The 72089-nt window shown below is 39.4% G+C and overlaps 1 protein-coding gene and 1 long non-coding RNA gene across 2 annotated transcripts in view; both read right to left on the reverse strand.

Annotated features, from left to right (window-relative positions):
• Positions 1-16502: 16502 nt before the first annotated feature.
• LOC125755566 (uncharacterized) lies at positions 16503-54060 on the reverse strand. Its single transcript, XM_049114202.1, has 4 exons — positions 53885-54060; positions 21736-21939; positions 21235-21666; positions 16503-18585 (listed from the first exon to the last, which is right to left on the reverse strand). Exons 1-4 carry the CDS (start codon positions 54058-54060, stop codon positions 16650-16652), a joined length of 2748 nt encoding a protein of 915 aa, XP_048970159.1. The 3' UTR covers positions 16503-16649.
• Positions 54061-67228: 13168 nt separating this feature from the next.
• LOC112644089 (uncharacterized) overlaps positions 67229-72089 on the reverse strand; it is an 8146-nt gene continuing 3285 nt past the window's right edge. Inside the window, exon 2 of the long non-coding RNA XR_007412030.1 lies at positions 67229-69359. This is a non-coding gene — a long non-coding RNA (uncharacterized LOC112644089). The remainder of the gene's footprint in view (positions 69360-72089) is intronic.

Genomic DNA, 72089 nt, shown 5'->3' on the forward strand with positions numbered 1-72089 from the left:
AAAGAAAGAAAGAAAGAAAGAAAGAAAGAAAGAAAGAAAGAAAGAAAGGAAGAAGAAGAAAGAAGAGAAAGAAAGAAAGAAGAAAGAAAGAAAGAAAGAAAGAAGAAAGAAAGAAAGAAAGAAAGAAAGAAAGAAAGAAAGAAAGAAAGAAAGAAAGAAAGAAAGAAAGAAAGAAAGAAAGAAAAAAGAAAGAGGGGGAGGGCCCCAGGAGGAGCCGGGCTAAAGGCAGGCAGTGAGAGCCTCCAGGACAGGAAAGCCCAGGCCCAGAGACCCGGAAACTTTAAAAATTTGCACCTGAATTTTCCCAGATGGAAAAGTGCTCAGCAGAGAAATTGGGCAGAACCCCAGGAGGGCAGTGAGGCCTCCAGTCTCCTCGGGTCACTAATAGAGGAGGTGGGCCCCGGGGAAGAGCAGTAAAGGGCTGGAGAGAGGACTCTCTTGCCACCAGGCACCCCCAAGCTGTGCAGATCACCACCCCTGCATTGCCCCAGGAGCATCTAGGCCGTGCGGACTGGGAGCTGTGGTAGTTGTAGGGGCGGTGTGGACTGGAGACTGCATTAGTTACTGCGGGGAGCTGACTTCAGAGCTGGAGGTGGCCACCGCCAGGGTTGTTCCTCCTTGTGTCACCGTGTGCCTGGGACAGGCGGGGCCGCCAGGGAACAGGGGCCTCACGGGGTCAACAGCTCCCACTTAGCCTGGCACCTGGTGGGGGGGGCGGGGAATCTCCCCAGGTACACACACTTGAGAGTCAGCACAGCAGGCCCCTACCCCAGAAGACCAGCTGGAAGTACAGGGAAAGAGCAAATTTACTGAACAAGCAGCACTGGAAAGTTCCAGGACCAAGGGAAAATAGTATGTAAAAATAGGGAGTGGGGGTCCTTCTTTTTTTCCCCCCATTATGACTCATTTTTGTATCAGGCTAAAAATTTCCAATAATTTTTCTCTTTTCCCACCTTAACTACAATATTTTACCAACTCTTCATTTTTAAGTTTTTTTTTCCTTTTTGACTTTCATATTTCTACAATTACATGTCTTAGATATATTTTTTCACTTCCGGATTCCCTTCAATGTAATTTTGATAAATATACAATATATGAGTATTTGTTTTTTATTTTTTCTGCCTCATTTTGTTTTACAATGGTGGAAGTTAGTACCTTCTAACACATGACCAAAATACACCCAGAACGAGGTTCTGAACCATGCTGGTTCATTCTGTGAGATTATATTCTCTCTTCCTTCCCATTCTGTCCCCCTATTTTATCTTGTTTGTTTTTGTGGTCAATATTGGGGCTTTATATAAGTATTCATGGTTTATATAAATTTGGGACTGAGCATATTCTATCATACAGAACAAAATACACTCAGAACCAAGAGGATCACCCTCTAGGACCCCTCAAGGAAACTATATTCTCTCCCCATTACCACTTCCTCACCATCACCATCTCCCTTTGGTTTTTTTCTCTCTTTTTCTTTTCTTCTTTGTTTTTGGGTTTTGGTTTTTTATTTTTACTACTTTGTTTTAAAATTTGTTTTTCACTTTAGTGGTCCTTTTGTTTTATTTTGTTCTGTTCTTCTTTTTCTTTTATTTTCTGGTCTCTGACTTCTTCAGAATCATCTAGGGTGTATTTTACTTAGCTCGTGGTTGATATGTTTGACTCAACTCACTCATACAGCCACTTTGCATTGGACAAAATGACTATAAGGAAGAATTCACACAAAAGAAAGAACCAGAAACAATTCTCTCTCCACAGAGTTACAGATCTTGGATTTCGATAAGATGTCAGAAATTCAAGCCAGAAGTACAATTATAAAGTTACCAGTGGCTCTGGAAAAAAAGTGTAAAGGACTCTAGAGACTTTGTTACTGCAGAATTGAGATCTAATCAGGCTGAAATTAAACATAGATTAACTGAGATGCAATCAAAATGGAATGCTCTAACTGCTTGGGTTACTGAGGTGGAAGAGAGAGTGGGTGACATAGGAGACAAGTTGACGGAAAGGAAGGAAGCTGAGGAAAAAAGAGAAAAACAATTAAAAGCCCATGAGGAAAGGCTGAGGGAAATAAATGATAGCTGGAGAAGGAAGAATATACATCTAATTGGGGTTCCAGAAGAGGCTGAGAGAGAGAGGACCACAAAGTATATTTGAACAGATCATAGCTGAGAACTTCCCTAATCTGAGGAAAGAAACAGGCATTCAGATCCAGGGGATAGAGAGGACTCCCCCCCCCCAAACCAATAAAACCCATTCAACACCTTGACATTTAATGGTGAAATTTGCAACTTTCAAAGATAAAGAGAAAATCCTTAAAGCAGCGAGAGACAAGAGATCCCTAACTTAAAGGGGGGGAAATATCAGATTAACAGCAGACTCTCCACAGAGACCTGGCAGGCCTGAAAGGGCTGGCAGGATATATTCAGGGACTAAATGAGAAGAACATGCAGCCAAGAATACTCTATCTGGCAAGGCTCTCATTTAGAATAGAAGAAGAGATAAAGAGCTTACAAGATAGGAAGAAACTGATGGAATATGTGACCACCAAACCGGCTCTGCAAGAAATATTAAGGGGGGCCCTATAAAGGAAAGAATTAATCCACAAAAACAGGGACTGAAGAGGTATTACGATGACACTAAATTCATATCTTTCAATACTTACTCTGAACGTGAATGGGTTAAATGATCCCATCAAAAGACACAGGGTTTCAGACTGGATAAGAAAGCAAGACCCATCTATCTGCTGTCTACAAGAGACCCATTTTAGACCTAAGGACACCTCCGGAGAACCATTTACCTTTCAAATGGTCCTCAAAAGAAAGCAGGGGTAGCAATCCTCATATAAGATAAATTACAGTTTATCCCAAAGACTGTAGTAAGAGATGAAAAGGGACACTGTATCATACTTAAAGGGTCTATCCAACAAGAAGACCTAACAATCATGAATATTTATGCCCCTAATGTGGGAGCTGCCAAGTATATCAATTAATAACCGGGATCCCTGGGTGGCGCAGCGGTTTGGCGTCTGCCTTTGGCCCAGGGCACGATCCTGGAGACCCGGGATCGAATCCCACATCAGGCTCCCAGTGCATGGAGCCTGCTTCTCCCTCTGCCTGTGTCTCTGCCTCTCTCTCTCTCTCTCTCTCTGTGTGTGACTATCATAAATAAATAAAATTAAAAAAAATTAATAACCAAAATAAAGACATATTTAAATAATAATACACTAATAGTAGGAGACATCAACACTTTCAGCAAATGACAGATCATCTAAGCACATCACCAAAGAAACAAGGGCCTTGAATGACACACTGGACAAGATGGATTTCACAGATATATACAGAACATTCCATCCGAATGCAACTGAATACATTCTTCTCAAGTGCACATGGAACTTTCTCCAGAATAGACCACACACTGGGTCACAAATACGGTCTCAACCAATACCAAAAGATTGGAATTGTTCCCTGCATATTTTCAGACCACAATGCTCTGAAACTAGAACTCAATCACAAGGAGAAGTTTGGAAGAAACTCAAACATATGGAGGTTAAAAAAACATCCTGCTAAAAGATGAATGGGTCAACCAGAAAATTAGAGAAGAATTAAAAAGACTCAGGGAAACTAATGAAGATGAAAATACACCATTCAAAATCTTTGGGATACAGCAAAAGCAGTCCTAAGGGGGAAATACATCGCAATGCAAGCCTCCCTCAAAAAATTGGGAAAAACTCAAATACACAAGCTAACCTCGCACTAAAAGGAACTGGAGAAAGAAGAGCAAATAAAGCAAATAAAGAACAGCAAGCAGGGATCCCTGGGTGGCACAGTGGTTTGGCGCCTGCCTTTGGCCCAGGGCGCGATCCTGGAGACCCGGGATCGAATCCCACGTCGGGCTCCCTGCATGGAGCCTGCTTCTCCCTCTGCCTATGTCTCTGCTTCTCTCTCTCTGTGTGTGACTGTCATGAATAAATAAATAAAATCTTTAAAAAAAAAAAAAAAGAACAGCAAGCAGAAGAGAGTTAATAAAGATTAGAGCAGAACCTGATGAAATAGAGACCAGAAGAACTATGGAACACATCAACAAAAACAGGAGCTGGTTCTTTGAAAGAATTAATAAGATATATAAACCATTAGCCAGCCTTATTTAAAAGAAAAAAGACTCAATAAAATCACAAACAAAAGTTTTGAGGAAATACAAACGAATTTAAAATCGTATTATGAGCACCTATATGCCAACAAATTAGGCAACCTGGAAGAAATGGAGACATTTCAGGAAAACCACAAAGTACCAAAACTGAAACCGGAAGAAATAGAAAACCTGAACAATCCAATAGCCAGGGAGGAAATTGAAGCAGTCATCAAAATCCTCCCAAGACACAAAAGTCCAGGACCAGATGGCTTCCCAGGGAAATTCTACCAAATGTTTAAAGAAGAAATAATACCTATTCTGCTAAAGCTGTTCCAAAGGATAGAAAAGAAGGGAATACTTCCAAACTCATTTTATGAGGCCAGCATCACCTTAATTCCAAAACCAGACAAAGACCCCACAAAAAGGAGAATTATAGAACAATATCCTTGATGAACATGGATGCAAAAATTCTCACCAAGATACTAGCCAATAGGATCCAACAGTACATCAAGAGGATTATTCACCATGAATAATAATAATAATAATAATAACAATAATAATAATAATAATCCCATCTTCACCAAGTGGGATTTATCCCCGGGATGCAAGGTTGGTTCAACATTCGTAAAACAATCAATGTGACAGATCACATCAACAGGAGAAAAAATAAGAACCATAGGATCCTCTGAATAGATGCAGAGAAAGCATTTGATGAAATACAGCATCGATTCCTGATCAAAACTTTTCAGAGTCTAGGGATAGAGGGAACATTCCTCAGCCTCTATGAAAAGCCCACAGCAAATATCATTCTCAATGTAGAAATACTGGGAGCCTTTCCCCTAAGATCAGGAACACAACAGGGATGTCCACTCTCACCACTGCTATTCAACAGAGTACTAGAGATCTCAGCCTCAGCAATCAGACAACAAAAAGAAATAAAAGGCATTCAAATTAGCAAAGAAGAAGTCAAACTCTCCCTCTTCGCCGATGACATGATACTGTACATAGAAAATCCAAAAGATTCCATCCCAGGATTGCTAGAACTCATACAGCAATTTGGCAGTGTGGCAGGATACAAAATCAATGCCCAGAAATCAGTGGCATTTCTATATACTAACAGTGAGACTGAAGAAAGAGAAATTAATGAATCAATCCCATTTACAATTGCACCCAAAACCATAAGATACCTAGGAATAAACCTAACCAAAGAGGTAAAGGATCTCTACCCTAAAAACTATAGAAATATTTTTCTGAAAGAAAATATTTTTCTGAAAGAAATCAAGGAAGACACAAAGAGACGGAAAAACATTCCATGCTCATGGACTGGAAGAATAAATATTGTGAAAATGTCTATGCTCCCCAGGGAAATTTACACATTCAATGCAATCCCTATCAAAATGCCATGGATTTTCTTCAGAGAGTTGGAACAAATAATCAAGATTTGTGTGGAATCAGAAAAGACCCCGTATAGCCAGAGGAATATTGAAAAAGAAAACCAGAGCCAGGGGCATCACAATGCCGGATTTCAGGTTGTACTACAAAGCTGTGATCATCAAGACACTGTGGTCCTGGCACAAAAACAGACACATACATCAATGGAACAGAATAGAGAGTCCAGAAATGGACCCTCAACTCTATGGTCAACTAATATTCGACAAAGCAGGAAGAAGTATCTACTGGAAAAAGCCTCATGCAGAAGAATGAAACTAGACCACTCTCTTTCTCCATACACAAAGATAAACTCAAAATGGATGAAAGATCTAAATGTGAGACAAGAGTCCATCAAAATCCTAGAGGAGAACACAGGCAACATCCTCTTTGAACTTAGCCACAGCAACTTCTTGCAAGATACATCCATGAAGGCAAGAGAAACAAAAGGAAAAATGAACTATTGGGACTTCATCAGCATAAAAAGCTTCTGCACAGCAAAAGAACCGGTCAACAAAACTGCAAGACACCCTACAGAATGGGAGAAGATATTTGCAAATGACGTATCAGATAAAGGGCTAGTTTCCAAGATCTATAAAGAACTTATTAAACTCAACAGCAAAGAAACGAACAATCCAGTCATGAAATGGGCAAAAGACATGAACAGAAATCTCACAGAGGAAGACATAGACATGGCCAACACGCACATGAGGAAATGCTCCGCATCACTGGCCATCAGGGAAATATACATCAAAACTACCATGAGATCCCACCTCACCCCAGTGAGAATGGGGGAAATTAACAAGACGGGAAACAACGAATGTTGGAGAGGATGTGGAGAAAAGGGAACCCTCTTGCACTGTTGGTGGGAATGTGAACTGGTGCAGCCACTCTGGAAAACTGTGTGGAGGTTCCTCAAAGAGTTAAAAATAGACCTGCCCTACGACCCAGCAATTGCACTGCTGGGGATTTACCCCAAAGATGCAGATGCAGTGAAAGACCAGGACACCTGCACCCCGATGTTTCTAGCAGCAATGTCCACGATAGCCAAACTGTGGAAGGAGCCTCGGTGTCCATCGAAAGATGAATGGATAAAGAAGATGTGGTCTATGTATACAATGGAATATTCCTCAGCCATTAGAAATAACAAATACCCACCATTTGCTTCGAGATGGATGGAACTGGAGGGTATTATGCTGAGTGAAGTAAGTCAATCGGAGAAGGACAAACATTATATGTTCTCATTCATTTGGGGAATATAAGAAATAATGAAAAGTATTATAGGGGAAAGGAGGGGAACTGAGTGGGGAAAATTAGAGAGGGAGACAGAACATGAGAGACACCTAACTCTGGGTGCAGAATTTGGGGTACTTAAAGGAGGTGCCAAACCACATAACCCCATTGATTGGTTATATTAGCGAAGTCATTCTGTAGACTTTAGCAGCGAAGCTGAGTTTTATTTTATTTTTTTAAAGATTCATTTATTTTTTCATGAGAGACAGAGAGAGAAAGAGAGAGAGAGGCAAAGACACAGGCAAAGGGAGAAGCAGGCCCCATGCAGGGAGCCCGACGTGGGACTCGATCCTGGGACCCCAGGATCATTCCCTGAGCCAAAAGCAGAGCTCAACCACTGAGCCACCGGGGCATCCCAGTGGTTTGTGTTTTTGAAAGCTTCCTTTAGCTGAAGCATGGAGACTAAGTTGAAAGGCAAGGAGAGAGAGAGAGAACCCAGACTGGAAATTGAGGCCAACGACCAATTTTGAGAAATAGTAAAGAGGTAAAATCAATGTTGAGTCAACCTGACATTTGACATTGATATTTTAGCTAAAAGGATTTTCAAAGTATAGCTTTTACGATTGACCTACATTATACTGATAGCTAAAAATACCCACCACTGCATCTACCCAGCTTCCTGTGGATGCTAAACTCATATAAACATGAAATAAGTATATATATTTACACAAGCTGGTCTTGTGTTGTGTCACAAGTGAGCCAGTACTTGGGTCCCACCTTTCCTTGGAGGCACCTGTCTTTACTTGAATTTTTGGACTAGTAGACAGCCCTGTGATGTAGATTATCCAGCTTTTTAGGCTAGGGTAAAAGTGATGCTCTTCTCAGCTTCCTACATCTTAGGGCACTGGTGTTTTAGGCAGTTTACCTAACTACTCTGAATCACAATTTTCTCGTTTATAAAATAAGGACATTAACACTCAGCTCATGGGATGCCCCGGTGGTCAGTGGTTGAGTGTCTGCCTTTGACCCAGGGCATGACCCCCGAGTCCTGGAACCCAGTCCCACGTCGGGCTCCCTGCGTGGAGCCTGCTTCTCCCTCTGCCTGTATCTCTGCCTCTCTCTCTTTCTGTGTCTCTCATGAATAAATAAGTAAAATCTTAAAAAAAAAAATCTACTCAGCTCATTGTATTGTCATGAGAATTTTCTGAAATGTAAAGCACCTGTTCCATAATTGGTGCTTACTAAATGTCCTTCTAGCCTCAAATTGCCCACCAAATTAGGGATTCACTTAATCATGTTTCTTCTACACATTTTAATGACTAGTCAGTGATTTCATCGTCCCTTTCATAGAACTTGTTTCAAAACCAGTTTTCACTCTTCCCAAGGTTAAAATAGTTGCTACAGGTGACAGGGATCACAAGATTCTAACCAGTGCACCTGATTAAAATCAGTCTACTGTAATATGGGAGCCCTGGGATTTCTTTTGCTTTTCATTCACTTAATTGGTTCATTTATCCAACGCTGGATTTCAGGTACTAGTAAGAGCGGAGCTAGATATTATTCCAGCCCGGCCTTCACAGTACAATTCATGAGGGCATGACAAGATGGGGGGCAGCCCTGGTGGCCCAGCGATTTAGGCCTGCCTTTGGCCCAGGGCCTGATGCTGGAGACCCAGGATCGAATCCCACGTCAGGCTCCCTGCATGGAGCCTGCTTCTCCCCCTGCCTGTGTCTCTGCCTCTCTGGGTCTCTCATGAATAAATAAAATCTTGGAAAAAAAAAAAAAAGATGGGAAAGATTCAGGGCAATCGAAATCATGTGCAGAAGCAGTCCCCGTTTCAGAATGCGATGAATTCCATTTCCACTCTACCTCAAGTAAAGAACAGGCAGCCCCATGGTAGGCATCTCAGTGAAGAGGGATACTGTTAGCTCTGTGTTCTCCACATACCTGGCTCCTCTGCCACCTGCTCGCAGAGTCACTGCAGCACCTGGACGGCAGGAGAGCCTACACCGTTCCCCTCAACACTCCCTTTCCCTGCTGTTGCCCCAGGCGTAGGTCCCTGTCCAAAGGGCTCGAGGTGGTGTCATTTACAAAATTCACAAAACTATTTTCAAAAGAAAAGAAAGTACGCTGCAAAAGTGATCTGTATTTGCTGGAAAGATAATCCAGTTTTACTTACCTTTTTTTTTTTTTTTTTTTCAAAAATATGTTTCTGGGGATGCCTGGGTGGCTCAGTGGTTGAGCATCTGCCTTGGCTCAGGTCATGACCTCAGGGTCCTGGAATCAAGTTCTGCACCTGGCTCCCTGCAGGGAGCCTGCTTCTCCCTCTGCCTGTGTCTCTGCCTCCCTCTGTGTCTGTCATGAATAAATAAATGAAATATTTTTTAAAAGTGGGGGGGCAGATAAAAGGGTTCTCTCATTTTAAAAAAAATGTGTTTCTGATAAGAATATAATAGATTTGGAAAATATAAGAAAGTATAATCAATACCCCCCCAATTGCCTCACTATTTGACAACACCATCTTTTAGTGTATTCCTTTATTTTTTTATTTTGAAATTGCACTGTGTATTTTAAAATCTGCTTCTTTACTACATTTTCAAGATGTTTAGAAATATCATGACTATATTGCTCTTCATCACGTAATCCCTCTACTTTTAGATATTTGTTTTCCAGTATTTTGCATTTGTAAGTAAACTACAATTATTTGTACCATAAAGTACTTACTATTCTATATTTCAGGCATTTTTTAGCATAGATTCCAATCATTAGACTTACTCTGACAAAGTATATAATATTTTGAAGTATATAATATTTTGAATATTACTCTGACAAAGTAATAATATTTTGAAGTATATACATGTATAATATATAATATTTTGAAACCCTGTCAGGTTTTTTTTTGTTAATACATTTGGAATGATTAATAGTGCCATCAACGTAGTACAAGACTACCTTTGTCACTTCATGCACATCACTATGTATTTGATTCCCAAAGCCATATTTTAAAAAGCTATTTGTTATTTTACTTTCAAATTATTCATGTTGAAGATTTTTTATTCCAGAATTATGTTTATTCTGCTCATTCACAGTCTTTGTTAACATTGTTTGTACATGTAATCGAAAAGATCTGAGTGACTTTCTGAGAGTATAATTACCTTTAAGCTTAAATATATGTTTCTCTTCAGGGGAAAGAGTATACCTCTGCTTACTCCCAGGCTTATGATTATCCCTCAGATTCCAGGGAATTGCTACTATGGGACAAACCTTATTCCTTGGAAGAATTTCTTGAGTATCTCAAAGAAAATGAGGGCAGCAAAAAGCAGAAACTTTTCTAGAAGGTATGTGGGGCTCTAGATGCCAGAAGCTCAGAGCTGAGCCGCAGTGTTCCTATTTATTGTTCACACAGATGAATTATTTAAAAACCTAGTTTCCTCAAAATTAAAGTCAGAGTTAAAAGGACCCCCCTGGTCCTCTTAAAGTGACTTAATCCTACCACAATGCTGAACTAATGGTAATAGATCTTTTAAAATTGTGTTAATTTTTCACTGGGATGAAATCTGAGCATTTTGCAAAGGATCTTTTGGCTGCATTGCGCTGTTTCAGAGTATCTGAATTTCAGCCAGCCTTGGCAATGGCCCAGGAAGTGGCTGTTCTTATCTTTACTTAAAACTGTTTTTGACATCAACTTTCTGGCAGTAGACCTTTAATATTGGCTTTGAGAAAGAAATTCAGAGCAGCTACTGAGTAACTGTAGGACAATTTTTGTCCTGATATAGGTGATATTGTTATGACTGAAGCAATAACAACCCTAAATAGATGGCCTTATATCTTTAGTTTCACTGTGAGTGGCCGTGCATTTTACACTAGAGAGGGAATGGAAATGCTGATCAAAACAGAATTCTAGGGGCACCCGAGGCTCAGTCGATTTAGCGTCTGCCCTCAGCTCAGGTCATGATCCCAGGGTCCTGGAATTGAGCCCCGAGTTGGGCTCCCTGCTCAGGAAGGGAGTCTGCTTGTGCACTCTCTCCGCTCACTCTCTCTCAAATAAATAAATAAAATCTTTAAAAAAAAAAAAAAAAACCAGAATCCTAGATTGTCAAGGTCTAATGGCATTCTATCTCAGTCCAATGGTTGAGAAGTCATCTTAAATTAAGAAACGGGAAGGAGTTTCAATTTGTGGCCCAAGATTAAGAGGGGTAGAAGTCATTGCAAATCTCAAGGGGAAATAAAAGAGGAATACTCCAAGAAAAGCAAAGACTGTTGCCAGAAACACTAACCCAAATGAGAAAAACAATACTGTGCAAAAGCAGTAAAGAAAAAAAGAGATACAGCAGCTTCCAGGAGAATTGAAGCTAAAAATAAAGATCAGAGTCCTCCAGGTGTGGTCTTGAAGTCAAGTAGAAGGGTTGGCCACAGTTTTTTAATATTAAATAGGGATGTAGCATTTATCTGGGAAGCAGTGCTTTATCCGCCTGAAAGCAGTTGTATTCAGAAAGCTGCCTGGCAGCTAGCTAAAATCATAGGAAGTATTGTCTTGATGCACCCCCAAAAAGATTTCAAATTTCCCATAATAGTGTCAGGAGGGGGAAAATGTGCCACAAAGTTTCAAAGAAGCATATGCTGAGATCTGGAAGTAAGTGATGAGGAAATAAGAAATAATGAGAGCAAGAAAAGTGTATAGTTCAGGAAGCAAAGAATGGGAGAACATTTCAGAAGGGCTCGTAAGCCAGGAACTAGACCTGCCCTACGGGAGAGGAATTGTCGAGAGTTCAGAATGAGAGCACAGGCCCCTGGGAGGAGGCCGATCTCAATCGCCAAGAAGACCCTGGCATCTCTGCACAAGACTCAGGCCAACCATCAGTCCTGGAGCTGCCGGACTAGAGAAGCAGTCCTCCCAGCAGGGGTCCAGAGCGAGGGCTCAGGGCTGCAGGCAGACGTGGTAGACCTGTAGCCCGGCCTGCAGCACATGCCCAAGGACAGCAGGGGCGTAGGCAGGGGAGCTGAGCTGCGTAGAGGAGACGCCCATCACTGGAGATGGAGACAAAGTAAAAACAGAAACAGGGCAAGGCTCCTGGCCCAGTAGGAGAGTTGGGGGAAAAATAGGATGTAAGAGTAGAAAATCAGAAGAGAGGCCACAGAGAACCTTGAGTCTGCAGCCGGGTCTGCGACGGGGAATTGGATGAGGAAGGCCCCACACCTTTGCTCAGCAAACATGCCTCTGCTTTATCTCTGCTGCAGAGAGAACTCTAACCCTAGACGCTTGCAGAAACCAAAGGCCTACACTGGGCCATCACACCCTGCTCAGGGCTGCAGCCAAGATGGTTTGGGGGCCCAGTCTGTGGACACCTCACCCAAACGTCATCTCCAGAACTACTCCATCTTAAGCAGTAGATCAATTTTGCCTCCTCCCCACAGAGGCTATTTGGTAATGTCTGAAGAGTCTCGGTCGTACCAACAGGGAGCCGGTGGGACTGGCATCTAGTCCGAGTAGGCAGGGATGCTCCTAAACATGCTACATTGCACAGAACAAGAATTACATGACCCAAAACGTCGATAATGTCGAGGCTTCAAATATTTCATAGAAAGCATCCCCACCTCTACTCCATTACTTGCTGTCTTCCAGAACACTATGACATTTACTACTGGAAATTACCATTTGTTTATGCATTTGCACATCCATCAACAGAGACCTGAGGCCAGTGGTACTAGGAGAATATATAAACCCCAAATTCATGGAAACTGTGAGCATTCAGAAGATAAGGGTAGTATCAAGAAGTAGAAAGTACATCTTGCAGAAAGAAAGATGAAAAGAATTAGAATGATTCAAGGCAAATAAAAACGGACTAAAATGTCTGAATGCTAACATTTAACAGCTAAGTACTCTTTTCTTGAAGAATCATAACTTAAACATTATTTTTCAATAGAATTATTTGAAATTTGAAATAAATATTTATTGGGACCCACTAAAATGCTAGAGGGTGGAATAATAAGTAATACAGAAGATTCATTTTCATGGTTCTTGTACAGTACAAGTCAGGTACCATTTATTTATTTATTCAGTGTGTATGTCTTAAGGACCAATTATATTGCAGGCCGAGGAAATGTTATCATTCTTTATCAAACAAGCTGTACATGTATTTATTCACAAGTATGGCTAAACTTTGGATCATTTATCATTCTGATGGCCAGCAGACCTGTGAACGAATCACAAAGTGATAACTCCAAATCAGAAACTGAATGGTCTAATCAGTGATGTTTTAAATATCTCATAAAACAGCAAGGAGGGGAGGAAAGGCCAATGGGCATTATTAAAAATCTAAATTAAAATAAAAATCTAAATTAATGTGTTTGCCAAAATGTCATTACTTCTAAGCACATATAATAAAAATAACATCCAGTAAAAATTAACAATGAGTATTCACTTTGGTCCATTTTTTTAAAGATTTTAATTATTTATTTGAGAGAGAGCAAGAAAGAGAGCATAAGTTGGGGGGGAGAGGCAGAGGGACAAGCAGATTCTCCACTAAGCAGGGAGCCTGATGTGGGGCTCAATCCCAGGCACCTGAGATCATGACCTGAACTAAAAGCAGATACATAACCACCTGAGCCACCCAGGTGCCCCCACTTGGGTCTAACTTTGAGAAATTTTAAGTAATTTAATTAGCCCAGAAGCTTTAATATAAGTTTTTTTAAATATTTTTATAATTTAGTAAATAAAACATTTCCCTCTTGATCATATATATAATTCACTAAGGAAGGTTTTTTTTTTTTAAGATTTTATTTATTCATTCATGAGAGACAGAGAGAGAGAGAGAGAGAGAGAGAGAGGCAAGCAGAGACACGGGCAGAGGAGAAGCAGGCCCCATGCAGGGAACCGACGTGGGACTTGATCCCGGGTCTCCAGGATCACACCCTGGGCCGAAGGTGACACTAAACCACTGAGACCTCAGGCTGCCCAAAAAGGTTTCTTTTTTGTACATAGTCTATAAATTCTTTTCTTTCTTTTTTTTTTTTTTTTTTTTGGCATGCTTGGAACATGATTCTGATTTTAAATATTTTAAATTAGACTATATATCACACTAATGTCATTCTTAGACTATGACCTTGAACCAGTGATTCTCAAACCTGCCTGGACACTAAGAACACCTGTGAAGTTTTTTAAGCATTAGGTTATTAGTTGCAATCTAAGATCTTGATTTAGTAACTCTGGAGTGTCAGCAATTATAATTTAAACCTGCTAAAATTATTAGAATTTGACAGTAACAGAATCTAAAGTAATGAATTTACTACCTAGCTGCATTATTACTTTCTTCTTCTGTTTCTTCCATACTTTAGTATATAGTTGGGACTTAAGACATGTCTTTAATTGACTGACTTACAAGATTTCTGCAAAAAATTAATTTAAAATAGAGATTCAAATGTACTTTCAGAAATATTAATGCAAATTGAATATGTTGCTTAAAAGGTAATTACAATCTAAAGAGAAACTGGAGAAACATAAACTTCACCATAAAGAAAATAATTATTATAAATTCTGAACCTTTCTCCACATACTTTTGTTTAAATCTCCACATATAAAATTTGTTTATTATGTGCATAATTTGTGTATAAAAAATGCAACGTTTTGAATAGAAACCAATACATATTAAAATCTAAATGACTAATTTTACTCTAAGGTTTTATATAAAATCTCTTAAAGAGTTCCTAAATAAACAAATTGGGTTACCGTCTATATGAAATTATATTATTTTGAAATATAGAAACAAAAGCAGATCTGTAGAGCAGAAATGTTCATCTCTTTTAAAATAAAATTGGTATTAATACTTTTGGAACCCTAAGTATTGAATAAGTGAAAATTCAGATAATTATTCCATTGCTCATTGTCTTACTTCTCAGTTTTCAAGCGGCCCCCTGGTAGCTGCTGCAAGTATAAAGTAGTAATGGCAGTAGATACAGACTCAGCAGGTACTACAGAAGAGGCAGCTACAGTTTGGAGGAGGAGCCAGTGGAGGAGGATGGTTGTAGACTAAGTCGTAGTGACAATAACGAAAGCATAATTTGCCATAGAACAGAACACTTGACAACTGATGGGAATTCTATTAGAGTGAGAAGGGTGGCATCTGTAGTTTAGATGAACAGGTGGAGATTACAGGTTTTTGAAGGAGAGTGATGACCATTGTTATTTGAAACTAAGTGGAAGTTACAGGATTTGTGGGTGAAGTGGTGGTAGCTGTAGGTTCAGCTGAAGTAAATGGAGTTGTGGGTTCAGTGGAAGAGACGGTGGAAGTGGTAACTGGTTTTGGTTTGTCCACTAAGATTAAGTTATAACGGCTTTTGTTGTTATTGAAGAAAGTGAGGTCAGCTGTGATTTAATTGATGTGTTTCAAAAAAAAAACAAAAAAATAATAATTGATGTGTTTCACTTGAAGTTGTAGCTTTTGTGATTATATGTTCAGTTGAAGTGATGGTGGTGGCTGTTTTATTTCTGAGTTTCATTCAGGAGGGAATTGTGACTGTTGAATTTGCAGGTCCTGTTGAAGTGATGACAGTGGTTGTAGGGGTTGCAGGTCCTGTTGAAATGAGGGGGGTGGGCGTAGTGGCTGCAGGTCCTGTTGAAGTGATGGCAGTGGTTATAGCGGGTGCAGGTCCTGTTGAAGTTAGGGGAGTGGCCATAGTGGGTGCAGGTCCTGTTGAAGTGATGACAGTGGTTGTAGGGGTTGCAGGTCCTGTTGAAATGAGGGGGGTGGGCGTAGTGGTAGCAGGTCCTGTTGAAGTTAGGGGAGTGGCTGTAGGGGTTGCTGGCTCTGTTGAAGTTAGGGGAGTGGCCATAGTGGGTGCAGGTCCTGTTGAAGTAAGGGGAGTGGCTGTAGGGCTTGCAGGTCCTGTTGAAGTGAGGGGGGTGGGCATAGTGGTTGCAGGTCCTGTTGAAGTGATGACAGTGGTTGTAGGGGTTGCAGGTCCTGTTGAAATGAGGGGGGTGGGCGTAGTGGTAGCAGGTCCTGTTGAAGTTAGGGGAGTGGCTGTAGGGGTTGCTGGCTCTGTTGAAGTTAGGGGAGTGGCCATAGTGGGTGCAGGTCCTGTTGAAGTGAGGGGAGTGGCTGTAGGGCTTGCAGGTCCTGTTGAAGTGATGGAAGTGGTTGTAGTGGGTGCAGGTCCTGTTGAAGTTACGGGAGTGGCTGTAGGGCTTGCAGGTCCTGTTGAAGTGATGGCAGTGGTTGTAGTGGGTGCTGGTCCTGTTGAAGTTAGGGGAGTGGCTGTAGGGCTTGCAGGTCCTGTTGAAGTGATGGCAGTGGGCGTAGTGGGTGCAGGTCCTGTTGAAGTGATGACAGTGGTTGTAGGGGTTGCAGGTCCTGTTGAAATGAGGTGGGTGGGCGTAGTGGCTGCAGGTCCTGTTGAAGTGATGGCAGTGGTTGTAGTGGGTGCAGGTCCTGTTGAAGTGAGGGGAGTGGCTGTAGGGCTTGCAGGTCCTGTTGAAGTGATGGCAGTGGTTGTAGGGGTTGCAGGTCCTGTTGAAATGAGGGGGGTGGGCGTAGTGGTAGCAGGTCCTGTTGAAGTTAGGGGAGTGGCTGTAGGGGTTGCTGGCTCTGTTGAAGTTAGGGGAGTGGCCGTAGTGGGTGCAGGTCCTGTTGAAGTGAGGGGGGTGAGCATAGTGGCTGCAGGTCCTGTTGAAGTGATGGCAGTGGTTGTAGTGGGTGCAGGTCCTGTTGAAGTGAGGGGAGTGGCTGTAGGGCTTGCAGGTCCTGTTGAAGTGATGGCAGTGGTTGTAGGGGTTGCAGGTCCTGTTGAAATGAGGGGGGTGGGCGTAGTGGTAGCAGGTCCTGTTGAAGTTAGGGGAGTGGCTGTAGGGGTTGCTGGCTCTGTTGAAGTTAGGGGAGTGGCCATAGTGGGTGCAGGTCCTGTTGAAGTGAGGGGAGTGGCTGTAGGGCTTGCAGGTCCTGTTGAAGTGATGACAGTGGTTGTAGGGGTTGCAGGTCCTGTTGAAATGAGGTGGTGGGCGTAGTGGCTACAGGTCCTGTTGAAGTGATGGCAGTGTTGTAGTGGGTGCAGGTCCTGTTGAAGTTAGGGGAGTGACTGTAGGGCTTGCAGGTCCTGTTGAAGTGATGGCAGTGGGCATAGTGGTTGCAGGTCCTGTTGAAGTTAGGGGAGTGGCTGTAGGGGTTGCTGGCTCTGTTGAAGTTAGGGGAGTGGCCGTAGTGGGTGCAGGTCCTGTTGAAGTGAGGGGAGTGGCTATAGGGCTTGCAGGTCCTGTTGAAGTGAGGGGGGTGGGCATAGTGGTTGCAGGTCCTGTTGAAATGAGGGGGGTGGGCGTAGTGGCTGCAGGTCCTGTTGAAATGAGGGGGGTGGGCGTAGTGGTAGCAGGTCCTGTTGAAATGAGGGGGGTGGGCGTAGTGGTAGCAGGTCCTGTTGAAGTTAGGGGAGTGGCTGTAGGGGTTGCTGGCTCCGTTGAAGTTAGGGGAGTGGCCATAGTGGGTGCAGGTCCTGTTGAAGTGAGGGGAGTGGCTGTAGGGCTTGCAGGTCCTATTGAAGTGAGGGGGGTGGGCATAGTGGTTGCAGGTCCTGTTAAAGTGATGACAGTGGTTGTAGGGGTTGCAGGCTCTGTTGAAGTGAGGGGAGTGGCCGTAATGGGTGCACGTCCTGTTGAAGTGAGGGGGGTGGCTGTAGGGGTTGCAGGTCCTGTTGAAGTGAGGGGAGTGGTTGTAGGGGTTGCAGGTCCTGTTGAAGTGATGACAGTGGTAGTAGGGGTTGCAGGTCCTGTTGAAATGAGGGGGGTGGGCGTAGTGGCTGCAGGTCCTGTTGAAGTGATGGCAGTGGTTGTAGCGGGTGCAGGTCCTGTTGAAGTTAGGGGAGTGGCTGTAGGGCTTGCAAGTCCTGTTGAAGTGATGGCAGTGGTTGTAGGGGTTGCAGGTCCTGTTGAAATGAGGGGGGTGGGCGTAGTGGTAGCAGGTCCTGTTGAAGTTAGGGGAGTGGCTGTAGGGGTTGCTGGCTCTGTTGAAGTTAGGGGAGTGGCCATAGTGGGTGCAGGTCCTGTTGAAGTGAGGGGAGTGGCTGTAGGGCTTGCAGGTCCTGTTGAAGTGATGGAAGTGGTTGTAGTGGGTGCAGGTCCTGTTGAAGTTACGGGAGTGGCTGTAGGGCTTGCAGGTCCTGTTGAAGTGATGGCAGTGGTTGTAGTGGGTGCTGGTCCTGTTGAAGTTAGGGGAGTGGCTGTAGGGCTTGCAGGTCCTGTTGAAGTGATGGCAGTGGGCGTAGTGGGTGCAGGTCCTGTTGAAGTGAGGGGAGTGGCTGTAGGGCTTGCAGGTCCTGTTGAAATGAGGTGGGTGGGCGTAGTGGCTGCAGGTCCTGTTGAAGTGATGGCAGTGGTTGTAGTGGGTGCAGGTCCTGTTGAAGTTAGGGGAGTGACTGTAGGGCTTGCAGGTCCTGTTGAAGTGATGGCAGTGGGCGTAGTGGTTGCAGGTCCTGTTGAAGTTAGGGGAGTGACTGTAGGGGTTGCTGGCTCTGTTGAAGTTAGGGGAGTGGCCGTAGTGGGTGCAGGTCCTGTTGAAGTGAGGGGGGTGAGCATAGTGGCTGCAGGTCCTGTTGAAGTGATGGCAGTGGTTGTAGTGGGTGCAGGTCCTGTTGAAGTGAGGGGAGTGGCTGTAGGGCTTGCAGGTCCTGTTGAAGTGATGGCAGTGGTTGTAGGGGTTGCAGGTCCTGTTGAAATGAGGGGGGTGGGCGTAGTGGTAGCAGGTCCTGTTGAAGTTAGGGGAGTGGCTGTAGGGGTTGCTGGCTCTGTTGAAGTTAGGGGAGTGGCCATAGTGGGTGCAGGTCCTGTTGAAGTGAGGGGAATGGCTGTAGGGCTTGCAGGTCCTGTTGAAGTGATGACAGTGGTTGTAGGGGTTGCAGGTCCTGTTGAAATGAGGTGGTGGGCGTAGTGGCTACAGGTCCTGTTGAAGTGATGGCAGTGTTGTAGTGAGTGCAGGTCCTGTTGAAGTTAGGGGAGTGACTGTAGGGCTTGCAGGTCCTGTTGAAGTGATGGCAGTGGGCATAGTGGTTGCAGGTCCTGTTGAAGTTAGGGGAGTGGCTGTAGGGGTTGCTGGCTCTGTTGAAGTTAGGGGAGTGGCCGTAGTGGGTGCAGGTCCTGTTGAAGTGAGGGGAGTGGCTATAGGGCTTGCAGGTCCTGTTGAAGTGAGGGGGGTGGGCATAGTGGTTGCAGGTCCTGTTGAAGTGATGACAGTGGTTGTAGGGGTTGCAGGTCCTGTTGAAGTGAGGGGAGTGGTTGTAGGGGTTGCAGGTCCTGTTGAAGTGATGACAGTGGTAGTAGGGGTTGCAGGTCCTGTTGAAATGAGGGGGGTGGGCGTAGTGGCTGCAGGTCCTGTTGAAGTGATGGCAGTGGTTGTAGTGGGTGCAGGTCCTGTTGAAGTTAGGGGAGTGGCTGTAGGGCTTGCAGGTCCTGTTGAAGTGATGGCAGTGGTTGTAGTGGGTGCTGGTCCTGTTGAAGTTAGGGGAGTGGCTGTAGGGCTTGCAGGTCCTGTTGAAGTGATGGCAGTGGGCGTAGTGGGTGCAGGTCCTGTTGAAGTGAGGGGAGTGGCTGTAGGGGTTGCAGGTCCTGTTGAAGTGATGACAGTGGTTGTAGGGGTTGCAGGTCCTGTTGAAATGAGGTGGGTGGGCGTAGTGGCTACAGGTCCTGTTGAAGTGATGGCAGTGTTGTAGTGGGTGCAGGTCCTGTTGAAGTTAGGGGAGTGACTGTAGGGCTTGCAGGTCCTGTTGAAGTGATGGCAGTGGGCATAGTGGTTGCAGGTCCTGTTGAAGTTAGGGGAGTGGCTGTAGGGGTAGCTGGCTCTGTTGAAGTTAGGGGAGTGGCCGTAGTGGGTGCAGGTCCTGTTGAAGTGAGGGGAGTGGCTGTAGGGCTTGCAGGTCCTGTTGAAGTGATGGCAGTGGTTGTAGGGGTTGCAGGTCCTGTTGAAATGAGGGGGGTGGGCGTAGTGGCTGCAGGTCCTGTTGAAATGAGGGGGGTGGGCGTAGTGGTAGCAGGTCCTGTTGAAGTTAGGGGAGTGGCTGTAGGGGTTGCTGGCTCCGTTGAAGTTAGGGGAGTGGCCATAGTGGGTGCAGGTCCTGTTGAAGTGAGGGGAGTGGCTGTAGGGCTTGCAGGTCCTATTGAAGTGAGGGGGGTGGGCATAGTGGTTGCAGGTCCTGTTAAAGTGATGACAGTGGTTGTAGGGGTTGCAGGCTCTGTTGAAGTGAGGGGAGTGGCCGTAATGGGTGCACGTCCTGTTGAAGTGAGGGGGGTGGCTGTAGGGGTTGCAGGTCCTGTTGAAGTGAGGGGAGTGGTTGTAGGGGTTGCAGGTCCTGTTGAAGTGATGACAGTGGTAGTAGGGGTTGCAGGTCCTGTTGAAATGAGGGGGGTGGGCGTAGTGGCTGCAGGTCCTGTTGAAGTGATGGCAGTGGTTGTAGTGGGTGCAGGTCCTGTTGAAGTGATGGCAGTGGTTGTAGGGGTTGCAGGTCCTGTTGAAGTGATGGCAGTGGGCGTAGTGGTTGCAGGTCCTGTTGAAGTTAGGGGAGTGGCTGTAGGGGTTGCTGGCTCTGTTGAAGTTAGGGGAGTGGCCGTAGTGGGTGCAGGTCCTGTTGAAGTGAGGGGGGTGAGCATAGTGGCTGCAGGTCCTGTTGAAGTGATGGCAGTGGTTGTAGTGGGTGCAGGTCCTGTTGAAGTGAGGGGAGTGGCTGTAGGGCTTGCAGGTCCTGTTGAAGTGATGGCAGTGGTTGTAGGGGTTGCAGGTCCTGTTGAAATGAGGGGGGCTGGGCGTAGTGGTAGCAGGTCCTGTTGAAGTTAGGGGAGTGGCTGTAGGGGTTGCTGGCTCTGTTGAAGTTAGGGGAGTGGCCGTAGTGGGTGCAGGTCCTGTTGAAGTGAGGGGAGTGGCTGTAGGGCTTGCAGGTCCTGTTGAAGTGATGACAGTGGTTGTAGGGGTTGCAGGTCCTGTTGAAATGAGGGGGGTGGGCGTAGTGGCTGCAGGTCCTGTTGAACTGAGGGGAGTGGTTGTAGTGGGTGCAGGTCCTGTTGAAGTTAGGGGAGTGGCTGTAGGGGTTGCAGGTCCTGTTGAAGTGATGGCAGTGGTTTTAGGGGTTGCAGGTCCTGTTGAAATGAGGGGGGTGGGCGTAGTGGTAGCAGGTCCTGTTGAAGTTAGGGGAGTGGCTGTAGGGGTTGCTGGCTCTGTTGAAGTTAGGGGAGTGGCCATAGTGGGTGCAGGTCCTGTTGAAGTTAGGGGAGTGGTTGTAGGGCTTGCAGGTCCTACGAAGTGAGGGGGGTGGGCATAGTGGTTGCAGGTCCTGTTGAAGTGATGACAGTGGTTGTAGAGGTTGCAGGTCCTGTTGAAATTAGGGGGGTGGGCATAGTGGTAGCAGGTCCTCTTGAAGTTAGGGGAGTGGCTGTAGGGGTTGCTGGCTCTGTTGAAGTTAGGGGAGTGGCCGTAGTGGGTGCAGGTCCTGTTGAAGTGAGGGGAGTGGCTGTAGGGCTTGCAGGTCCTGTTGAAGTGATGGAAGTGGTTGTAGTGGGTGCAGGTCCTGTTGAAGTTAGGGGAGTGGCTGTAGGGCTTGCAGGTCCTGTTGAAGTTAGGGGAGTGGTTGTATGGGTTGCAGGTCCTGTTGAAGTGATGACAGTGGTTGTAGGGGTTGCAGGTCCTGCTGAAATGAGGGGGGTGGGCATAGTGGCTGCAGGTCCTGTTGAAGTGATGGCAGTGGTTGTAGTGGGTGCAGGTCCTGTTGAAGTGATGACAGTGGTTGTAGGGTTTGCAGGTCCTGTTGAAGTGAGGGGGGTGGGCGTAGGGGTTGCAGGTCCTGTTGAAGTAAGGGGAGTGGCTGTAGTGGGTGCAGTTCCTGTTGAAGTGAGGGGAGTGGCTGTAGGGGTGGCAGGTCCTGTTGAATTGAGGGTAGTGGCCCTAGTGGGTGCAGGTCCTGTTGAAGTGAGGGGAGTGGCTGTAGGGCTTGCAGGTCCTGTTGAAATGAGGGGGGTGGGCGTAGTGGTTGCAAGTCCTGTTGAAATGAGGGGGGTGGGAGTAGGGCTTGCAGGTCCTGTTGAAGTGATGGCAGTGGGCGTAGTGGTTGCAGGTCCTGTTGAAGTGAGGGGAGTGGCTGTAGGGGTTGCTGGCTCTGTTGAAGTTAGGGGAGTGGCCGTAGTGGGTGCAGGTCCTGTTGAAATGAGGGGGGTGAGCATAGTGGCTGCAGGTCCTGTTGAAGTGATGGCAGTGGTTGTAGTGGGTGCAGGTCCTGTTGAAGTTAGGGGAGTGGCTGTAGGGCTTGCAGGTCCTGTTGAAGTGATGGCAGTGGTTGTAGGGGTTGCAGGTCCTGTTGAAATGAGGGGGGTGGGCGTAGTGGTAGCAGGTCCTGTTGAAGTTAGGGGAGTGGCTGTAGGGGTTGCTGGCTCTGTTGAAGTTAGGGGAGTGGCCATAGTGGGTGCAGGTCCTGTTGAAGTGAGGGGTGTGGCTGTAGGGCTTGCAGGTCCTGTTGAAGTGATGGCAGTGGTTGTAGGGGTTGCAGGTCCTGTTGAAGTGAGGGGGGTGGGCGTAGGGTTTGCAGGTCCTGTTGAAGTAAGGGGAGTGGCTGTAGTGGGTGCAGTTCCTGTTGAAGTGAGGGGAGTGGCTGTAGGGGTGGCAGGTCCTGTTGAATTGAGGGTAGTGGCCCTAGTGGGTGCAGGTCCTGTTGAAGTGAGGGGAGTGGCTGTAGGGGTTGCAGGTCCTGTTGAAGTGAGGGGAGTGACTGTAGGTCTTGCAGGTCCTGTTGAAATGAGGGGGGTGGGCGTAGTGGTTGCAAGTCCTGTTGAAATGAGGGGGGTGGGAGTAGGGGTTGCAGGTCCTGTTGAAGTGAGGGGAGTGGCTGTAGAGGTTGCAGGTCCTGTTGAAGTGATGGCAGTGGTTGTAGGGGTTGCAGGTCCTATTGAAGTGATGACAGTGGTCGTAGGGGTTGCAGGTCCTATTGAAGTGATGACAGTGGTTGTAGGGGTTGCAGGCTCTGTTGAAGTGAGGGGGGTGGGATTAGGGGTTGCAGGTCCTGTTGAAGTGAGGGGAGTGGCTGTAGGGCTTGCAGATCCTGTTGAAGTGATGGCAGTGGTTGTAGTGGGTGCAGGTCCTGTTGAAGTGAGGGGAGTGGCTGTAGGGGTTGCAGGTCCTGTTGAAGTGAGGGGAGTGGCTGTAGGGGTTGCAGGTCCTGTTGAAGTGAGGGGAGTGGCCCCAGTGGTTGCAGGTCCTGTTGAAGTGATGACAGTGGCCCCAGGGGTTGCAGGTCCTGGTGTAGTGATGGTGGTGACTGCTGTGTTGTTAGGTTCAATGGACATTGCAGTGATTATAGATGCTGTGGAGGTGGTTTTAGTTGTGGGTTCCGTTGAAGTGGTGGTCGCTGCAGGTTGAGAAGTAGTAGACGTCATTCCAGGAATGTTAGGTACAGACCCCTCGTTGTTTGAGGGGGGCTGGCTGGTAATGGGAGCGTTGTCGTTTCCCCTGTTGTTCACCAGGCATATTACGAGCACTCCAATTGCTGTTGTTATCACACAGGCTAAGAGACAAGCCAAAAAGACTTTCCACAGAGACCAGTTATGACAGAAATTTCCTTTCACCTAAGAAGGGTGTAAATGACAATATCAGTAATGAAAAACAAAAATACGCATTACTTTTCATCTCCTTTGTGTTATTTACACCTTAGTGCATTAACGTGATTTGAACCCCGGTATATCTCTGAAGAAATAAAAGCTTCAAGTCCAAGTTTTTATCCAGGTGATAGTAATTGCCCTCCTTCTCTAACACCAGAGAAATCAAATCTACCGATATCTCATCTTCTTTTATGCCACTTTCCAATGATGGGAATGGAGAGCGTTGTCTTTTCACACAAGCAGAACAGCTCTTCAATGGTAAATTTTCCATCCTACATCTAATTCTTCACTGGATTTTGTCATTACCCCAAACTCTTCCAAAACCACTCCCTCAAAAATCCTATGCTCTCACCAACATCCCTTCTCTCTCCAGCTTAATTATTCAATTACTCCTATAGCAAACTTTCTTCAGTCTTACTAAAATCGTTGGCCCAGGGGCACCTGGATGACTAAGCTGGTTAATCGCCTGACTCTTGGCTTGAGCTCAGGTTATGAACTCAGGGTCCTGGGATCTAGTCCCACATTGGGTTCTGCACTCAGCAGGAAGTCTGCTTGAGGATTCTCTCTCTCTCTCTCTCTCTCTCTCTCTCTCTCTCTCTCTCCCTCTCCCTCTCCTTCTGCCCCCGCTCCCACATTTTCTCTAAAATAAATCTTGAATAAAAAAATGTTGGCCCAGCAGACCTTGTTTTATTTACATACTTCCTTATCCACCTTTTTGTTCCATGGTCCATTATTTCAATAACAGTAATTCCCTAAAATGTCTTGCACTTCTGTCATCATTTTCCAGCTGGCAAATAAATGATTGTCTGCTTTCTCTGGACTTGTCCTTGAGCAGCCACACTGTCAGGGAAAGTCAAATACTTGGGCAAATCAGAGTCAACATAAATGTATGATCACCTTTCTTGAATGGATTTTCTGTACTGTTCCAACATCCTATTATATTTCTCTCAGATATGTTCTCATTTTGTAAATCTTTATCAATCTTCTCTCTCTTCAAACCTGTAACCTCTACCCACCAACCCTCACACACTAATTGACCCTTCTCATGCCCATCAAATGACTTCACCTCCTTTCTACTTCATTGGGAAATTTGAAACCATCAAATGAAAAGACGAAGCCCCACTAGGTACCAAATCTGCAAACCTAAGCATGCCTGGGCCCCACCTCTCTTCCTTCCCTGATTGACACAGAGAAGCTATCCCATCCTTCTGCCTGAAGCAGATCTGCCAATCTGTCCTTTGATCCCATTCTCTCATAACCCACCTCCCCCCCAATCCCCGCTCTTCTGAGCAACTTTTCTGTTTTCATTCTTCCTCTGGGACTAAATACTTCATCATTTTCTTCTTAAATGGCTTCTTCCTTTTAGCATTTATATACACTCAAATCTCTTCCATCTTAAAAAATTTACTTTAATTCCAAATCTCTTTCTAGCTACTTCCCTTTCCTTCTCTTTCTCTGGAAAATGAAATTTCTTGAGAGTGATCTAAATGCAACATCTCCATTGCACACCTTCCAACCCAATCCTATCTGGCTTCTGCCTCTGCCATGCCACTGAAACACCTCTTGATAAAGTCACCAATGAAATTCATTTACTCCAGGCTAACTGACATATTTCAGCCCTCACCATACTCAACCCCTCAGTAGCATTCGCCTCTGAAGACCATCCCTCCTCTCTTGAACAGTCTCCTCCCTTGGCTTCTGTGATATTCCACTCTCATTGGTTTCCACTTAACACCCCTTCCCGCCCAGAATCTTCCCAGTTTCTTTTAGAGGCTCACTCTCCATGCTCAGCCTTTATTGCTGACATTCCCAAGCCCTGGTCTCTTTCACTCTAGGTTTAGAGTTAGGAAAATTTTTCTGTGAAGGGCCAGATAATAAATAGTTTTAGCTTTGTGAGCCATATAGTTTTGGTCCAACTACTCCAATCTGCCATTATAGTCTTAAAGCAGCTGAAGACATTGAGTAAACAAGTGAGTGGGGCTCAGCCATTGGTATTTCTTAAACAATCCCTAAGGGATTCTAGAATGCAGCTGGGGTTAAGAACTACCAGACTAGATGTTATTTAAGACTTCTCAATTCTATGGTTACATAAGTTAGTTTGCCTCTGCAAACAAGACAGAACATTTTCTAACTCCACCCTATTGAGCTCACTCATTCTTTCACATTGTCCCAGCAACAGTATAAACAGTTTATATTTATATCCAGAATCAAGAAACAAGGCTCAGACTCTCTATAGAGCTTCTATAATAAAATTAAGCAACAGAAAGTAGAAATTCCAGAGTCAGGAAACTCAACCCAACTTCCAAGTGGAATAAGTAATTTACAGTCAAGTTCAAATTTCTCTACTAGGGCTGAAGATGGGAAGAGACAGTCCTGAGGTAGTTAATTCAGCCAACAGATAAAGCCAGGAGCCAAAGAGAGCTGGATCTAGCCTCCAAAGCTATTGGGGAAAAATCTGGAGAACCAAGCCAGGTTTCTATGTCAAGGTCATATGGACCAGAGGTCAGATCGAAGAAACCTACAGAAAGTTCAACATATAGGTCCAGAGGCTAGAACAGTAGAAGAAAATAAGGTGATCACCAATTGAGTAGGACCTGTGAAACTGAATATGACAGTCTCCCATCACAGTCTAATTTGTGTATTAAACTCTATATTGCCAGCATATTTGCTCCTCTGCCTCCCCACCTGCATTTATACTTAACATCTATTCCTTTTTTCATATATGTTCTCTATCTGTGCAAATATGTGAGTCCTCAACTAGAACATTAACTCTTTGAAAATGGAGATTATCAAATATTCTCCTTCTTATGAATTGCCTCACAGTGATTTATAAGTCACTTGATAATATAGCAGACGCTTAACATGGATGTGGGTGAATTAAATGATTAAATATATTTCCTGGGAAAGAATTGAACAAATACGTCCCTGCATAGAGCACATTCCAACCTGGGTAAAAGCTGCTGCATCAAACATTACCTGTATATTGGATAATTCTGTGTGTGGGTATCTTGAGTGTGCAAGGACTCCTGGACTCACACAGACCCCAGTTAAGTTGGAAGAGACATGACCAGTTGTGTCATTTGAAGGTGAGTGCCAGCATGCGGAGCTATGAGCCTCTTGGTCATCAGAACACGTGATTGGCTACAGAAATAAAGCATAAGTGAACAGGAAACCATGGTGTTGAATTTCTAAAATTAAACTCTTCTGTCGGGATCCCTGGATGGCTCAGCGGTTTAGCGCCTGTCTTTGGCCCAGGGCGTGATCCTGGAGTCCCGGGATGGAGTCCCCCGTCGGGCTCCCAGCATGGAGCCTGCTTCTCCCTCTGTCTGTGTCTCTGCCTCTCTCTCTCTCTGTCTCTCATGAATAAATAAATCTTAAAAAAAAAAACTCTTCTATCAAACATAATCAAGAGTATCACTTTTAAAAGAGATAAAGCATAACAAAACTTTTAAAAGGAATGTTTTCTTATTATATTCTAAAGACTCAAAAAAATCTAGACAGATTATTAAATATTGCATTTAACTAATTTTCATAAGATACCAATGTTCCAGATCAGGAATGTATGTCATCCCATCTTCTCTACCATATTACTTGCATGTATTAAATACCCTCATGTTGCAAGCTGCTACAGGTGGAGCATGTATTAGGAAGTCTCTATTCCTATAAGGAATAGAATGTTAGAACCAAAAAAATTCTTGCAATTTATCAGGTACCATCTGTTTAGGGCATTTTGGAAACAAGAATATTGAAGCAAAAAGAAGTGAAGTTATTATTACTATTATCATTATCATCATCCCGTAATGACATAATAACAAGAACTGGAGCTCAGACCTTCTAGTGTTAAGACCCGTGTACTTCCCACTCCACTCCACTATATGTAGTATACTAAACTATGGTAAGTTATTAATATAGTATATATTAATCTGCACTATACTAATTAAAAATTTTCATACAGACTCCTTCACATAATCCATACCATGCTCTATGCAGTGGAATTTGCATGCCCATGACAAAAAGAAGACAAATAATTTGTCAGTTTGTGATATGTCATGCTGGCTTCCTCTTGGACAGGTAGCAGTGTAAAAGCAGTTCTCAAACAAATAACAATGCCTCTACTCTTAGGGAGTTTATTTGCTAATATAATAGGGAGGCATAACAATTACAAAATACTGTTGAGAAAGGGGGCAGTAAAGATTAAAAATGGACTGAGCCCAGTGGGAAAGATTTGGGGGAAAATTGTTTTGAAAGGGAAAGAACAAGATGAAATGAAAATGGGAGAGGAATAAGCCCAGGAATTATGGAACTTGGGCCAAGAGTTTTGTTACATCTCAAAAACCATGTAGGGTTGTCTGGGGATCTTCATCTCATAGAATGATGTTTCTTTCTAGTTGTGAATCAAGGGCATTTCTGCCACTCCTTGCTCATCTTCAAAAGGCAAAAACTAAAACTACCTGCTGTAGATTTGCTATGAAGGTTAATGAGTATTTCCTGGAAAAGAGTTAGAGCAATGGCTGTATGCACTCTGTGAGTGTTGGCTGTCAGTAGTAGTAGGGCTGGTGGTGGTAGTAGCAGAAGTAGGACTAGCAGTAGTAGCAGCAGCATTTTTATTCCTACTGTTGCTACATCTGGTTGTCTTGGGTCACGTTGATTTAATAACCCATTACTAAGTAGCCATAAAAGTTGCTGGCTCATCAACCCAGGAGTTCCATAAAACCGTCAGACTAGAATTGTATGTATTTATTGGTCCATTGAGAACTACCATGAACCATACAAAAAATAAATATGATTGTTATTAAATGTAGATAAGATGGAATATTCTTCACAGTAAAGAGTTTGCTAAGTTAGATTTTTCTAAGATGTCTAGATTTCTAGATTTTTCTTTTTCTTGTAAGAAAAAGAAACAAAAAAACAGCTCTATATTTTATTGAATAAAACTAAACAAACTCCATGTTATTCACTAGATAAATCTGAGCACTGTTGGAGTTACTTTTAATAACAACCTTGTTTATTTTGCTCAGTGCTAATGCTTTAGTTATGATCTAGTTTGCTGGTGGCTAGTGAACTTAAATGTTTTAATGCACTTTGTAAACAAAATAAAATTCACTCACCAGGCCAATTTTCCAGAATTTTCTGGCCCTGATGGAATCTCAGTCCTTTTCAAAGAAGAAAAATTGTGGGTGGTGTCTATACTTAGGGTGGAGAATGTATGATCTAGGCTCAGCTTTAGAGTAATATTGCCACCCAAGTAATAATTTTTACTGTGTTAGGTTGCTCTGGCTCTTAGTACAGGTGTAGTCTCTACCCCAAAACTGGAACAGTTGAAGAGCTGCAAATGTTTAATCAGATAATCAGCCTTAACTTTAATAATAGCCATATGCAACTGAAGTGAATTAGTTATAGTTACCAATCCATTTAACATTCATCATTGTGTAAACATAAAGTTCCAATGATATCTTTGTTCAGTTTTGAAGTAATATTTTTACAATTTTTAAAAATGATTTTATTTATTTATAGTTACCAAAAAACTTCCATGGGTTTTCCTTCTGGCTTTATAAGGATTAACGTAAGATCCCATATGTCTCAACACCAAAGTTTATTTTGTTTTTGTTTATAACCTTCAAATAATTCTTAAACTTCATTATTGAATTCTGTCTTAAGAGAAAAATACTTTTTATAACTGTCCTTTAAGTATCCATAAGGTGAAATATTCAGCCACCTATCTAGATACGCACTGTAAAAACAACTCAATATTTGTAAATATCTTCAAGTTTGTTTTTATCTAGAAAAATCTATGAAGATGAAGACTACTTGGCTAAAGGGACTTTTTTTTTCCATTTGAGTATTCAGGCTTCATGAAGACCCAGTTATAAAAGTGTCAAACTCAGAATGACAAGGAGAGCAGCTTCAGGAGAGTTCTTTGTATGGTAACTCTAAGGACAAACCCTTTACTTTTGGTTCACCAAGAATTCTCCACGGGATACTTTTATAAGCCTGACACTTAGTGAGCAAAGACTTTCCTCTTTGGCTTATCTTGTAGGCAATTAATACAGGCTAATTGCCACAGCTCCAAATTGCAAAAGGAAAATATTTCATTTATTCTTCAGGCAGTGAATTTTAACTTTCTATTTTAATGTTTAGCACATTTCCATCCTTCATTCTGATATCGAAGATTATTTGTTCAGATATAAAAAGTACTTATAACTCTACAGTAAAGGCTTGATTCTTGGTATAAAACATTTAAAAATAGATAAAATAACCATATTTTTATGCAAACTAGGGATTTTTAGAGGATTTCTTTCTTGGGCCTAAAGACAATCAATATCCAAGAGTAATATCTAGATTTTCAGCAAATTTAGATATCTAAGTTCTGATAGGTTCAGTATATAAAATTAAAGAATCAAATTGTAAAAATATGGGGGTGCCTAGGTGGCTCATTCAGTTAAGCGTCTGCCTTCAGCTCAGGTCATGATCCTGGGGTCCTGGGATCAGGCCCCTGAGTCTGGCTCCCTGCTTAGCAGGGGCTCTGTTTCTCCCTCTCCCTCTCCCCACTTCCCACGCCTGCTTTCTCTTGCTCTCTCTCTCTCTCTTAAATAAATAAATAAATAAATAAATAAATAAATAAATAAATAAATAAATAAAATCGTTTTAAAAAATTGTAAAAATATCACTTCAAAACTGAACCAAAGATATCATTGGGACTTTATGTTTACACAATGATGAATGTTAAATGGATTAGCTTGTGTATCATTTGGTAATGGGAACATTGCTAATGCTTTAAATGAATGAATATACAAAATAATTTCTAAAGTATAATACAGAGGAATATAACATGAAAAGCTGAAGCAGAAAAATTTAATACATGGCTACTCTTCCTTTTAGAGAATAATGAAAAGTTATGATATTGACCATGTAGTAGTAAAGAGATTCAATTTATTTTAAAAGCTGAAAATCAGATAGCAATATAGGCAAAGTATTAAAGTAGGGCAACAATACTCACAGTCTGGTTTCCAGAGGGTTCAATATTCACTACATATTTTCCATGCTTTCTGTCCATTCTTGAGCTTGTGATACTACTAACTTAACTCGAAGGATATTTTTCAATTCCTGCATGGCTCTTTATCCCTTTATATCTGCAATCTCAAGAAATAATTTAGATGACTAGTGGAAAATCAACTCGGATGCATCAGTGCAGGTGAGGATTAAATTAAGTAATAAGTCGTTATTCAGTAAAATGGAATCTACTCTAGAGAAGGAAGTGAAGTGTTAATCATAGAAAACCATTGCAGCCTCTGACCTCAACAACTCTCTTGACAGAAAGGAACTTTAAGAATCTTACATAATTAATTTTCTTTCTTCCCTTTGGACCCATATTTCAGACACCTGTCTTCTATTTTAGGATCAACCAAAGAAAAAAACAAGAGTTAGAAGTTTGCCATTGCTTTCTCCCTACCTAAACATGAATGCTTTCTTGCCCCTTGTGGGCACCATGTCACCCATGGCCTTAGGATAGCTTCATCTTTTCAGTCTGTAGGCTGCTGTCTGGAAGTCTACTTGGTCAGTTCCTCAGGAATTTACATGCATTTAGAAAATGTTGGAATCCATTTCCTAGGCAATGATGCCAATGATAGAATATTGAAAATCTAGAGGAAGAGTCTTGTTGTTGTTTTGTCAAGAGTTGTCTCAAATTGAAAAAGGATGAACTTTTATTGATTTATTCACAAATAGGTGAGGATAAAGGACACCTGGGTGGCTCTGCCTACGGCTCAGGGCATGATCCTGGAGTCCGGGGATCAAGTCCCACATCGGGCTCCCTGTATGGAGCCTGCTTCTCCCTCTGCCTATGTCTCTGCCTGTGTGTGTGTGTGTGTGTGTGTGTGTGTGTGTGTGTGATGAATAACTAAATAAAATCTTAAAAAAAAAAAAAAAAAGGTGAGGATAATGAGTTTCTAAAGTGTGCCAGGCACTTTTCCTAGTACAAAAAGTTCAGTAGCAAATGAAACAGCCCATACCACTGTGTTCTTTGTATCTGACACTTTTGAATTCTGGATCCTTTGATCCTTTGAAATTTCTCTTACAATTGTATTCAACACCTTCAACTTAAGTAGTTTTACGGATCTGAAGTGACGTATGTTCTTTAGGACATAAAGAACATGGGAAAATGGCCAAAAAATTAAAAAGCTGGGAAGGATTTGTTCTAAAGAGGAGTAAAAACATAATGACTACTCTTACTCCTGTTGAAACAAAACCAATGTCATTGTATGGCCATGGGCTACAAAGAACATATGTGGGTTGAAGGTGTTAGTGCTATTAAACATGATCTTCTAAAAGATTGATTTATTTGAAAATCATAATGCTAAAATTACCAAACAAGTGGTATAAATTTGACTGTATTAGCTTTAAAATATCACTACAATTATATTCTTAGGAGGCATTTATTTGAATTTGGTACTAGAGCAATATAGCCATGGTGTAGGTAAAACTCCGTCATTTTTGAAAGCATATCCACACATTATAGCAACAGCATAGAGTGAAAATTTACCCTATCACTTGATCTCATGCTCACAATCTCTAATTGATCTAGTAGTTGCAGCAAGGCTCAGTCCTAAAGTTTGGAAGAAAAACAGAAAATATTAAATATAGCAACAAAATTAAACAACGCATTGCTTCATGACTAAATTTATCATATAAAAATTAGAATTTTCTTTACTTTGCAAGGAACAATTCTTCAGCATGGATATTAACAATTCTCGTGAATACCTCCATCCAAAGGTCAACAGAAAAAACAGGATACATCTGGATTGTTATAAAGACCAGAGAAAAAAAAAAAAAAAAAAAAGACCAGAGAGCATGGATATCTCTTGTTCTCTCAAAATCCTCACCTTTGTTGACAGGATTTATAGCAAAAAAAGAAACATGAAAGTCTCACTGGCTGATAGTAGTTGAGAGAAGTATTTAGGGGGAAAATTCTATTTCTCATTCATCTAATAGAGAGGTGAATTGCACTGTTATCTAAAAGTTGAAGTCAAAACTATTTTTGTATGTTGCTCAAACAAATCTTTCTTGCCTGAGATTTCACTCTGCTTTGATTATTAGTTCTTTGGTCAGTTAATAGGACAAGAGCCAATATGACAGCTGCATCTGATCTTAGACATTTTAGCGAAAGGGATTATTAGTTTGTTTTTCATTCCGTCATTGGCATTAAAACCAAGCAATCAGGCACAGAATTTCAAACCTAAGTAAAATACAGATCTGCAACCCAATTAATTCAAAAGTATGAAAGATCATTGTAGGAAAAAAAGAAACAAAAACACATTTCCAAAGTGCCCTATCATATTTGTTATCAAAGCAACTAGAAGCAACCATTAAAAGTAAAGTTAAAAGTGAAAATTTTTAATTTCAGCAAATGTCTCTTATATATGGTAATCATAACACTACCGGAGTGTTCTTTATTGTATTTTTCAAAACGGACTCAATCTCTATAGCAGGTGTTCCTTCACTGAATCAAAAGTAATTAAAAAGTATTTCAGTAATACAATTGAATTAAAATAATTAGCCCTACTTAAAATAGAAACTTCAGGAGAAAATGATGTTTTGATGCATGTCACTGAATTTCTTAATTACACATTTGAAATGTATTTACAAATTTTAAATATGTTTATACTGAAAGAACATGGTCTTTCATTAACATATTCACAACTGTTTATTGAGTACCTAACATATGTCTCAAACCTGGAGATCCAGAGAGCACTGATTAAGACAGAGAAGACCCTTCTTCACCCTCTACACTTTGTTTATTGAATGCTTAACTTTTGATTTTAACTTTCAAATTTGTTTAAATTGTAGTCGTTTTGTTTGAACAAAGAGGGTTTAAACAAAGAATAAATTATTTTTTATTTATTTCAAGATATGTGTGTTTTGTATGTTAGGAAATTAGTCCCATGATAGTAAATACGTCAGCTTCTACAAAATAAAAACTTGCATAATGCATCTCTCTTTGACCACAGAGATGAATTTATGGCTTTTGTAGGGCGTGGTATTCCATTTTATGGTGACCTTCATGGTTCAGAAGTTCTCTTTTTCACCATGCCAAAATTTTCCTTGTTCTTTCAATGGGCTTAAACTCTGGTCCTGCTATTTCTAGGGACATCCAAAATCAAACCTTTTTTTTTTTTTTCATCGAAATAGAGTCTGCAATCCTTGATGCACAGTTCCAAAATCTAAAAGGCTTTGAAAACAAATTATTTTGTATATTTGGCACAAATTTATTTGGCAGCAAAAGTTAATCAAAACTAATAAGGCTATTTTTAGCCTTTAATAAATTTGGCATGATTATTCACATGTTTAACTAGAAAAATATTGATATCTATTACAGTTTTACTACCACAGTCCTGACGAGGGTGTTGTATAATGTACCATATAGCGGTTATAAAACTTTTTAAAATCTGAATTATAAAACACATCTCACCCAAGCACTGTTATGAAGGACTATATTTGTGGTTTGTAGAAATTTTACAATTTTTTAAAGATAATTAATATATCCTTCATTATTCTTATTGGTCTGAAATACTAGTTTATAAAGCCTTCAGTGGGTAAACTGACTCTTATAACTGGCTTTTTAAAAATACAGGTAAGAAAATGAATAAAAAGTTTCAATTATTGCTAGATTGTGGCAAACAATGGTACCCTTGGATAGTCTCTGACATAAGATCTGATTAACAATATTATTAACACTATAGGGATATTTATGACTATTCCAGTGGGTATACCATACTGTTTATAGCTAATCCTTATAACACCTACAAAAATTAAGTATTATTATCCTCACTTTCCTGATGAGACACATATGCTTTAAGTGACCTTTTATAAACCCAAGTTAAGGCTGGAGTATGTAGGGGTGCGTGGGTGGCTCAATAGGTTAACCATCAGACTCTTGATTTTGGTTCAGGTCATGATCATTAGGATCTTGAGATCAAGCCCCTACATGGAGCTTCACACTGTGTGTGGAACCTGCTTATAATTCCCTCTGCCCCTCCCTCCACTCATACATGTTCTCTCTAAAAAAAAAGAAAAAAAAGATTAGAGTGTGTGACCTCCCATTCTTTATTGTCTATAGCTATTTGTCAGTTATCTAATGTATACCACAGTGTGCCAAAAGGTTGAAGAGAAAAGGTGAAAGAAAATTTGAAGCTAAACTTATTTGAAAGATCATATAACTATTGAGCCTTTAGTGGCTCTGGTGACATATGTCAAGCTACATTAGGGAAGTATGGATGTTGGCTGTAGGCAAGGCCAGGGTGGTGCTACTACCTGGAATTAGACCTGCCCACAAGGTCAGAGAGTACTGGAAATCAGGTTCCAAATAACAGGAAGCACTTGGTTAATTCCTAGGGTGAAGACACAACTCATCATCCATTCTGCCCCTGCATGTGCTATCCAAACATCAGACAAATGGCAGGACTTAGGCATCTAAGAGTTTCAAAGTTGGGGGGCCACCATCAGCTGTCCAGACATATGTCCAGCAGGGCCCTGGATCTAAGAATTGAGGTTTATGAAAATGTCTGCAGTCTGCAGGCATGGACACAAAAATTAGGGTAGGGCTCCAGGCCTTATTAAACAATTGCAGCAAATTAACCAGTGTTAGAGCGGAAACTTGGGATCATGACTTAAGAAAATCTTAGGTCTACATGGCGAGGCAAAAAGAGAAATTGGGACCCGTAAGGTCCAGAATCATAACTTGGTTATCAGAAATGGGGCCCTATGGAGGACTGGGGTCAACCCTAAACCTGGGATTAGAATAAGATCCAGGAGCTCACAGTAAGACATCATTGTCCAATTCAGGTACAGTGGACAGTGCAGAACCAGCAGCCCTGGAGTTCCAAGGTGGGACTTTGCTTATGTCATCAACCTCAGTTGGGGTGCAGACTAGGTGGTGACGACAGGGGCTATATGGTTCTGAGGCAGCTCACAGAACAAATATCTTTCCAAGATATCCCAGAGATAAAACATTTTTATATATAATTATTCCTGACCATATTGCCTCCTTCCTACCACAGATAACCAGTCTCCTTAATTTGATGTTCATATTTCTCATATTTTTATGTTTTAACATATTCCAAAAAATATATAGTATTGTTTACATGTTTTACAATTTATATGAAACCTATTATGTTTTTTCACATAAACCTACTGTGTTTTTTCACAATATAGGTTTTGTGGGGGTTTTGGCCCAGCCTGCATTTATAAAATGCAACTACACTGACATCTGTAACTCTATTCCATTCATTTTCATTGTTTTATAGTATTTTGTTGTTTGAACACATCACCATTATTAATCTATTCTCTGTAGATAGAAATTGAGTTTGATTCCATTATTATAAATAACGATGCTATGAATATTCTAGTAAATATATGCCTTCTTGAAAATATTTATAAAAATGTTTCTAAAAATTTTTTTTTCTAAATGTATAATTAAGAATGAAATTCCTAGATCATCAGGTATTTTTTCCACTTTTCCACATGTTTCCAAAATTGTTTCCAAGGTTGTATGAATATCCACTCCCATAACAGCATTCCCATTTTCTAACAAGTGCTAACACTTCGTGTTCTCAAATTTCTAATTTTGCTAGCATGTATAGTATAACAAATATTCCACTGACTTAACCTTTTTTTTCACCCTTTTTATATGTATGTTGGATTTTATAGGTCTTCTTTGTTTCTGAGTGACACAATAGATGTTAATTGTGGAAATTTTTGTTTTATTTACTGTTTTTTTAGACTTTGTATTTTAGAAATAAATATAGGGAGGTTTGGAACTAGTGGCTGTTCTCATGCTACAGGAATTAGAAAGCCTGTCTTGTAGCCATACATTTTTTTTAATTGCAATCATAATACACACACACACAAACACACACACACAGTATCTTCTTTCACATTTAACATTTTAGCCCCAGGAATTTATTTTTTAAAACAACACATTTAATGCCAACCTCAGGTGTGACATCATATCAGGTGTGAATTAACTGAGCTAATCTATTAGGTTGTTGTATGTTCTCAATTATGAATAATACAGAAAGGTGTTATAGTCTATATTTCAAGCTATTTTCCAGTGACCAATTCCCAGAAAGTGGGATTACAAGCTAAACAACATTGACATAAGGATTGGAAATATGTGTGGGATATTATGTAGTAAAAAGATATACTTCATCATATAGTAAAAAGATCCAATCAGGGAGGACACTGCCCTCTGCAGGCTGGGGAAATGCACATAAGGTAACATTTCAAAGTGAAAGGTAAGTTGCTTTATTTTTCATGTCCACTAATTCAGTGTCATATTGTTTGGTGGGCCTGCTTTATTTCGGAGGCAACCTACACTATTTTTTAATGTGTTCCCCGACTCACTTTATCAACCCATTAAAATGAATTAGGCTGTTAGGTATAGTGGGTTTATCTGATCCATTAAGTCGTTGAAGTTGAGCAAATGAAGCAGTGCATGCTTTCAAAAGAAGGCTCTGCAGCTGTCCCAAATTGAGAACAGTTATTTTAAAAATAGGACATGGTTTATCCTCAAGCCCCAGATCCTCTAATGGAGCCTTCCAGAGGTTAGATTCCACATCTCAGTTTTCCACAATTGCCTGGAGCTCTATAGCATCTTCTGAGTCATAAGGCTCAAATACCTTGTCTACTTTTACTGAGGGCTGAGACCTCTGTAGTACTTCCTCTTGAAGGTGTGCACCACCACACATGCCCAACTTCATGACTTGGTGAATCAGTGCATAACAGCTCAGGTCATATAGCTACTTGGTGTCCCATGGTCAGACATGTAGTCTATCAGAGCCCAGAAACAATTGTGTTACCCTACACAACTCACAGACCTAATGATGAATTAAAGAAGTCAGACACAAGGTAATGCATGCTGTATGGTTCCATTTACATGAAGCTTAAAAATAGGCAAGTTGAATCTATGGTGGCAGAAGTCAGATTGTGATGACACTTAGTAGGATACTGACTTCGGGAAACCACAGGAAGCCTGTAAGATGCTATTGTTTGGAATTCTAGGTCTCAATCCGATTGATGTTTATGAGGATGTATGAACAGGAAAAACAATTCACTGAGGCACATACTTAAAATTTGTTGACTTCATTAGGTGTAAATTATACTTCAATTAGAAAAAATAAAAAAGGATTATTGCTAATTTTGTGGGATTTGATCATGGGATTTGATTTCAATTCAGCCCTTACTAATAGTACTCCAAGTGAACATAGTACTTACACTACTTCAGCTAAAAATGCAACTATCACAATGTCTACTGAGTCCACCACTATCATTATGTCAAATTAAGCTACATCTACTCCTTCAGCTGAGTCTACAATTTTCACGGGTACTACCATTTCAACTGAATATATAGTCCACAACAGGTACCACAACCACTATCTTCACTTTCAGGGAATTTTCTACTGTAAATGCCACAATTCTCACAGCAACTACACTACAGTGGCCTTCCCCACAGCAACCCAATCTTTAATTACTCCCTTGATTATGTTACATCTAACTATCCCCACAGTTGTCCAGTCCAAATATGAATCTACAAACACTATCACAAGTGATTGTTTGGCTAACAGAAATATTTCACTGGAGCCTGTAGCAATAACACCTAAACTATTCCAACAATAACAACTTAGCCCATTACCAGTGCCACAGCACAAAATCCGCCTCATTCGTTTTCTATACCTATCAGATCTTTATTTTATTGAAGTTTTCAAGGATGTTTTATTTTTCAGTCCAGTACAAATTGTTGCAGTTTCAAATAAAGCTATGCTAGTTTCAGTTTCATTTACACTGATAGCAGTGATATGGACAGTACTTTGTTCAGTGGATACAATAGTGAGAACCATTATGGTAGTACATCTGTGGTGATGCCTGTTGTGCCTGTAGATTCAGTTGGTAATGGTTGTTGATTCAGGTAAAAGTAGTGGTTCTTTTGGCAGCTGTAGTTTTCGTTGAAGCAGTAGTAGTTGTGGGTCCCATACAAGTGTCTGTTGACATAGTGCTACTTGTAGGTTCAACTGACATGTGGTGACTGCTGTTGGGGCTGTAATTTCTCCCAAGGTTGTGTTGGTGGAGACTGGTAATAGTTGTGGTTGAAGTGCGGTTGGTGTTCTGTACTGTAGTAGGTTCAACTGAAATGGTGGTGGTGACAGTGGCTGTTATAATTGTACATTCAGCAGAAATTGAAGTGGTTACAGATTCTTAAAGTTATTGTTGCAGTTTCCACTGAAGTGGCACATTTGTATATTCAAATTCTGTTTATGTGGCTATGTGCTCAATTGAAGGGCTAGTAGTTAATGTTGTGGTAGTAGGTGCCAGCAGAGGTAGAGGTGGTAATATGAACAGCTTTTGTCACATTAGGTAAAGGTGAAGTCATTGTTCCTGCTTGTGATTATAGATTAAATTATAGTGGAACAAGGTACGGGTCCAGTTATTGTATACTAGTGGCTATTGTAGTCACTGGTTTAGTGTAGTGGGGAAAGAAGCTGTTATGTTTATATTCATGGAGTCTGTTGGTGCAGGTCAACAGATGCTACTTTCTGACACAGCTGATGTGGTGCTGGCTATGGTTGTCTGTTTAACTGGTGTGGTACTGATGGCTGTTCAATAGTAGGGTTGGCTTCGGTGGAGGAGTGGATGGCAGTGCCATTGTTGGTACAGCTGTTGTGGTTGTAGTAGTAAGTCTCGTATTAGTGGTCACTCTAGGTGCAGAAGTGGTTATACTAGGCTTCCTACCATTTGAGGATATGTGAGTAATGAATGCTTGGACCCATGTTGTTTCCCCCTTTAAATACCAGGCACACTGTAAGTACTCTAGTTGCTGCTATAATCGCACATACAAGAGACAAACCAGGAATGTTTTCTACAGAGAGCACACATTTAAAAAATTATGTTTCACCTGTCAGAGGTGTAAGCAAAAATACTAGGATAAAATCAAACATTCCCAAGAAGACAAAGATCTTTACTCCCTTATTTTGCCTTATAGGAAGTATAATTTATCAGAAAAAATATATAATCTTCTGCCCCTGAAGTTAATAATACAGTATATGTTAACTAAATTGAATTTAAATACAAAAAAAAATTTTTAAGAAAAATATATAATTATCAATATTATTTGGAGAGTCTTCTAATAATAAATATTGGGCTTAATCTCTAAGCTCTATTCTAAGAAAGAATTAGTCTTATGCTTTGCCTAACATTAGGAGAAAGAAATGTCCACCAAATTCTCAGATGTAGACCTCTCAAATTAAAACATTTAAAAAGGAGTTGATGGAAATTAAACATTTACATCTACCCAAACAGAAATCAGGAAAGATGTCAGAGGCTGCCTATAATCAGAGCAACACTGAAAGAATGAATAAAACCCCCTTCTGGGGCACCTGGGTGCCTCAGTTAGTTAAGCAGACCTGCCTTTGGCTCAGGTCATGATCCCAAGCTGCTAGTATCGAGCCCCATATGAGCAGGCTCCCTGCTTCCTCTCCTCCTGCTGGTGTTCTCTCTTGCTATCTCTTTCACACACAAATAAATTAAATTTTTTTTAAATGAATAGAATAGGCTTCCTCGGAGCCTTCCAGTATCAACCTGGCTAACATTTCAACTCAGATTAGTTTTTGGCAATATGAACTTCGGGCTGGGACCGTCCTTGTTGGAGTCCAGCTCCTATTGGCCACTATCATTTGGAGAATTTCTTATCCTTTCTAAGTGTCTATTTTCTTACCTGCAGAACGCTGGTAATAAAAACACCTGACTTCTAGGACTAAGGTAGAGCTTAGTGCAAATCAAATAGCGCTGTAACTTATGAAGCACCATGCAAGTTAGGCAGTGGATGCTGGGCCAGACTCCTGAGTGAGCTCGGCCACTGGATTCAAACCCCTAACCCTGTGCAATCAGTATGGCTGCAGAGCTTGTGTCCCAGGGCTTTTATGAGGCTGGAAAGAGGTAATGTGTGCCAAATGGTAAGAACACAGTTTGGCATGTAGTAAACACTACAGAAGGATCTGTGAGATGATGATAATGAAGATCACACAACAGCAAATATCACTTATTAGTGTTCTTGACTAAGCAGCACAACAACAACAAAAAGAATGCAAGCTCTGGAGTCAAATTTGAGTTTAAATCCAAAAGCCCTGAGATCTAAAGAAAGTTTCTTCACTTCTCTGAGTCATGAGGTTGGTTGCTTGTTAATCCCTAAGGAGGTAAATACTCTTCAAGGAAAGAATTAAAAAGATATTGTAATTTTATTTTTTAAATTATTTTATCTTAAAGAAGATGTGGTCTATGTATACAATGGAATATTACTCAGCCATGAGAAACAACAAATACCCACCATTTGCTTCGACGTGGATGGACCTGGAGGGTATTAAGTCAGTCGGAGAAGGACAAACATTATATGGTCTCATTCATTTGGGGAATATAAAAAGTAGTGAAAGGGAATATAGGGAAAGGAGAGAAAATGAGTGAAAATATCAGTGAGGGTGACAAAACACGAGAGACACCTAACTCTGGGAAATGAACAAGGGGCAGTGGAAGGAGAGAGAGGTGGGCGGGGGATTGCGGTGACTGGGTGATGGGCACTGAGCGGGGGGGCACTTGGTGGGATGAGCACTGGGTGTTATGCTATATGTTGGCAAATCGAACTCCAATAAAAAAATTTTTAAAAAATAAATTATTTTATCTTTATCAGAAGCACTGTAGCATAGTGATTCAGAGCTTTGGATTATAAAGATTCAGAGTTGACTTTTATCTCTGACTCAAAACAGGCTAATACCTGGCCATTTCCTTAAGGTCCTAAGCCTCTATTTCTTCACAAGAAAAGGTATACCTCTATCCAACGATAATTGTAAGGATGAAAGAAGATAATAATGTATGTAACATACTTGGTACAATTCCTGACACTTGCTCAATTTTAACATCTACGATTAGCTCACTGTCATTGACTTTTGTAACTCAGCTCAGGGCAGTAGGAGAGAGGAGCGCACAACTGACATCTTGGAAAGGAATGAAGTGTGTCTCACTGCTAGAAAACATGGGCTTCAGTTTGGGGAAGGAAGCCCCAGGTTGGATGTCCAGGGCAGCCAAGAAGAACAAAACACTGAGCACCAAAGCCAGGGAACTAGAAGCAGCAACAGTCACCAAATGTCACCTTATACCACAGGGTCAAGGCGTTGGCTAAAGGAAGCTTGAGAAGGAGAAAATAAACGACTGTCTTTGCAACTCGGAATAGGCATTATGTGTGCCGGGGTATGAATCAAACCAGGAATAGGATGAAGTGCAGGCAGACTGGAATCTTGCAACACAGCTGAGCATTCAGGCTAGTCCACTACCAACTTAACACTTGAACTCTTGCAAAAATGTGGCCCTTCGAGAAAATATTTCCCCCATCTGTTAAATAATGTAAGGCCAGATGGTAACTAAATGTCCTGTTCAGTGACAGATAAATTGGCAAGCAAGAAAAGTCATTCTAAGTAACCCTCCCAGATCAAGGTCATTCATTCTTCCCTTTGCTCTCAGATCTAAAAAAAGGTAAGAGTCTCTTACTTTGTGTCAAGAGTTAAGTCCAGAGAGAGACAAATCTCTTGTTTGTTAAGAGCAGACTCTTAACTATGGAGAACAAAGTGATGGTTACGAGAAGGGAGGTGTGAATGGCTGTGGGTGGAGTGGAGATAGATGATGGGGATTAAGGAGTGTACTTGTCCTGATGAGCACTGGATGATGTATAGAACTGTTGAACCACTATATTGTATACTTGAAATTAATAAAACACTGTATGTTAATTAACTATACTGGAATTAAATTTTAAAAAATTAATTTTTTTTTTTAAGAGTTAAACTGAGACCCTCCTTGATGAGCCTCTAAGCAGGGTGGTGGCACCAGATGGAGTGAATGCCCGAGCCCAGAACACACAACTAAACAGCTGAACACCATCAATTATGAGTCAAGATCAGATTTCTCTGTGGAAATAAGACACTGAGACAAGGCCACAAGGTCAGGTGAATATGCAGTCAGGAACATTGATCGGAATCAAGTCACTAAGCAGAGAGGACAAACCAGAGTGTGGGAGGACTGAGGACAAGAGCACTGAGAGAAGGGCCACAGTGGTCTTAGAGGCAGGAGGGAAGGACAGTGAGGCAGACGACCCACAGAGTAGCCCTGGGGCATTAAACACAAAACATGGTTTTCCTCCTGAGCCTCTTTTTCCAAACAGCCCCCTCATTGCAGGATATTGACTCTTCATATCTACTTAAGCTCAGGTTCTGATCTCTTCATATCTACATATCTACATAAAACAAGGGCCCCAAAATTTGCTTTATCATCTCGGATTATTGTACTATTCTCTACCTGTGTACGTTCCTTTTTCCCAAAGAGCATTGGCTCCTAGAAGGCAGGCCTTCACAAGTCTTTCCTTGCTTTCCCTTTCTGTGCACTGTACTGACAATAAATTAGTTTTTTCAATTATTTTCACAAAAATATGGGCTATGTTAACCAAAGCATTACCTGTTTCTGATGGAAGTCTCTCTTTGGACATTGTGAGCATCCAGGAGTCTCCAGGTACTGGTGACATGCACGCCAACATCATTGGTGACATCAATCGATGGTGGAAACCGATGTACTGAACTGTGAGTTTCTGGTTACTTGAGAATGGCTACTGGAACTAAACATTTGGAAACAGGAAATCCATTGAGTTGAACTTCCTAACTAAAACAATCCCAACTAATATAATCTATTTTTTCATATAAGTCCTGTTTTATTCCCTTAATCCAAGTAACTCTTGGTAGGAAAAAAAAAAAGTTGTCCCACTTCAGTATCATGAGATAGTGAAAGATCATTATTGAAATACCTCTGTAAGAACAAAAGTCAATGAGTCTTTTCTTTCTAAGTAACAAAATAGAGTCAGAAATACATATTGGATATAAAAATACGATAGTACTAAAATACTTAACAGTAAGGGACAACAGTAAGGACTAGAAAATGTTTGGTATCAACCAAATTAATAGCAGCAAATGCATTTGAGAGAACTACACAGTACGCAGTTAAGTGGGGGTATCTACTGTCTGAGGCTCAGCAGAAGACTAGTTCACATACTACACAAAGTTGCTATACACCCAAGTCATAAAAATCGGGGCACCTGGGTGGCTCAGTTAGTTAAGCATCTGTCTTCAGCTCAGGTTCTGATCCCAGGGTCGTGGGATCAAGCCCCACATCAGGTTCCCTGCTCAATGAGTCAGCTTCTCCCTCTCCTCTGCCCCTCTGCCTCCCCACCCCACCACTGCTTGTGCTCACTCTCATTTGCTCTCTCTCAAATAAATAAATAAAATCTAAAAAAAAAAAAAAAGTCTGTTAGGCCATTGTCCCTATTTGGTGGTTTTGGGGGTTTGTCTGTTTTCTGGCCCATTCACCCAATCCGTCCACCAGGAAATGTTCTCTTTTGAATATTATGGGGGATAGCCCATGGGCCTGGTTGAGGAGCCTTGCCTGGGTGAGTGGACAGTAAAACTTCCCAGGAAGGCAAACTGGGTGTAGGTAGAGCCTGCTAGGTGTCCTATATGGCTCCGAGATATGTGGGGATATGTGAGCAGGTCCTGATGGGGGGCGCTGTGAAGGACTGGGATGCACTGGGCATCAGAGAGGCTCAGGAAAACATAGAATCAGGCCTGTGGTGCTTTAGTCCTGCCCATTCTTCCCAGAAGAAGCCTGCTCTTGGCAGATTTTGGGAAACTCCTGAGTGCCTGAGTGCCCCTCCTAAGAAGTCTGGCTCAAGATATCTATCAAACACATGCCAATCTTGATTGATTTTAAAAGAATTTTGTAATGCTCCATTTCTTAAGCTGAGTGATGGACATAGGGTGTTGAATTCCTCTTTAAATCCTTTGAATACCTGAACTATTTTATATTTGGTTTGTGAAAGAAAAACCTTTTGGAAGAAAAACTTTTATAAAACATTCGTAAAAGAAAAACTTTTTGGAAGAAAGTGTTTTTTTTTGTTTGTTTTTTTTGTTTTGTTTTGTTTTTTTTAAGTAGGCTTAGAAAAGAGAATATATTATTTTAAAGAGAAGTAGACTTATTTATATCAGAATCTGGAGGGACATTTTGTTACCTCTAGAAACACCATAGAATAATCCAGGACTTTTTCCATAACAGGATAGAAAATGTGCTATTTACACGCTCTCTCTCTAAATCTTGTAATTCCTACATGGTTATTAAATTTGCTGACCAACAATGTTAAATGGGTCAATTATTTGTGGGTAGGACACGGGTCCATTTTAACTCTGAACTGGGAGAGCAAGGTTCTTGTTTCACAGAGTAGAATGAATCAATCTCTCTGACAAAGGAGTGTGAGTAAAGCAAAAGTGTTTTTAGTAAGTGAGGATACAGAAAAAGCTCTCAGGAGGGAGAAGGGTCCCAACAGGGTTGCCACTGGGGGCTTGTAGGGTTGGTTTTTTTATTAAAAGCCAACCAGGGAACCTAACTCCTTTTAAAATCCTATTAATAGCACCGTTGAATAAGGACTAGTGATAACACCTTCAATGGCTTACTTCCTTTTTAGGTTTCAGTAATTCTTTGTTGGTCACAAGTAGCTGTTGTAACAAGACCTCACCTCTGACACCTAGGACAGGATGGTCTGATTTGTTTATCTCTGGTTTCCTCTCACCTTCACATTTTTGGAATTTTTGTGAGCCTGATCCCATAGCCTCCTAAATCTCTCCCTACCTAGCCCTGCCTGTCCCTTACTCAACTCCACCACTGAAATAAAACTATTATTGTGATTAAATATGGACAAGCATACCCTGGAGGGAAAGTATTGGAGGTGCACTTTGGATGTTAACAATTGCAATGGGTTAAGTAAATTTCAGCAACATTCTGCTAATCACTCAAGAGCACTGAGAAAATCTGGATTCAGCTCTATAAATAGCTGTGCTTTTTTTTTTTAAACGTGTTGATATCATGCTTTAGTATTCAGTCATTTCTCAATTTGCCTCAGGTTGATGAACTTAAACATTTAACACACTCTGTAATCAAATCAAATCTCACTCATCAGGTCAGCTTCCTGAATCTCATTCTCCTGGTAGAAGCCAGCTCTTTCTAAAAATGAAGTCTGACAGGTAGTATCTTCATCAGGGGTGAAAAAACAACGATCCTGGGGCCACTTGGGTTTTGTCACAAATATGGAATCCAAATCATAATCCAATCTATCATTGTTTTGTCCTGGCTCTGGTTGGACACTAAATTTTAAATTTTGAATAAATGGAAAGCTGAGAGTAACGCTTAATCAGCTAATCAGAATTAGTCACTAATGGTACCCACTGCAACTGAAATGTATTTCTTATATTTACTGAGAAGTTATGGTGTTATAATTTAAGGTGTTATATTTTGCAAGAAGGAAAAAAAAACTTAGATTACTTTTCAAATGTAGCCCTCAAGTGATGTTTTATCGTATTGGTTGATATTGTCCTCAGATGGGCAAGGTTTTTCCACCACTATGTCGAAGTATTCACATGAAAGTAAATTTCTAATCAGAGAGCAATATGTATACATCCTACACTTTGTTCTTATAGGATTTGAAACATTTCTGTCTTATCTGAACATTGTTATTATCCAGAAAAACCCCCATACATGATGAACTAATGTCTCACTAAAGGCAACAACTTTTTGTTTTAATCTATTTCAGCAAAAGAAAGATTCAGTTTTGAGGATTCAGATACTCCTGAAGATCTTTCTGGGAGGTCACATGAACTAGAATCAATAGATTTTTTAAAAATCTCTTGCTTTTGAGACATAAGTATCTTCCCTAATGTTTAATCACTCAACAAATATTTATTGAGCAATATGACTTCCTTAGTCTGTCTCATGAGTGAAAAAAAAAAACATTTCTCCACGCATTATAAATTATTCTTAAACTGTCTATTTCAAACCACATTTCCATATTTTTTCCTATTATCAAGGCAAATGTAAAAACTAAACAATGGGTTAATTCTTGGGTATGAAAAATCTAACTGCCAAAATGACGTCTATATGAACTGAGATGTCTTGGTTCATTTATTGGACTTTTAGAGTATATTTAAGATTAATTTCTGATTTTCCAAGTATTAGAATGATATGAGTTATAAATTTTTAGAATTAACCTCAAAAATCTATTATAAACCAGAACCTAAATATAAGACTTAAGATACTTTTAAAAATGCTAAAGCCAGGGCACCTGGATGACTCAGTTAGTTAAGCAGCTGCCTTCCACTCAGGTCCTAAACTCAGGGTCCTGGGATCGAGCCCCACTTCAGATTCCCTGCTCAATGAGGAGTCTGATCCCCCCTCCCCTCCTTCTTCACCTCCCCAATCATGCTCTTTCTCTCAAATAAATAAGTAAAACCTTAAAAAATAAAAAAAATAAATGCTAAAGCCACTTTATCCATAGCTATAACTGCACATTATTATTGTAATTGTAGCCCCAGGAAAATACTAGTATTTAGATTAATAACACATGAAATAAAATTTTAAACTATGTTTATATATAGCACAAAAATACAAGATTTCTGACTTCCAGATATTGGTTGAAAAACCAACAGATTGCCTTTTCCTTATCAATTATAATTGTTTATGGGTTGTTTTTTTTTTTTTGGTAAAGTATACATAAGCACTCCTTCTGTGATATCATAGGAAAAGCATTAGGGTTTTCTATTAAGACTAGAAATAAAATTCATATAGATGAGATATCAAATGAAACAACCAATATTCACTGGCTGGTTTCTAGACTATTCCACATTTACTATGTATTTTCCATGTTTCCTCTCCATTCTTGAGCTGCTGGTATCACAAGTTTAAACCCAAGACTATGTTTCCTTCTAACCATTCCAATGTACATTTACAACCTTGACTAATATTTTAGTTGATGGAGGGCAAGTTGACTGTGATGCATCAGTGCACGTGTTGACGAAAATAAATATCAAATATCATTCCTAACAGATGACTTAGAGTCCTTTGAAGTAAAGTATTAATAACAATGAGAAACAAGAGAACCAATCCTGTCTCTGCAGCCTGCCTAGCAGTGCAAATTAGGATAATCCTACATCATACGTCCTCCTCTATCCTTTTATCAACATACCTTAGACACCAGAGTTCAACGCTAATCTATGATAGGATTCTGAAGTCAATGAAGTTTCCAGTCGCTTCCTTTCAAACCTAGAGTGGCCATCCTCTCTCCCTATGCTGGTAACACTTTTAAGGTATTTGTGCCTCTTGATCTTCTGGCCTTGACCTTCTTAAGCTGTCCCTAATGCTATGAACATCCCGTGTTGTGGCCCCAGCATTTGAGTCACACTTGCTTAGGTTCCAGATCCGTGTTTCCTAAAATGACAATAACATGGTCTAATAAGTCAGTAATTACTAATGCATTTGCCAAGTTTCTTTTCTCTTGCAGAGTACTATATGAACCTAATTATTTAGGCTTTTGGCACATTTTTGGCACCTTAAAACTTTTTTTTAAAATTTATTTGACAAAGAGAAGGTGAGTGAGACAGAGCACAAGCAGGGGGAACAACAGAGAGAGAAAGCAGCAGACTCCCTGCTAAGCACAGAGCCCGGCATGGGACTCGATCCCAGGACCTTGCTGAGATCATGACCTGAGCTGAAGGCAGAGAACAAACTGACTGAACCACCCAGGTGCCCTGGCACCTTAAAACTTAGAGTTAAGCCGTATATCAGTAAGCATTCCTTTCTAGTCCTTTCATTTTACCTAAGAGAGAACCTTCCCGTTTCCTTTTTATAGAAATGTCTTTATTATCAAGATATTTTTAGGAGCTAAGAAATAAGTTAGCTACTGAACTGAGAAGCTACCCAGCAGAATCAAACATGTATATCCAAAGACACCTTACATAAAACTAGCACCAAAAATCTTTTTGGTGAAAATTATATTAGAATAATATTTTCAAATAAATTTATCTGAAGAACTAAAGTAATCAAAAATAACCCCTTACAAACAAAGAAACCAAGGTAAGAATTGTTCTTTTCTTTTGGGAAAATGCCTGTTTCATTAACCCTCATTTTCTAGGTGTCCATCAAATTTTTCAGGTAAAAGTCACCCACTGACAGGCTAAAATTAAGACATTACCAAGACATGAAAATTGATATTACCAAATGTTAGTGAGATGTGGGTCAACTGGAACTCTCACACATTACTGGTGGGAGTGGAAAATAATACTACTACTTTGGAAAACAGCAGTTTCTGCTAAAGTGATATTTATGCCTACCCTATGACCTAGCAGGTCTACTTCTAGATAGATCCCCAGGAGACTGAGTGCATATGGCCAAGAAAAGGGCATGTAGATGAATATTTATATACCTTTAGTCATAATAGGCATAAGCTGGAAATGATCTGAATGCCCACAATAAATAAATAAATTATGGCATACTCACAATGGGCATACTCACATTACATCAAACACACACACATACACTTATTTTTTTAATCAGCTATTATTAGATACAACATGTTGCATGTTCACTCACTTGGTCTAGTGAAAGAAATCAGACATGTGTATGATTCTATTATATGAAGTTCAAGAATGAATAAAAGTAATCAGATGATGATAGAGGGCATTATTTATCCCGGAGTGGAGTAGAGGAGTCGATGGGAAGGGTGCATGAGGGAATCTTATGAGGTACTGGAAATTTTCTTTATCTTGGTCGGGGTGGTGGTTACACATGTATAGATATAAAAATATTCCAGGTGTACACTCCAGATCAATACACCTTATGAATGTTATCCTTCAATAAAATGGAAAAGTAAAATTAACCATTAACAAAGCTAAAAGTGAATTCAAGATGAGGAATCTGCAGTTTAGGACGGGCCACACACTCTATGTAGTTTGAATCCCATGCTGATTGCTTCATCTCTCGTGCATTTTCCACACTGACCATCTTATGACAGATTATACAGAGAGATAGACATTCTGGTAGATATCAGTAACAGGTCCTCGAGAAAACAAAGAAAAGCAAGGGTTGAAGTCTCAAAATTGAAGATCCCAGGTGGCAATCTTGAGTAAAGATTTCTGCTGTCATCTCAGACTTAATGATCGAATGGATCTGAGTTTGGGGTTTAGGGGCAGAAATTTAGATGATACTTATGTACATTGCTGTCTGAGAAAATCTCAAGTGAAGATATTTATAGTGGATGGGAGAAACCCCTTAAAACTCTTTCAAGAGAAATGTTTTAATAAATCCATTTTTTTTCTTAAAAATGCTCAATTTTTAAAAATCAGTGGTTACAAAATTATTTAGTCTAGGCTTTATTCTAATTGCTAAGTGCTCAATGATAAACAGACAACATTCCTGCTCCGCTGGAACATGATTTTATATATGTCAATTCTTGTTTTAAAACAAAAATACATGATCTTTGCAAAAATAGTCTCACAAATTTATTCACTGTCATTGGCTTAAGAATTCTACTGGAACAAATGGAAGCAAAATAATATAGCTTAAAGCTTCTAAAAAAGTCAATGGTTAAAAAAAAAAAAAAGTCAATGGTTCTCAAAAGAAGGGAAGCTTCCCACCCCACCCCCACCCCAGGGACATTTGGCAATGCTGGAAGACTTTTTTTTTTTTTTTTTTTTTTTATTGTCGCAGCTGTTGGGAGGGGTTGTACTGGCATCTAGTGGGTAGAGAAGAGGAATGCTATTAAACACCCCCTAATAACAAAGAATTGTTTAATCCAAAACGTACCAAGGTTGAGAAACTTCTCTAGAACATGACAAGCATGAAAAATCTGTGGAAAGGAGAAGGTAAGAAAAAGTGTTGTTCTGGGCCACTTGGGTGGCTCAGTCAGTTAAGCAACCACTCTTGGTTTCAGCTCAGGTCATGACCTCAGGATCATGAGATAGAGCCCCACATGAGGCTCTGTGCTCAGCGTGGAGTCCACTTGTCCCTCTCCCTCTGCTCATGCTCTGTCTCTAAAAATAAATTAATTAATTTAAAAAATTGTTCGAAGGAGCAATGAAAACATGATGTCTGCTCAGCAAGAAAATGATGCCAATTAAGCCACTGTGGGTCCTCTGAGCAAGGGCAATATAAGGGGCTCATATCACATGAAACTTTCAATGATACTGAACGCTGAATTTAATTCATTAGCTAACAAAATTTATGAATCTTAAATAGAATAGAAATTAAACTAGCTTTTCATTAAAAATCTGGCTACATTTTTTAAAAACACAAGTTATCCTAAGTAACTATTCTTCCCTTTATTCTCATTTTAAGAGAACCGCCCTATAGTTAACCAGGCACCTGGACTGAATGAAGACCTCATTTGCCACTTCCGTTTGATGCGAGGTGCAACAATATGACTAAATCCTATTTAATGGGATATTAGCCTAAGTTATATTGTCAGGTCAAAGAGGGGCTTACTTTCTTTTCTCACTTCCTAACAGCTGCAATGCAGATGAGATGGTGCACAATCTCAGGCCATATGTTTAAGGCCAACACCATAATAATAGTGGACCAAAAAGAGACAAGGTGAGACGGATCTGTGTAGCAAAACTCAAAAGCAGCCTAAAATACTGCCTTACTACAATCCTGAGACACACATTTTAATTTACACCGAGGCATCATCTCTACAGAGCAAGTGAGGTTCCATAAGCATTTGATGGTACCTCAATGTTATCTAATCGCCTGAATAGTGTCCCATCATTCTATCACTTGTGCATAGACTTTTAATTCCCATTCTCAAAATCCTAAGTGACACACAGAACCAAAGAAAATATAAAACTGAACACTTAAAAAATCATGTTATTATGCACAGTCATGCATTATGATAGATTTCTTAAATTCATATTTCTTGTGCATTTCTTATTCCATAGATAAAACTTATCAGATTAGAATATGTGCAGAAAGTATATGGATAAATCCCCCTATTTTCCATACTCTCTTATGAAAGCTTTTTAACTTGAGTGAATGTTTCAGTTGATTGAGAGCTTTGATATTTGAGTTTTTATTAGCCAAGTGTGTTAGCAGTGGGCTATTTTAGAGCTCATCTATTAATAAATATCAATACGATCTTCAATGCTGGGTTAACACTAACTTTTTAAAAATCATTTTTATCCACATAATACACTTCTGTGGATGAAATTTGCCCATGAGCATCATGATGATAATTAAAACCTCTGTATATCTCTCCTTTTCCTTATTGCTACACTAAGATCAATATGACAGCTCAAGCTCGTTGATCATTGACAACCAGTTAAGCAAAGGGATTATTACATTTATTATATTTTCTTATGTAGCTGATATCATAATTAACTAGCCAGATATCAGGCTTCAAAAGCTTACTATACCATGTAAATAGTTCAAATATATAAGAATATCACTATGAGAAACTCATAGGAGATTCAAAAGAAATTTTCATGAATATTGGTATCATTATTAGTGCAATTGTTGGGCTACACAAAATATAATTACTTTAAATCATATATATTATAGTTTATGTTATGTTAATATAGATTATTATCATACAATAAATGATTTAATTTTATTTTTCATAGTTCACGAAGGTTAATGATATTTTGAGTTGATGCTGTAATGGGTTGAGGTTTGGGAAGGGGGCTTGGGATAGAATGAATGTATTTTACATGTGGAATGGATACAAAGCTTTGGGAACCAGCAGATGGGCAATGTTAGCCTGAACAATGCCCCCCAAATGCACATCCTAATCCCCATGTCACCTTACATGACAAAAGATATTTTGTAGATGCGATTTGAGTTAAGGATCTTGAGATGGGAGGATTATTTTAGATTACCCAAATAAATCAAATATAACCACAAGGGGACGCATAAAAGAGAAGCAGGAGGGTCAGACTAGAGAAAGAGATGTTATCTCAAAAGGCCAAAGTAATTCAAAGAAGGGCCATGAGACAAGGAGTGCAGGCAGCCTCTAGAAGCCAGAGAAGACAAGAAAATACACTCTCCTTCAGAGATCATTTTTATCTCTATTTTAAAACGGAAAAATTACATTGTTGTAAGCTACTGAATTTTTGGTAACTTGTTATAATGGCAATAGGAAAACTTGTTACAACAGCAATAGGAAATGAATTCAGGGATCCCTGGGTGGCACAGTGGTTTAGCGCCTGCCTTTGGCCCAGGGCGCAATCCTGGAGACCTGGGATTGAATCCCATGTCGGGCTCCTGGTGCATGGAGCCTGCTTCTCCCTCTGCCTATGTCTCTGCCTCTCTCTCTCTCTGTGACTATCATAAATAAATAAAAATTAAAAAAAAAGGAAATGAATACATAAGTCAATAACATTTATCTATTTATATAATTACATAGGTAAGCAGGTGAACAACATGAAACAGATATTTATTGAAAACCTATCATATCTCAAGCTGGGAAAACCTTACTATCATTTTTTAAAATAAGCTTGTGTGTGTGTGTGTGTGTGTGTGTGTGTGTGTGTGTGTTTAATTGAAATGACTTGAAGAGAAGGAAATCAGCAGTTGTTGACATGATTGTAATTTCAAAGTGTGAAAATTATAGGTTTACCTCAAGTACTGGTTACAGAGAATTGAGAAGAACTAGTGGTGGTGGTGGCTGTCGTGGTGGTAGGATAGTGGTGATTGTAAATTCAATTGAGTATTAGTTCCCATTGCGGATGTAGCTTCAGTTAAAGTGATTTTAGCTGTGGAGGTTGCAGATTCAGTTGAAATGTTATCAGTTCTGTTGAAGTGTTATTGTTCATTTTAATAATAGCTCCTGAGAAAAGTATGAGTGGTTATAAATATAATTGACGTTCTAGCCCTTGCTTTTGTACCTGTACACTTAGTGGTATCTGTAGATTCCATTTAAGTAGGAATGACTTTTTTGGGTTGTAGGCTCAGTGGAATTGGTGAAAGGTTTAGGTTCAGTTCAAGGACAGTTGGTGCTGTGTTTGAGGGTTTAGTACAAGTGGAAGTTTGGGTTACAATGTTTGTAGCTTCAGCTGAAGTTGTTATTACATTTCCACATGTAGGAGATTCAGCAAAAATTGTAATGTTTTTAGGTTCAGAGGATGCATGTGTTGTAATTTCAACTGCAGAGGTTGTTACATTTATAATAGTAGCAGGTTCAGCAGAAATTATAGTGTTTCCTGATTCAGTAAGAAGTGGTCATTACTCTTGTGGTCATAAGTTCAGTTGAAGTACCTGCAGTCACATGGGTCACAGGCTCAATTGAAGAGGTGATATTTACACGATTACTTGAAATAAGAATGGCTTTTGAGGTTGGTACAGATGCAGTTAATGATGGCTGTAGGTTCAGGAGTCACATGTTCTGCTGAAGTGACTATTGTTGTAAAGTCTGTTGAAATAACGCTAGTTCTAATACGTGCTGATGTGGCTATAACTATTTGTGATGGTGTTCTGCTCGGCTGAAGCAGTAGATCGTCTGAGTGTTGGCAGTATCCATTGTAGTAAAAGGTTCAGTCGGAATGCTGGTACTTGTTATTACAGTAGAACTTCAGTTGAAAGGGAGTTGTGATAGTTGTGTTCATAGGTTTGGTTGAAATTGTGTCATTGTAGATGCAGGTGGTGATAGTGAGCGTTATGGTAGTAGGGTCACTTGAAGTGGTAGTGTTGTCGGCTGTGGTGGTGACGGGTGCCTTTGCTGTGGTCATCGTAGGCACTTCTGTTGTACTGACCACTGTACGTTGAAAAGTGGGCAATGAGGTTCTTTCAGGAATTATTATTATAGGTTCCCCATCATTTGAGGATGTATGGATAATAATGGGCCAGTGTTATTTTCCCCTAATACTGACCAGACACACTATGAGTACTACAATTGCTACTGTTATTACACAGGCTAAGAGACAAATAAGGAAGATTTTCCAAAAAAACTAATCACTGAATATAGTCTGTATTACCTAAAAGGATTTATTTATTTGTTTGTTTGTTTGTTTGTTTGTTTATTTATTTTTATTTATTTGAAGGAGAGAGTGTTGGGGGAGGAACAGATGGGGGAGGAACAGAGGGAGAGGGACAAGCAGACTCTGCACTAAGTGCGGAGCCTGATGCAGGGCTCACCTCACAACCCTGAGATCATGACACCAGCCGAAATCAAGAGTCCGACACTTAACCAGCTGAACCACCCAGGTACTCCACCCAGACAGGATTTTTTTTTTTTAAGATTTTATTTATTTATTCATGAGAGACAGAGAGACAGGCAGAGACACAGGCAGAGGGAGAAGCAGGCTCCCTGCAGAGAGCACGACATGGGACTCGATCCCAGGACCCCAGGATCAGGCCCTGAACCAGAGGCAGATGCTCCACCGCTGAGCCACCCAGGTGCTCTTAACACAGTTTAAGAAGTACTTGCGATTCAATTTTCTCCCCAGCCTGAGGTCCACACAACTAAAACCACCACTGAAAAAGCCCACAAAGACCTACACCCTGTGTTAACAGTAACTCAGGGCACTATAAGACATAATACAAGAATCAAAGTTCAAGACAGAGCTGAGAAAGATCCGGCATTTTACAGTCTATCAACATGCATTTGTTGGTCTCTACCTTGCCTCAAGGAGCCCACATTCCAACACAGAAAATAAGGAAGGACAAAGCTCTACATACAGTAGATTATGTAAATACAAAAATAATAAAGCATTGTTATGAGTGAGGTGAGAATAAGAGAGGTGAAGAAATCTGAGTCTAGCCAAACTAAGTGGCTAAAATTTGAGCACGACAGGATGGGAATGACGTCTTTCATGTCTTATTTCTTCAGCTGTGTGTCTAATACTTTGTATGACAATCTACGTACTCTTTATACTTGAATGTCTGAAATACTTCACAAATAATTTTTAAAGTAAGAAAAGAGAGGGTTCAATGAGAAAGTCTTGAGAGGTGAGGCTTCTTCAAGACAAGTTAAAAGAAAGGAGAAGTCTGAGATACATTAAGGTCCAGAAGTTTAATTAAAATTCAGGAGAAAAGTTCCCTTACCTTCCTGATCAGATGACAATCAGTTATATTAAACCCAATTATGCGTGTAAACATTGGCCCATTAGATGGCTGTCACTAAAAAATGAAAGCAAGTAAGACTGTAATTAAAGAAAACATGAGATAAAAATTATGCACAATTAGGTAATGTAAATGTTCATACAGTTAGAAGGAATGAAGGTAACGGTTGTACATTAGCGAATATGAGGGCGTCTGATATACTCTAGTTCTGTCAACAAAATTCCATCTATTATTCACTAGAAAACTAGGAAAATGAGGATTCATACCATTTCCCTTGTGTTGATATTTTTGCTTAGTCTTCACAGTACTCAATTTGCCAAGGGCTAATGAACTTAGACAATTTGAAGACATTTTATAAGCAAAATAAAATCAAGTCAACAGGCCAATTTTTCAGTCTTCTTACCTTGTCCTTTTAAAGAAGGATGACAGGTCCTATCTACTCCAAGATAGTGTACCTATAACCCTGGAGTCAGACCTGGCTATTGGTTGTGGGTTTTATTGTGAATACTGAAGCATAAGAAGTAATTTTCATGTTAGGTTGTTAGGATCTAAATTTAAAAATTCAGCTGTTGCAGCATTGGGAATAAGATCGGTTAGCTCATCAATGTGAGCCAATAATGGCCATAAAAGTGAGGTGCATTAGCCACGTCTATTAAGTAGAACTTTATGTTTTCTATACCTTCAAAAAGATTAACTCAAGATGTCAAATTTCCCTAAGAAGAAAAATAAAACCACCTAAATTGTCTTTATGTGCATGTGTGGTTTTGGGGGAAGGGGTGGTTGGTGGGGAGGTTTGGGGTGTTTTGGGTTTTTTGGTTTGGGTTTTTTTTTGGTTTTGGATTTGCTTATATTCTTCAGTTGATATTTTATTCCATTGGTCACACTTTCCCTCAATGGAAAAAAAACTCTCTCCATAACTATTCAAATATCCAGCTAAAAAGAGGAAAGTATTTTAAATCTCACTTTAAATAATATTTGAGAACATTTCTAAGTTTGGCATTATCTAAAGAAACCATAATATTAGCTGATGAATGGTTCCACGGAGGGTAATTTCCTTAAATTTTAATTGGAGTATTTTGGCATCATAGAGAACTAAGAAATCACAAGGAACTCAGAGATAATTTTTTGTGTGTAGGGGAGGGAGTGTCATTACTTAGGAACAAAAGGAAAAAAATCTCTTGTTTTTGAGGCAGAAGTATCCTCCTTAAAAGTCATTCATTCAACAAATATTTATCGAGCAACATGACTTTCTTATTTGACCCCTCTCTTTAGTGCAGAAATATGTTACTCCACACTTCTTTTCCTTTGGACTGTTTATTTCAAACTGCATTTGTATTATTCCATATATAGTTTTACATTTTTTAAACATCAAGGGCAATTTTATTAGATTTTCCTATTAAAAAAACTATTGTAAATATTACCCTACAAAGGGTTAACACTGGTATAAAAACAACTGTCAAAAATAAATAAGTAAAAATAAAAACAACTGTCAAAACAAATTGTATATAAATATAACAGAATTTTTTTTAGAGAGGACTTTTATTAGATCTAGGGGCCATATCCAGAATTAGCTCTGGATTTTCAAGGACTTTGGAAATATTTGAGTTCTGACAAGTCTAAAATTTGTACAAAAAAAAAAAAAAAAAAAAACACCAAAAAAAACCCCACAAAAAAAAACCTTACACTTTAAACACTAAAACCTGGACCGAACTAATTAAAAGCAAATTGAAGCAATTAAGACCAACATTACATAATTATTTCAAACTATGATTATAAAACTATTTAAGGCTTTTATTAGATTATGTCAACAGAAATTTGCATTTGTAGATTAATAAACATTTGAAATCTTTTTTAAACTATTAAAAATTATACACAATTGTACTTAATTAACTAAAAGTATTCATTGCTCTTTTTTTTTTTTGAAGTTACAAAAGTTAATAGAATTTCCTATAAAGACTGAATATAAGACTCACATAAAAAAGAATACAAGACTCACATAAACAAGCTATCAAAATGGAAAAATACTCACTGGCTATTTCCTGAGGGGATTCAAATTCACTATATATTTTCCATGTTCTTTCTCTATTCTCAAACATTGACTATCACATTCTTAACTCCAGGAACAATTTGATCATTGACCTTTATACATGAAATCTTAAGAAATAATTAAGTTGATTGATATTATTATGGTATTAACTATGATACAACTAGGACGAACTAATTAAATAATAAGCTATCATTCTCCAATATGGGATCCACTTAAGAAGAAAAAGTAGGGTAGTAATTAATACAAAAAAACAAAACTGGGGTGCCTGGGTGTCCAGGGTGTCCACTTAAAACTGGGTGTTAAGTGTCCAACTCTAGATTTCAGCTCAAGTCATGATGGTGGGGTCGTGAGATCAAGCCCCACATTGGGCTCAGTGCAAAGTCTACTTGAGAGTCTCTCTCTCTCTCTCCCTCTGCACCTCACCCAACTCACTTGCACTTTCTTTCTCTCAAATAATTTTTTTTTAATTTAAAAAACAACAACAAGGAAACCAATCTTGCCTCTGGGGCTATTGTGACTTTCGAAACTCCTGGACCTCCAGACAGTAAAATTCTCAAATTGTAAGTCATATTACACTCTTCTACATTTTGGGAACATTCCTCATTTACCCTTCCTTCTGATTTTAGGGCCATGTCCATGATAAAATTCTAGAGTAGGTGACATTTACCATTGCTTTCTCTCCAATGAAGCATGGCCATCCTCCCTCCCATTGTTGGCATATTCTCTAGGGATGCATAGGTCTCTGCTCATTAAATTTTTACATTTGCAGGCTTTCCTCCCTTGCTCTAAACCTTCTCAGTCCTACTCTCTTGGCTTCCAGAAAAATGTGTCTACCCTGAGTTCCCTTCCTCAGGGCCCCAACTCTGAGAGCTGGTAAATTTAATATACAACTAACCACTAATATATTTACCAAGGTCTTCCATCTTTCAGAAGGGCACTAAGAAGTTTAGTTAAAGGGAACTTGATTAAGGAGAGGTCTTCCAACATCTTCATAGTTAACTTCTGAGGCAGCCTCTGCTTTACATAGGTAGGAATGTTCTTGTTCTTCAGGAAAATCTAAATGGCATAGGCTGGAGTTTAGAAATAACTGTCAATTTAATAGCAAAAAAAAAAAAAAAGTTAATAGCATCCAACACAAGTACCCAGGGAGATCTCACAAAAGTGGCACAGGAAGGTCTTGGTGAAGAATAGTATATGAAGAGGGGGATGGATGAGGTAGGTGATGGGGATTAAGAATGCACTCATCTTGATGAGCGCAGAGTAATGTATGGAATTTTTCAATCACTATATTGTACACCTGAAACTAATAGAACACTGTATGTTAACTCTACTAGAATTTAGAAATTTAGAAAAAAAATAGTATATGAATAGCATAAGTTTTTAAGAATGACTTACACCGGGAGTAATCAAAAACATTCAAAAGCAATTTTCTTTTATGATAGTTCTAGCATTAGCACGAGTAGCTAGAGATATATCTAATATAGCGCAATCTTCCAATGATAAAGCTCAGAGATGTAGGAGACCATCTATTCTAATTCTGCCATTTACAACTGAAAACATCAAGGCTCCGAGAGAAATGATACAAAGAACTTAATCATGGTCAGATCCTCCTTGCTGTCTTTCAGACTAGGAGCCACCACCCATTTGTCCCAGCTCAAGATGAAGGGCGGTCAGTTCATTAAAGAGCCCATTAGAGCTCCTTCAGAAGACAAAAAGAAGCAAATAAATCAAATCCCATAATTGGAAAGGGATAGGAAGATATACTGGAATGCTTATCCCTGGGCCTCACATCAGACTAACCCTGAGGGGTTGCTGTACTCTGCTTGGATGACTCTTATGTATACCAAACTCTGAGAACCACTAGTTTAGAACTTATTTTAAAGAGAATTCTCTGAAATATTTAGGAAGAAATATTTCATGTGTCTGAAAATAACCCTACATTTTCAAATGATGTGGCTAATCTTTATTTATTCATTCAACATATGCCTGGCATTATGCTAGATACTAAGTGAACAGTCTCTCAGCCCTCTTGAAGCCATAGCAGAAAGGGGTGTGTGTGCGTGCATATATGCATGTGTGCATGTTTGTGTGTGGTTTAACCCTTTCAAAAGGCTTCTCATAAATGTATTCACCATTTTTAGCTTAAGAGTCCTACTTTGAATCAACTAAAACAGTATCATGACTTCAGCTTTTAAGAAACACTAGCAATGAAAATATTATGGAAGAGGGGAGAAACTGGGGCAGTGATTTGTCCAAAAAAACAGTATAATGTGATGCCTGCCAAAAAATGACTCTTGGGCCTGTAGGCTGTAAGAATCCATGTGAATGAAATGTTTCAATAGTATTGGACTTTGATGCTAATGTCAGCAAACAAATGATGTTGCAATGGAAATGACTACAAATTAGGCTTTTTTTCCAGGCTGGCTACATGTTTGACACACTAAGAGTTATCCCCTAATTACCATTCTCTCACTTTCCTAGTGAGCAAACCCCCAAATTTCTAGCTGGGTACATGCCCACTAATAATGAAAGCTACATTACCCAACTACCCAAATAGCGAGGTGTGACCTGATGACTACATTCTGTCCCAAGGCAGGAAAGCAGAAGACAGATGTGCAACTTCTGGGTTATGTCCTTAAGGTGAGTATGCCTTCCTTTCTTTCCTCTTTCTCTTTCCTTTTGTTTAATGCAGATTAGTGAGTGAGCCATCCTAGAACACAGAGACTAGGGGGATATTCTGTGACCAGTTAGGATCCCTAACTCCTTAATCATGGAGAGCTACTGTAGCACCCTAGACTTCTATCACAGCCAAATTACACCCTTAGTAATACACTATCTGAAGACGGAATGGAGACACTACCTCAATTTGGCCCTGGAGCACCACAGCCACAGAGTAGATAAAATTTCACAGGCATTCATTTGTATCTACAATTTAATATAGCCTACAGAGGAGTAAGTAATTTCTGATACTTCTGCAATAACTAGAATATTCCACTTTAAGAGTGTCTAATTAAAGAGCTATGAGACCTAATTTCCAAATACTGAAAACGTATGTTACTGTGAAATTCAGATCATCTCTACTTTGTCAAAGAACACTTCTTAGGCAGGTACCTTACTCAAGAAGACAGAGTAGAACACATCTGGGTTAATATAAGCTGCAAAGAGTGTATGGGTAAATCCAGAATGGTCACTTTGCCCAACACCAGGGGTGCTTTTGGATCTTAGGTTGTAAAAGTGGTGATTCTTGCAATTGTGTTTCGAATTATCTTGTCTTCATAGTCATGCATTTTATCCCTGGGGATATTTCATAGTGAAGGATATTATTCCCTCTGAAGACTCCTAGGTCTCAGGCAACCCGGTTGGCTCAGTGGTTTAGCACCACCTTCAGCCCAGGGCGTGATCCTGGAGTCCTGGGATCGAGTCCCACGTTGGGCTCCCTGCATGGAGCCTGCTTCTCCCTCTGCCTGAGTCTCTGCCTCTTTCTCTCTCTGGGTCTCTCATGAATAAATTAAAAAAAAAAAAAAAAGACTCCTGATTTTCTGGTGGATTTTCAGCCACAAGAATTTAGAAACCGTTGTTAGTGAATCAGGTAATAAAAGTGCTTTGTATTTGGCCGTTCTTTAGCCAAAACACCTTGGTGGTTTCTTTCAAAGTCATCTATTAATGTCAAATAGCTTTATTTTCACCCCCACCACAAAAACTCGACTCAAATTTCATTATGGTCTGAGGTCAATTAAAACACCTTTTGTCCACTAGTTGGCTGAGTCCAGCCCATTCTCTGGTTTTTGGCAATTTTTAGGCAAAAGGATAATTTTAATTCATATTTATTATTTGACTGACACAGTAACTAACAAATCAGACAAGAGATTTAAAAATATAGTGCATTCAGTAATATTATATTTAATAATTATAGTAACTGACAAACCAGACAGGAAGTTTAAAAATAGAGTGTAGTTAGTTCAACTATATTATCCAACTATTTTAAATGTATGGGAAAATCATTATAAAAATATACCAAAGGTGCAAAGAAATTTCCAGAAACCCTTTCATAATTAGTATTTAGTCTATTTGTGCTTTGCATAAAATCATTAAATGTAGAAGTTTTAAAAAAAGAAAAATTTTACATATTCTCTTATTTGATTATAATAAAACGGTGGGTTTTTTTTTTTTTTTACTCAGTTCAATTCCCAATATCTATGACATGTCATCTTAACAAATTTAAATTAATGAAGGGTTATTTAGGTAACATCTTGGACCAACAATATTATTAGTACTACTCAAAAGAGAAACAAGTGACTGATCCATATTGGTGATTTCTTTTCTAATCCACATTATACTAGATTCCATTCTAAGTTTACTTAAAAATGTTGAGTATGTTTTTATTGGTAAAAAATAGTGAGAGAGGATTCATTCCTCAAATGTTTATTAAGAATGTACTACTAGACATTTCTCTGGGCAATCGGAATTCATACAGCGATAAATAAAACAGACAAACACTTGTCCTATTAGAGTTCACATTTTAGTCTTATTATAGTTTGTAATATGTGTAACATTTGACTTTTGGTTATAAATTTCAAAGTCTGTTTAAATAATAGTTGTGTTTCATTGCGAATAATACTCTGCTTTCATAAATGAATATAATGACCCTAATACATTTAGGTCAAACTCCAATGAATGAAAGTGAACTCTTATTACAGCCTCTGTGTGCCACTTGCAGTGACTGGGGGTTCATGTTTTCCAGGGTCCAATACTCCTTTCTGGATTGACTCTCCTGCTACATCTTTCTTATCTATGTTGAGTCAAAATCTCAATAACTTCAACCTGTTTACTCTGGTTCTGCTCTTTAGAGAGATAAATGAAATACATCAGATTCTTCTCCCAGATAAGACTTATTTTGGCACTTCACCATGCCTCTCATTGCTCATGGTTTTTTTAATCTACTTCTCAAAAGGCAAAAATTAGTTGTCTGATTATTTTTGATGCTGAAGAGGTTTTTAAAAGCACCATAGCACCATCTATTGTTGGAAAATGTCACTGCACCCTCCTAAATAGGTTTTAACACCTGCAACAGTGATCTGGAGCCAACAGGGCACATGAGTTCTCTCTTAGAATGTATAATGGGGCATATATGTAAAATTCAATGTAAAATTCTTTATATCTCTTTGTATATTTGGAATATTTACTAGTTTAAAAAAACAGCATGGCTAGGACATAGCAAGTGTTATATATAAATGAGCATACAAGCTTGAGGAAAAAGCAGAAGCTAACTTTGAGGTCTCATGGGTTATGCTAAGTTTTAGTGATTTTCCTCTCTGCAAGTACCACCAACATTGATTTAAGCCTATCAATTACCAAGAATTGTAAATAACGAATCCAAATTTGTAAGTTTATTACTATCTGCATTGCTATTTTCTTCTTATGAATTTTCTCCAGCATTTAAGCGATAGCAGATGCAAGTAAATGTTTACTCAAAGTAGGTAATTGGGTGCCTTTATAAGATTACTGCAAAAAAGAGTAGAAAACAAATTTTTAATTGAAAACAGTGATAATATATCTATAAATATTACTTAAATATCAAAATTATTTAGAGAAAAACAAAATGAAAATTTTATGCAATCTAAAAGAAAATGTGGTAATACACAAATATCTTTAAAATATCTTCCACCATATAGAATGTCCTTTCTCTATTACATATGGAATTTGTGTCTTAAAGACTAAAAGTTTGGAATAATAAAAGACTATATTCCACTTAGTAACTTTTTATTTAATCATAACAATTTTCCAACGTTAATTTGCATGAAAATTGTGCTACGAACTCATAAAATAGAGATTCTCTACATGAAGTGGCCAGGTCTAATAAATGGTAATATTAAATCTAAATGTTGTTTTAGGGGTAAAATTATTATTATGATAGTTGAACTGATCATTAAGGAAATCTTTTTTTTTTTTTTCCATTAAGGAAATCTTGTTTTAGAAGTGGTTATTTTGGCAGTTGTTATATGTTGGCAGTTATTGGCCATGGAATCACTTATGTTACTAATAATAGATCTAGGTTCTGGTGTAGGGTGATGATAGTGGATGTTAGGATTTAGTTTGCAGGCACCCTAACTACAGCTACAATGAAGAGGTCATTATGAATTTGTCATTTTTGTCAAGTGGGAGTGATAGTGTGACTTAACTGGATTCACTACTAATACAGGCAGCATTGGTTCAAATGAGTAAGTAATGGATGGCTTTGAATAACACGTCCACAGAAATTCTAGTGCTTATAGATTCAGGTGATAGCACACTGAAGGGTTTGGTGAAGTTCTGTCTGTTGTATTAGTACGTATGGCAGAAATGGAACTGTAGAAATGATGGCACACAGTAATAGTAGTGGATTGTAGAACTGACGGGTGCAGTGCTTTCTATCATGAAATTTCAGTAGAAGCTGTGGTAATAGCATGTTTTATGAATGTAATGCTATTATTGCAGCTAAGGACTCAATTGAATGGGTGGGGGAACTGCTAACTGTATTGTGATAGTAGATTACTTAAAATTTGTGGTTGCACTTTCCATTAGCAGGTAATGATGATCGTAGAGAGTCAACATTCAGCTAATGTCATTATGGTGTTGTGACTGGAAAGTCAGTTGAGTTAGTAAGCAGCATAGTATATTTTATTTATACTTGAGGTGGTGGCAGTGGAGATTGAAGATAGTGTTTCAGTTGAGTCAGAAAACAGACTAGCCCAAAGGAGGTACACCTCATTTCCACTCCACTTTCCTTTCCCTCTCTCCCCTCTCTGAAAATCACAGAAACAAATCAAAATAAAAATAGAAACATTTTGATTAGAGTCTCTTTAAAAAGAGCACAATATTATTCCTATGTCTATAGATGATCTCTATTTCACAGATTCCCATACTTATAAGTACATAAGTAAATATACAATCTGCACAGCTCATTAAATACAATTCAAGGGGGATATTAAAATTTTTGCAAATTCTCTAATTTTCTCATTTCTCTACCTAATATATTTACGTAGACATGTTACCAAATGAACTACTCACACTTTGGGCCAAGTTAATATAAGTCGTACTAACATACAATATAGAGAGCTAGTTACTATATACTGCATATTATTCCAAGAATACTCACTTAATTCTAGAAAGTAATACCTGTGTAGCATTAAATGCATCGAGGTAGAGATTTTAATTATGGTGGAATGCTGTGTAATACGTAAATTTGTAAATACTGCTTATTTATTGGTTGGAAAACCCTTACAGTGTTTATTCCAGCCATCCTAAGAGAAAGGGTCATTACAATTTATAGTTCCATAATCCAGTGAGTATTAAACATTTGTTAGGCTTGTATAGTGTCTGATCGTTTAAGACTAGGTTTATAATCAGCTTTCAGAATGCTTAAACTGACTAAGGTGTATCTGTAGTGTCCAAAGCAATTACTTTAGTATATGTTCAATGTTGTTGTTGTTTTATTTTAGATTACTTTGTTTCCCTTTTATTTATATCATTGTCAAGCAGCATGTGATTTCACAAAAACCTGCCTGATAAATGATAATTTCTACGTCATTTACCTTTTTATTTTCCTGTATTAGTCTCTGTAATTTTGCTTCCTCTGTTTATTTTATAAGCAGTCAGGTTTTAGATGACCTCAAATCTGGTGTTCCGTATCACACTGAAGACTTTAAAATATAATTTCATCTGAAAAAAAGTCACTTGGAGACACAATTATCTTTTTTTACTATGTTTTTTAATTTTGATATTAATTGTGAATCAATATGAATAAAACTCCGAAACTCAAAAAAAAAAAAAAAAAAAAAGAAAGAAAGAAAGAAAAAAAAAGAAAGTAGACTAGATTCAGTCACAGAAGTGGAGGTAGCTACAGCAAATAATGTAAATTCTGTTGGGGAGCAGAGTAGGGTCTAGAAATCCTGTTAAACTGATGGTGATGACAGGTTTATTTGAAACGGGAACGATTCAGAGCTGGCTGGAAGTTTCTGGATGATTTATGTAGTTGTAACTTCAACAGTGGTGGTAGGGATTGCAATATGGAGTAGAAAGGGCTGAACTGGTGTACTGGAATCTGATAACAGAATATTCAGCAAAAGTGACAGCAGTTACATTCTAGTCATCGCAGAAGCAGTTCACTTGAAGTGGTGGCAAGTCTTGTGGTTATAGGTTTATTAGAAACAGTAGTGGGGACTGTTGGAATTTTAGCCTCGTGGCCATGCCAACAGGTGTCCTAGTAGTTGGTTAAGATGAAATGGTAGCTGCTATGGTGGCTCTTGGTTCAGAAGTAGTAGTAGTCACGGCTGTGGTGGCTGTAGCCTCAGTGGTAGTGCTGGCAGTTGTTGTGATAGTCAGTAAAGATGAAGTTGTGGCTCTATAGTGGTTGTAGGCCTCACAGAGGCACTAGTGGTGGCCATGGTAGTTATAGGTTCAGGAGAGGTTGTAATGGTGGCCATGGTGGTTGTAGCCTCAGTGGTAGCACTAGCTGTAGTTCTGGTGGTCTGTTCAGATGCTGTGGTAGCTGCTGTGGGAGTTCTACTCAGTAGAGATGATGTTTGTGGCTGTGGTTGTTGTAGGTTTGGTAGATGTCATATTGGTGGCTATGGTGGTTGTAAGTTCCATAAAAGTGGTACTGTTGGCCCTGCTGGTTGGAGGTTTGGTAGAAGTTGTAGTGGTGATAGTGACGGTTGTTAGCATCAGCGGTAGTGCTGGGAGTAGTTGTGGTATTAGGTTCAGATGACATGGTGGCTGTAGTGCTGGTTGTAGGTTCATTAGAGGCAACATTGGTGGCTGTGGTGGTTGCAGGTTCATTAGAAATTGTAGTGGTGGCCGTGGTGGGTGTAAGTTTGTAGAAGTTATAGTGCTGGCTATGGTGGTTTTAGGTTTAGCAGAAGTTATACTGGTGTCTGTAGTGGTTGTAGCCTTACTGGTACTGCTGGAAATTATAGTAGTAGTTAGATGCTAGCTGGCTCCTGCTATGGTGCTAAGTTCAGTAGAGGCAATAGTGGCAGTTGTGTGGTTGGAGGTTCGTTAGAGGTTGTAGTATATAATTTATATAAAAATTTAAAATACAAATATAAGGGATCCCTGGGTGGCGCAGCGGTTTGGCGCCTGCCTTTGGCCCAGGGCGCAATCCTGGAGACCCGGGATCGAATCCCACGTCGGGCTCCCGGTGCATGGAGCCTGCTTCTCCCTCTGCCTGTGTCTCTGCCTCTCTCTCTCTCTCTCCTCTGTGACTATCATGAATAAATAAATAAAATCTTTAAAAAAAAATACAAATATAAAATATAAATAAAATATAAATATAAAAAATAAAATATAAAAATAATAATTTATATAAAAATTTATATAATAAAATTATTTATTTTTTATTGGTGTTCAATTTACCAACATACAGAATAACCCCCAGTGTCCATCACCCATTCACTCCCACCCCCCGCCCTCCTCCCCTTCTACCACCCCTAGTTCATTTCCCAGAGTTAGCAGTCTTTACGTTCTGTCTCCCTTTCTGATATTTCCCACACATTTCTTCTCCCTTCCCTTATATTCCCTTTCACTACCATTTATATTCCCCACATGAATGAGAACATATAATGTTTGTCCTTCTCCGACTGACTTACTTCACTCAGCATAATAAAATTAGAATAAGGATTAATGTCAGTAAATTTACTTCTGTAAATTCTAAAGTATTGCACATACACAATGTGCAATATTGTAGAGGAAATACTGCATAGTGTATAACACCTAAGTCTTGAGATCGGAGAGTCTTGAATTTAAATCCCATACTTTCTTTTTCCATACTTTTTTTTTTAAAGATTTTATTTATTTATTCATGAGAGACACAGAGAGAGAGGCAGAGACACAGGCAGAGGGAGAAGCAGGCTCCTGCAGGGAGCCTGATATGGGACTCGATCCCGGGACCCCAGGATGCTGCCCTGAGCCAAAGGCAGATTCTAACCACTGAACCACCCAAGCGTCCCCAGACTAGCTCTTAAATGTCCCAAAATATGGGACTCTGTTTCAGAAAATAAACCCTCATTTGGGTGTTGTGAACGATGCTCACAGGCAATCAGGAGCAGTGCAAAGGCACTGGGTACCAAGGCTGAGGGAATTCAGGGCACCAAATAAGAGAGCCCAAGGATGAATGGTTACTTCCTGCCCTATGTTGTCTAGCCCTTAGAAAGGAAGTCAAAGGTGAAGGAGAGGAAGGCCTACACATTTCTTAGATTAAAAAGACAATTATCCTCATTTTTTGTTTGTATCTTTTAAAAGAGGAACAAGATAGGGATACCTGGGTGGCTTAACGGTTGAGCATCTGCCTTCTACTCAGGGCAGGACCCCACGGTCTGGGATCAAGTCCCACATCAGACTCCCTGCGAGGAGCCTACTTCTCCCTCTCCCTCTGTTTCTGCCTCTGTGTGTGTGTGTGTGTGTGTGTGTCTCATGAATGAATAAATAAAATCTTATTTAAAAAATAAAAAAATATGGGGATCCCTGGGTGGCTCAGTGGTTTAGCACCTGCCTTTGGCCCAGAGCATGATCCTGGAGCCCCGGGATCAAGTCCCGCGACAGGCTCCCAGCATGGAGCCTGCTTCTCCCTCTGCCTGTGTCTCTGGCTCTCTCTCTCTCGTGTGTCTCTCTCTCTCTCTCTCTCTATGTCTATCATAAATAAATAAATAAATCTTTTTAAAAAATTAAAAAAATTAAAAATAAAAAATAAAAAAATAAAAGAACAAGATTAATAGAAATTCATCTAAACCAGACATTCACATTCAGACCTGTGCTCCAGTACTATTACTGCCACTAACTAGCTACGTTACATTCTAAACTTCCTAGACCACACACTGTTGCCCATCTATGGCTAAGTAAAGGCATCTAAAGAAACTTTCACCTCTTTGGGTCATCAGAGACATATTCTCTAAATAATTCTTATCAAAAGCATCCTTCCACAATGTCTCTTGACATAAAGAGTTTATCTTCTCTTAATCTGTCAGTCTCTTCAAAATGTCTCTACAGCAGGATTAAACAGATTCATTAACAGATTAATCAGATTGATAATTAATCTGGGTGTAGTCCAGAGCTAGAAGCACTGAACCAAACTGTCAGGCATCGTCAGCAGTCAAAACCAAGTTCTTCCCTTATGGGAAAAGATCAGACCTCAAGGTGAAAAAATGAAAATAACAAGAAACAGAGTCAGGAATTCAGGAAATCTGTTTCTGGGCACCAAACCAAGATGGTGCTAAATGTTTCTGAGTCAAGGTTGAAAACACATGAGGTCAAAATGAGAAGGTTAACAGGAGGTCCACAGTTAGGCTCAGAGGCAGGAAGGGAAGAAGTGAGACCCACAGATTAGGTCCCCAGGCCTTAACACATGATTTCATCTTCCATCTTACAATGTTATCTCACTGCCAATACAGTTGCTGTCACCATCTACTCTGCCTTTCAAACAAAGAGAACTTAAAACTTTGCTTTATTTTCTTCCTTTGACTCTTATATATTTTCTCTAATTCTGTATATCTTCTTTTGTTCCATCAAAATCATTAGCTTTTTCAGTGAAGACTCCCATAAACCTACCTCTTTTGCATTCCCTCTCAGTGACTTGACATGTTCAAAGAATGCTATAGATTTTTCAAAAGAACAATAGTAATGTTCATTTGGTTGTTTTCCTTCAGAATATTAGATTAAGAGTATTTCCGTGTGGATTACATCATAACCTGGAGAAACAGTTTTGCCCCAAACATTATCTGACAATGTTGGAATTCTCTGTTAGGAAATTCTGAGTGTCCAAGTGTCCGTCCCTGTGTTGGTGCAGACACCAGTTAAATCACTACCAACATCACCAGTTACATCAGTTGATATTGGAAACTGACATGATGAACTGTGAGCTTCATGGTTTCTTGGGTTCAGGAATAACTGCATAGAAAAGAATGGAGGGAAAAAGAAGCTATTATTTTTGCTGCCTAAGGTAATACAGTCTGACAAATATAAATATGACATATTTGACCAAATAAGATCATTTGAAACCTGATTAAAGAACAAAAGAATACATTCATTATATTTATTCTCAAAACATGAAAATCTAGTTATGTCATCCTAAGTTACATTTAATTATTTTATATAATTATTGATGCTAAAATACAGAAATAAGCATTACTTTTCATCCTCGTTATATTTAATACATTTCTTAAATACTATTACATTGCGATCTGGTGTAGGGAGATCATATTTTTAAAACTCCCACTATGAAAATTCTAGAGATTTTAAGGCTTATCAAGAACAACTCTGGGGTTATATTCAAAATGAGAAAACTAAGATCTAAAGAGGTAAAGTAAGATTCTGGATTTAGTAAATTGCAAAAGCCACTTCTCCCACTGCAATAAACAAACAAACAAACAAAAAAACAAGGAAAGAGCTTTGAAAAGATGGAATTTAAAATTTAAAAGAGCTTTTAAACTAAACTAATTGTAAATTAAATCCAAAAATATATTAAAAAATCCAAAAATTTCATAACGATTTATGATAAAATTTCTCAGCCAACTAGTAATAGGAGGATTTTCTATCATCTGATAAATAATAGCTCCATAAAACTTAAAGTTAACGTCATAATTAATGTTGAAATATTTCACACTTTGCCCCAAATTAGCAAGATGTTTACTTTTACCACTTTCATTCAATATTACATTGGAGGTCATAGCCAGTGCATTAAGAAAACAAAATTTTAAAACTTGAAAAAAAGAATAATGACATGACTGAGTTTATAGAAAATCTGAAAAAATCTACAAAGAAAATATCATAATGAATTAATGAGGTCACTGGATACAAGGTAGGAACACAAAAGTCAACTGAATTTCTATAAAATAGCAAGAAAACACTTAAAATTGAACTTAATATGCCACTTAAAACAATACAAAAAGCATCTAGAAATAAATCTAAGAAGAAAAGTACTCAATCCCTATATTAAAATCTCAAATCACTGCTAATAAAAGTTAAAGGAGACCAATATAAAAGAAAAAAAATACACCATGTTCATGGATTTAAAGAATTTAGGTCCTAAGATATAAATTATTACAAATTAATATACAGATTCAATAATCTCCCAGTCAAAACTGCAGAAGTATTTTAAAAGAAATCAACAAGCTGATTCTAAAAGTTTGTATAGAAATGCAAAGGATCTTGAATAGCCAAGATAACTGAGAGAGCAATGTTTAAGACTACCTAATTTCAGAATTTATTATAAAGCTACAGCTATTAAGACAGGGTAGTAGTGGTACAAGAGCAGATAACTAGAACAATGGAACAGATATGAGTCCTAAGACAGGCCCACAAATATACAGTCTCTTGATTTACAAAAAAAGGCATCAAGTCAGTAGAGCCAAGATGATCTTTATAATTATCTGTACATAAAAAAATCTCCATATTGAAACAATGTTTAACCCTACCTCCTGCCATATATAAAAATGAATTTTAAATGGATCATAAAACCTAAATATGCGAGTGAAACAATCAAGCTTCCAGATAAAAACACAGGACCTTTTCATCTGAGTATCTTGACACTATGAAGACACAGTGAGAGAGCTGCAAAGCTAGAAGGTCCATGAAGACCATCTTCAGGGCAGGGAGTGCTGATCTAGAATCAAGAGAATAATTTCTCTGCCTTGTAATTTCCTTTTCAGGGTATAGGGACAAAAATATTTTTCCTCACAAAATGTAATTATCCATTCAAATTTGTACTGATACCACTCAGCACATTTCCATTGCTGCTCCCAAATGAAGATCTCTAATCAGGCATGCACAGTTACATAAAAGGCAATCATAAAATTATTGCCAATACTGAATTATTTCTTCTAAAAACATAGTCAAATAACATTGTATAGAACTGAATTCTAAATATTTCATCTGAATACAATTCTTTACCAAAAAAAAAAAAAAAAAAAATTCATAAGAAATTAAAGAGGCCAATCTGAAGGATTTGCTAGTTTGCTGCCCAGGCCTAGATTTCTCTCACAGATTACTTTCTGACATTCAAAGTTATGTAGAAATCTTTGAGTTATGGCAAATCTACACATTACACTAAAAATCTAGGCAGTTAACACAAAATGTATATGTAACATTTTAAAAACATAACTTGTTAAATGCAATCAAATGCAGATTTATTGACTTGTGCTTGAATTATGATAACTGCAGAGAATTATTTGAACAGGATATTAAATTGTTACTCCAAAATTGCTAAAAATCTTAATGAATACTAAGTTTTTCAATTATGTATGTATTGATATGTAAAAAGTACAAGTTTTCTAATTTTCTAAGTAGTAATAGAACAGCTAAAAATTGGCTCCCATGTGAAAGTTTTAAGAATTCCTTTTTGGGAAGAACCATGTTATCATAAAGAAATATTAGAGTTGTATAAATAACTAGGTTATTAACCATGACTTTGTAGAAAATGGAGAGCCTGGTAGAAAGTCAAGCAATTGTCCTTTTGAAAACAAGTAAAACAAAGATTTCAAAGACCTGGAGCTGGAAAGGAGCCTATTATATATCCAGAGCCATGTGAAACTTCCTAAACCAGACTTTTAGGGGCAGGATCTGGGAATCTGATTTTTTTTTTTTTTTAATTTTTATTTTTATTTATTTATTTTTTTTTTT

This window comes from Canis lupus, chromosome 1 (genome assembly GCF_003254725.2).
Source record: "Canis lupus dingo isolate Sandy chromosome 1, ASM325472v2, whole genome shotgun sequence".
Taxonomy (NCBI): Eukaryota; Metazoa; Chordata; class Mammalia; order Carnivora; family Canidae; genus Canis; species Canis lupus.

Bases quoted from the DNA above. Each gene is read 5' to 3' on its own strand.
- LOC125755566 (XM_049114202.1), bottom strand. From the start codon at position 54,060: ATGACCACAGCAAAGGCACCCGTCACCACCACAGCCGACAACACTACC. The intron at 21,940-53,884 runs GTACCAGCATTC...TCATTTCAACAG, and splicing joins AAGTTCTACTGTAATAACAA to GACCTGCACCCACTACGGCC. The intron at 18,586-21,234 runs CTGCACCCACTA...CTTCAACAGGAC, and splicing joins TCCCCTCACTTCAACAGGAC to CTGCACCCACTATGGCCACT.